At 38.7% G+C, this 68,677-nt stretch overlaps 2 protein-coding genes across 5 annotated transcripts in view; one reads left to right on the top strand and one right to left on the bottom strand.

Annotated features, from left to right (window-relative positions):
* klhl32.L (kelch like family member 32 L homeolog) overlaps positions 1-4,724 on the top strand; it is a 111,983-nt gene extending 107,259 nt beyond the window's left edge. For both annotated transcript variants that reach the window (NM_001127840.1, XM_041562038.1), the window contains 3 exon segments: positions 559-751; positions 2,540-2,634; positions 3,797-4,724. In NM_001127840.1, the coding sequence (NP_001121312.1) occupies positions 559-751; positions 2,540-2,634; positions 3,797-3,958 (450 nt within the window). In that variant the 3' untranslated portion in view covers positions 3,959-4,724.
* A 4,665-nt stretch (positions 4,725-9,389) lies between these two features.
* mms22l.L (MMS22 like, DNA repair protein L homeolog) lies at positions 9,390-60,271 on the bottom strand. Of its 3 annotated transcripts, XM_041563013.1 has the most exons (25): positions 59,945-60,270; positions 57,923-58,048; positions 57,724-57,776; positions 55,719-55,806; positions 54,820-54,997; positions 54,373-54,466; positions 53,005-53,135; positions 50,692-50,805; positions 50,397-50,576; positions 50,095-50,157; positions 47,868-47,987; positions 45,299-45,525; positions 44,297-44,806; positions 24,179-24,357; positions 23,335-23,485; positions 18,084-18,208; positions 17,811-17,953; positions 17,513-17,672; positions 16,023-16,192; positions 15,057-15,268; positions 14,524-14,690; positions 13,588-13,675; positions 11,276-11,443; positions 9,745-9,854; positions 9,390-9,691 (listed from the first exon to the last, which is right to left on the bottom strand). In XM_041563013.1, the coding sequence occupies exons 1-24, from the start codon at positions 60,115-60,117 to the stop codon at positions 9,785-9,787; spliced, it is 3,690 nt and encodes a 1,229-aa protein (XP_041418947.1). In that variant the 5' UTR covers positions 60,118-60,270; the 3' UTR covers positions 9,390-9,691; positions 9,745-9,784. The 3 variants fall into 3 exon arrangements, with proteins under 3 accessions (XP_041418947.1, XP_018118864.1, XP_041418948.1); XM_018263375.2 differs by having other exon boundaries at positions 9,390-9,854; XM_041563014.1 differs by lacking the exon at positions 50,095-50,157 and having other exon boundaries at positions 9,390-9,854; positions 59,945-60,271.
* Between the last annotated feature and the right edge of the window lie 8,406 nt (positions 60,272-68,677).

The following is a 68,677-nucleotide window of genomic DNA, read 5'->3' as shown; positions in this document are numbered from 1 at the left end:
TGGAGAAAAGGCTAGAAAGATAGGAAGGCAAATAATTCAAAAACTATAAAAAATAAATAAATCATGAAGACCAATGGCAAAGTTGTCAGAAATAGAGCATTCTATAGTATAGCATACTAAAAGTTAACTTAAAGATGAACCATCAATTTGATTTACTGTAGGGAGCCATATTAATCACTCATAATTGTAGATCTATTCAAATACTTTTAGTTTGTAGTGAAGTGGCTGTGCGGACCCCATGTAAACACCAGATTAATAAAAAAAAATATACTCAGGTAGAAATTCAGTCGGAAATTCAGTCGGCATACATCATAATTCAATAGAGCTTCTTAAGGAGTAACTTTGTTTTCACTTGCCTTGTCTGATGTGAAGTCACTATCATCAGATTCTGTGCCACTGCTCTAAGTCCTGTAAAGGAGTAGTAGAGTAATACAGGAACTCTATATACACCTACTGTAGCAACTAGAACAACATTTGCAATCACTAATGATACTGAAATTCTGGGGGGAACCTCTGAATTGTGTCTAATAATCTAATAATGTCATTTTAATATCCTAGAATAAATGGATAAGCCGTAGTCCAATGCTGCAAAGGAGAGTATATCACGCAATGGCGGCTGTACAGAGGAAGCTGTATGTGCTTGGGGGAAATGATCTGGATTACAATAATGATCGCATTCTGGTACGGCACATTGATTCCTACAATATTGACACTGATCAATGGACTCGCTGCAACTTCAATCTACTTACAGGTAAGTCTCCAGTATAGTAACCTGAACAATGGCACAGGCACCTTGATCCAGTTCAACATTTCTCTATCTTTTTTTTATCTCTTTTGCTTTTTGTATATTCTATTCTTGTCAGGCCTGGTGTCAGTCACACAGCTGAATCAGAAGAACCAGGGTCATATATTAAATGCAAGTTTCTGGGCTTCACATTGCCTACAGATTGCATTTCTATTTTTTTTTAATGTCCCTTTACCTTTGTTAATGATCTTATATCCTAAAGGTGCCCATACACTGAGAGATCCACTCGTTTGGCAATGTCGCCAAAAGAGCGGATCTCCCTCCGATATGCCCAACTTGAGGTGGGCAATATCGGGCTGATCTGATCGTGGGCCCTAGGGCCCAACGATCGGATACTAACGATGCCCAAACGGGCGGTCGGATTGCGGGACCGCATCAACGAATAGATGCGGCCACGATCCAATGGGATTTTTTGTCCCATCCAATCGAGATCTGGCCGACTTTTGGCCAGATATCGATCCATGAAGCCCGTCGGGGGGGCCCCATACACGGGCCAATAAGCTGCCGACTCGGTCTGTCGCAGCTTTTATCGGCCCGTGTATGGCCACCTTTAGTCTAGGGGCACATTTATAAAAAAAAAAATCATGCTGTCTATGCATGTCATCTCTCATAGAGTCCATTTTAACCAAATCATTTTATTTTTTAAAAATGATTTATTTTTTTCACTTTATTAATAAAGCAGTACATTGTACTTGATGGTAATAAGCTGCATGAATCTATATTGGTGGCAAAACAATCCTATTGAGTTTATTTGTTTAGCAGAGTTGTGATGCAAGGGTGATGCAAATCAGTGAAGGTCCCAAGCATTCTGGATAATAGATCCTATACCTGTAACTGTTTGTGCAGTACGTTTGGGTGGACTGAAACCGAAATTAAAAACCGTTGTTCATCAGCCCGTTGTCTTTCCACACTCTGAGTTCTAGGTGGATGTATTGAAATTCATATGATTCCTACAGTAATCGAAGTAGCACCAAAAAAATATATTGTTGACATTTCTATATTTGACCTCTCAATAAAAAAACCCCCTCTGTGCTGTGGCAACTGCCTGCTTTCTTGGTTTATCAAAATATTTATTGTTTGTGTTTGCTCTAGACCTGTAAAATGTGGGGAACCATGTTGTAAGGTACACTCCACTAGTTCATCTTTCTCATCCAATCAGTTTGGGCTCTCAGATTTATCAAGGGTCGAATTTCGAAGTAAAAAATACTTAGAAATTCGACCATCGAATTTAAATACTTTGAAAATCGAATATTGAATTCAAACTTTTTTCATCGAATTTGGGTATCTGCGGTCGAAGTAAAATTGTTCAATCAAACGATTAAATCCTTCGAATCGAACGATTTTATCGTACGATCGAACGATTTTACTTCGACTTAAAAAAACTTCGAAAAATGCCGTCGAAGGTCCCCATAGGCTAACGTAGCACTTCAGCAGGTTTAATTTGGTGAATTATTGAAGTCGAAGTTTTTTTTAAAGAGACAGTACTTTGATTATGGAATGATAGAATATTCCAACTATTTTACTACAAATTGAAGTCGTAGTATCCTATTCGCTGGTCGAAGTATCCAAAAAATTACTTTGAATTTCAAATTTTTTTACTTTGAAATTTCCCTCTACAGTAATTCACTTCGACCCTTGATAAATCTGCCCATAAGTGTTTAAAACCAAACATTCTACCACAAAAAAAGGCATCATAGAAAACTGATCATGTATACATATGTTTGTATTTTAAAGGCCAAAATGAATCTGGAGTTGCTGTGTATAATGGAAGAATTTATTTAGTGGGCGGTTATTCAATTTGGACAAATGAACCTTTGGCGTGCATACAGGTAAATAAACAGCATACCTGGTTATTAACATTGTCATTAAAAAGGAAACATCACTATTATTTATATTTATTTATTTATATATTTTTTGCATTTATTACTGCGTTTCTCAGCCTAACTTTTTTCCATTTGCAGCACACACTCATGCTGTGAGTCAGTGATAGAATTCAGCTGCTCCCAGTGGCTAATTCCAGCATGAGGCTGCAGTGTGCACTCTTAGGCCCCAGACACACTTACGTTCAAAAAAAGCTTCGTAAATACGTTAGTGTAAGTGCCATTGCCTAAACTTGAAACCACTTAGGGTATTTGTGTCCATACTCTTACTACTGACTCACAGCATGGCTGAGTTGTGTGCAGCAGAAACATATGTAAGGTTGGGGGGAGCACACGAATAATCTCACTAAGAATAGCCTGATCTCCAGAAAGAAGACAATTTGTAGCAAAGTCCATTTTAAAAGCAAACTAAACCCAACTGTAAAGCTGTCCTTCTGCACTACTAGTTTTTTTTTTTTATAAAAGTTGATGAAAAATCAACTTTACACAATTCACCAATGAATTCTACTGACCAAAAAAAAGAATATGTTATTTCTACATCATGGGGGAAAACATTCTGTTGAGCAATATTGCTTTACAAATACAACACTGATGTTGCTGGACTACAGCTCCCAGCATGCCTTAATCTGGCATTCAATGAATTAAAATTTGCTGGGATTTGTAATTCAATAGGGTTTAGTGTACCGTCCACTTTTTTTTCAATTCTGTTTTTTCAGAAATAGACTTTTCAATTGCTTTCCGTTTTTTATTTTTTACAGTTTTTCCAAAATCTGTTTAATGTTCGTGTCTCTGGTGTTTCAGTCTGACAGCTCAGTGATCTAGGGGAAGATTCTGAGCTGTTACTATTTGCTACATTAATTGATACATTTCTCAGCAGCATCTCTGCAATATCAGCAACTATTGTATCAATTCTAACAGCTGATGAAACTCAAGGATTCTGCTTAGCAGGGACAAAGATAAGAAATGTATCAACTATATAATAACGAAATAATCCCCATTGGGGTTAGTTAGTGGTTAATGACCACAAACAATTTCTTCAGAAGCTGAAATACCTTCATTTATAACTTTTACACAGTGTTGCAGAATTCTAATTTAGCTGTTCTGGTTGTAGGTTCTGGATGTTAGCAGAGAAGGCAAAGAGGAGGTGTTCTATGGTCCGACATTACCCTTTGCTTCCAATGGTATAGCAGCAAGTTTTCTGCCCGCCCCCTACTTCACTTGCCCCAATCTGCAGACTTTGCAAGTTCCTCACCATCGGATGGGCACAATGTGACAACAGGAGAACATCAAGAGAAACCCAGCTTCTCCCCACACTTTGCCATTTAGCTGGAAGTACAGTGCTTTTTCAGGTGGACAGAAGAACAGACATTATCAGCTCGCCTGCTGAACATGAACACGATAAAAAAATGAATGATTCTAGAAGGTATCAGGCCAATAGATTGTAAGCTCTTTAGGGCAGAGAGTCACTGTGCCTAAACACGTATACAGAACTGCATATATTCTATATGTTATGTCATTGTGTTGTTTGAAATGCAGATCTAAACCAACGAGGAGTTTATATGCAAACTGATCATGTTCCCCTGCCCCATTGTGAATATACTGTATCCTGTACTGTACATTCATCACAATAAGCAACATTCTCTACTGTACAACCTCTCTATGCTGTGCAATTACTCTGATATGGCTCTGATATTATTCCAATATAGAAGGGCAACATCATGACACAAACCATTTTACACATATGCAATTCACGTTTGTGTTAAAAACAATCTATATATATATATATATATATATATATATATATATATATATATATATATATATATATATATATATATATATATATATATATATATACACACAGTATAAAATGTATTGCAGTGATACAACATTATATGGAGTCAATGGAAGGAGGGTCACTTTCAGATTGTTTTTAAAATTGTAAAAGAACACAAACCACAGAAAAACCATGTTTGCTGCTAAACTACTGAAAAGCACACGTAAGTGCATATACAGTGAATAAAAAAAACATGCCGATGTGTCCTTGTAAGCAGTTTATTCCAAAGCTGTCTAAATTCACTCAAAAGACCAGTTCCACCTTGAAATAAAAGGGCCCTTAAAGGGGTTGTTCACCTTTGAGTTAACTTTTAGTATGATGTAGAGAGTGATATTCTGAGACAATGTGCAATTGGTTTTCATTTTTTATTATTTGCGGTTTTTGTTATTTTGAGTCAGTTTGCAGTGTCAGCAATCTGGTTGCTAGGGTCCAAATTACCCTAGCAACCATGCATTGATTTGAATGAGAATATGGAATATTAATAGGGGAGGGTCGGAATAACAATAACAATCAGCGATGGGCAAATTTGACCCATTTTGTTTCGCCAAAAATTCGCCGCCGGCGAAATGACGCAGACACCCATTAAAGTCTATAGGCGTCATAAAAATGTCACGCAGCGAAATTTCTTTGGATGCACAACGCCATACAATTCCATGGGAGTAATTTTTTCAGTCAGTGACCCCCTTTTGAAAGCTAGAAAGAGGCAGGAGAGGAAGGCAAATAATGAAAAACTATAAAAAATAAATAATGAAGACCAATTGAAAAGTTGCTTAGAATTGGCCATTACATACTAACATAAGTTAACCTGAAGGTGAATCACCCCTTTAATTGCTGTTACATTTAGGGGCTGATTTGTCGACGGTTGAATTAGAAATGTTAATGCAATTTGAGGTTTTTTAAGTTCAACTCACAAATTCATTTGAGAGATTTAGTCACCACCAAGAATTTGAAAAACAAACATTTGGGGGTATATTTATCAAAAAGTGACGTTAGAGATCTCCACAGTCTGCAGAGTGAAATGCCGTCTCTCTCCCATCATTTCTTTGTCATTTTTAAAGGCGTATTTATCAAAGGGTGATAGTGAAAGTTCACCATTTGATAAATACGCCTTTAAAAATCCCATGGAAATTAAGGAAGAGAGATGGCATTTCACTCTGTGGACTGTGGAGATCTCTAACTTCACTCTTTGCATATGAAATCCTTTAGTGATCGCTATAAGATAAAATGATATCGCTCTGATACAGGAATATAATGTACAAACATCTATTGAAGCCCATTTCAAATTCTGATGCCATTCCAAACGTGGCCACTATCTTTAATATGGCTTTGTAGGTGAAGTACAAGGGGTTGTAAATAAAAATCTAGGGGTTATTTACTTAACTCCTAATGCAAAAATCACTTTTTTTTTTATAAAATCGGACTTTTAAAAAAAAAAAAAAAAATCACAAATTTCTCAGGAATTTATTAAACCCCGAGGATGGAAAAGTCTGAACCTGAAAATCCAGCATTTCAGACCTGTCAAGGTTGTATATAAGTCAATAGGAGAAGTCCCAATAATTTTTTGATGTGCGCTGGGTTTCGGGCAATATTGAGTTTTGAATTCTGAGGTTTTGGGTAAAAAATCATGAAAATCGGATGAAAAATCTGAAAAAATCATAACAATCAAGCCAAAAAATCAAGAAAATCTGCTTTTTTTCCCCCGCAAAGCTAATTTTTGGGAAAATTTAATAAATAAGCACAAGAAACCCGAGCGGATTTGATCAGTTTGTAGCTTAAAATATTGAGATGCATATTTGATAAATAACCTCCTAGAAGTGACCCAATTCACTCACTATGTACCTTTGGGAGGTCTGTCTGGTTTATGAACTTTTTGGTAAATGGTGGAAAATAACCACTGTAGGTTCATAAACTTCAAGAAGTCACTCACGTGAGGGATTATTACTCCCAAATCACAATATTTATTTACAAGTTCAAAAAGTAGTAAGTAGTTGTTTCCATAACTACAATTAGCCTCAGAGCTAAATAACTATAGATTCATCAGAGGGAGTAAGATTCTCACTATAAGATGGGTCGGCATTGTATAAAGTAAGGGCTTTTAACGTGTTTCTGAAAGGAGTTAATAATAGGACTCCTAATATGAATGGGATAAAAATTTGATTGAACCTGAAAGGTAGACCCTGTTGCAAGTCCTGTCCTGATGTATCACTGCCTGCAAATTGGAGATCCTCTAAAAGCAACGTTGAACATAGGTCTTCAGAATAGAGATGAGTACCACCGAGTGTCCCAAATACATCCCATACCTGGGCTTTAGTTTCCTCTACCAGGATGACATCTTCTCTTACATCAATGAGAACCTTTTGCTCAAACCTATTCACAGCTATAATAGTCAAACTTTTTGGTAGGGCAAAATGAAAAGCAATTTCTCCAAAAGTCTCACCTTCAATGTCCTTGAAAATTATTTTATCTCTGTGTAGGACCAAATCCACTCCCTTGCCGATTTGGGTTTGTTCCGGTAATAAGGTTTAGGTATTAATAATGTTGGCTGGAAAATCCCAGCAGCCAGGACTGTATTGTTGTCCTTCATCACCAGTTTGTATTGAGCCAGCCCTATTTTTTCAGCAAATTGATTCATTTAGTGACCTCACTAAAGAAGTGGCTCTTCCTGTATTTCACCTGGTTACAGTACAGAGAATAATAATAGTGATGGGAATAAAGGGGCACTGGGAGGATGAGGATATATGAGCTATGAAGGGGTAAAATAAAGCAAAACACTGCAGTTATAGCGAGCAAGTCTGTAGACCAATTCAAGAACAGTTTAAAGCATGAGCCTGTATTCAATGCCCAGAGCTGCCTCCTCACCAAGTGCATCAAACATCTGTTGTAACTCAGCTTGTCAGGCCTCACAGTCAAAACAAAGTATAAAGCCGTAAGGTACACACAATGCAAATCTAGCTGATGCTTTTAGAGAACTTAAAAAAAGAAAAGAGCTGAATACAACAGACCTTATAGCAAAGCCATTAGAGATACACAGTTGTGACTTAAACAAGTGTCGCACACTGGCAGTGTTGTTCCATGCGAATACCCTGGTTTTTTTTGGTCTCCTCCTAAATTGAATGTTATTAAATTACACATTTAAAGTCAGTGTTAATGGGGAGGGTCCTCACAGAAATTCATAAGTGTGTTAGAATGATTTCCTTACTATGGTATTTGGTTTTGACAATGAAACACAACAAAACAAAAATATAATTACAATGAAGGCAACTGCACATTATCTACCACTGTAGTTTCTGCTCCAATGCATGCAACGCCTAAACTACCGCAGTACCACAGTGCACCTGAGCATTATCCCAAATCTTTGTGGATGGGCCAGGTGAGGGGGCAGTTAGAGAAGAATTTGGGATTAATAGCAGCAATAGGCAGGAACCACATCTGTGCAATCTTGGAGCAGCCATTCAGGGGGTATCCTTTATTTTGTGGAGAGTCTAAGGGGCAGCTTGTTACATGGAGAGAGACTGCAAACCTGGGGAGGATTGTCTGTTCACTGAGCAGGTATTGGACGAGGTCAATGAAGGCAGAGGTGTTACAGTTGAAAGTAGAGGAAGGAATGGAAGGTTGACTGGTCACCAGCTTGATCACCCAATAGATTTGCCATTTTGAGTAGACGTTTGGAAACACAGCTCTGAGCTGGCATGTATGGGCCAAGCTGGCAGTCTGTAGGGAAGCTGCTCTTGTACAGGACGGGGTTGTGAAGAAAGAGATTTTGGTGACAGGGGATTTCATTATTAGAAAGGTGGATGTGTTGATTGGTGATGGGATATGGCAGGTGGTGGTGGTGCAAGAACAGTTTTTGGGAAGGACTTGGAAAGCCGGCAGTTGTGCCACAGATTGATACCACTGATAAAGTTAGTGGAATGGGCGGGAAAAGCCTTCAAGAACAAATTAAAATTTCCAGTTACTTGTGTAAAGAGTTACTACCCATGTCTCATGCTAGATGAATGCATTGCATAGAAAGAAGTGCTTTTGGATGATTTGTTTTTTGTTGGCGCAAGCTGTTTTTAGCAGGGAAGGGCTGCACTTAAATAATCATGGGGAAGCTATTTTGGAGGACAAAGTTGCTGGAAGCTTTTCTAAAACTAGATGAAAGGGGATGCACCTCTGAGAAATACTGTAAATGCTTAAATATCTGATGATGGCAGCGGAGTGATTGGCTTATAAAATGGATGAACTGGAATTCTAAATTTGCTCCATGATAGTTTTATGTTGTTGAGCAGTGATCGCCACTGTGGGCAAGTTAGTCCAAACCCCTTGGATGATGTTCCCGGTGGCATCAAAGCAGGTGCTTAAATGTGAATTCTTGGCTTGGAGGCAACATTTAGTTGCATAAAACCCAGATGTAGTCACCAACAGAACCTCCTGTAGCGACTACCAAACGGCCAATCACAGCCCTTATTTTGCACCACCCAGAAACATTTTCCATGCTTGTGTTGCTCCCCAATTCTCTTTACATCTGAATGTGGCTCACAGGTAAAAAAGGTTGGGGATCCCTGTTGTTGAGGAACCAGCCAGAAATGATTCTATATTGGGTCTATTGATGTAGAATTACGGCAATAGTAACCATAATATTATTTCTTTTCATAGATGTTACAATAAAAATACTCCATTAGAGAAAAAAAGTAAAAGCATTAAAGGAAAAGTGAAATGACTATTGGCACCAACAAGTGATTATAGTTATTAAGGTGATACCTCGGGCCAGTGCTCCTATCAGCAGACACCAGCCTGGGATACTCCTGTGCAAGCACCACGTTTATTATGAAATGTTTAAATCTTGATCATGGACTCCATCACAAAACAACACTGACCGCACAACATTTCTGAAGTATTTTAATGTATAAAAATATTTACAAGATTTTTTTTAAACACAGAATAGAATAGAAAGGTTCTTACATTGAATATAAAAAAGGTTCCTGTACACAAGTTACAGTGGGATGTGAAACTGGTAGAAAAAAGCAGCGGAATGGTTCTCTCTGCCGCACACACATCCCTCTTATCTTCTGCACGTGTTTTTTCTGCAAATCTCTAGGGCTGCTTTATTCTGAGTCCAGTATTTGAACATCCAATGCAGATGGAATTGCAAAGAGGAAACATCATGTCCATGTTGTAGTCGTCGGTTGTAAGAGAAGATTCCCTTGAGCCTCTAGTTATTGAGCCACACTTGGTATGTTCAACCCATTCCCCGGGATGACTAAACACTGGGGGGGTCCACTAATCCAGCATCTGTAATGCCACTTGTCCCTGTTCCCCCAGAAGAGACAACAACCTTCTATAAGCCGCCCTGTGAAATGTAGAAAGAACAAAGGACATTACAAAAACATGACTTTTCTGGCAGCCATAATATCAGCTTTCTTGCCCCTTACATATTGTCACTCAAGGAGTTATAGTTAAGAGACATACAGTAGCTAATAACTAAATAACCCTCCAGTCTTGTAGACAACAATGAATAATAAATGGTGCTGCTTTAACTTTTGGCCAAATATTATTGGAGCCCCATAGATCTGCTACTGTCCCTGCCTGTGGTTCAAATAAGGGGTGGGCGTGTCCTAACGGTCCCTGAAGCACAGTAGGAGAGGTATAGCCAATCACAGCCCTGCAGTCCCACATGCAATAGACAGGTATCCTATTAGGTCAGCACTGCCGAGTGCCACCGGCTCTCCTGCCTGGGAAAGGAGGCAACAGGAAGTAGAACAGAAGTGGCGGCACTTTCCTTCTATATATAAATGTTTTTCACACAATAGGTCTCCTTTAAGGACCATGTTTGTACCTTAACCTTTGTAGTTTTAATGGAAACACTAAGAACAAATTTATTACAATTGTAAATCATATTTTTTGTGGCAAAAAAAACCCGGAGACCTTGAATTTTTCTAAACTCAAATTTTTTATATTGATCCAAAAAAAAAGTTTTGAGTGTGACTCATTGAGCCATAGCGGGTGTCATGTGAAGTCACTGCAAATGGAACTTAAAACATCTCCCTGATTCAGTGATCCCCAACCAGTAGCTCATGAGTAAGATGTTGCTCTCCCACCCCTTAGATGATGCTCTCAGTGACCTCAAAGCAGGAGCTTATTTTTGAATTTCCAGGTTTGGAGGCAAGTTTAACTGCATAAAAACCAAGTATAGGGCCAAGTAGAGTCTCCTGTAGGTTACCAGTCCACATAGGGGCTTCCAAATAGCCAATCTCTTATTTGGCACCGCAAGGGAGTTTTTCATGCTTGTGTTGCTCCCTAACTCCTTTTACATTTGAATGTGGCTCATGGGTAAGAAAGGTTGGGGACCTCTGCTGTAATTGGTTTGGTGCCTATAACTAGTGAAACCATACCGCTCTCATTACACATATTCCCCCAAACTCAGCCTAATTTAGACGGATAATCTGAGAGTTTACTGGCTCATGTAACAGGAATATTACATCCAAGTCTACTTATAACAAATGCTTAAAGGGAAACTACAGCCCTGAACATTAAGTTACATAAAACAGCCCATATGTAAAGACATGTTTTTAAATGTTTTAGGCTGATATAAATTGAATAGGTCACTTATTAGGCAATAAATTATCTCATGGGTAAGAATCTGTTCTAAACATTGTTCTTTAAAGATTACACTTTAAAGAACAGAAACCAAACCAAAAATAAGAAAATTCCTAATTGGACTTTCCATTGTACAGCGTATTTGATTGGCCAGCATGGCCTCTAGAGTGTTACCTTGAAGAAGCATTCCTGCCTAAGCCACGCTTATGTTCTGAGTCCATTAGACTTTGGGTGATTGTGGGAATCAAGCGGATAACAAGAGGCTGGTCCAGGACAGATATGGTTTCCAAAATTCCAAAAATCTGCTGGTCATATAACAAACTGTATTCTTGAATAAACTTCCTAGAATTTTAAATTGAAAAAAGTGAGAGAAAAGAATAAAAAAAAAACAAACACACAAGACGCAGGCTAAAGGGATGCAAATCTGCAATATCATAATGGCTTTTAAAAACTCTCAGAAAAAACACAGCAATTAGTGTAGAAATAATCACCAGTACCATCAAATTGTAAAGCATTTTGCCCAAGGCTTTATCTTTTGCTAAGAGTAAATGCAGGGATTTTTATACCTTGTCAAGCTGTACATTGCTTTCTCTGTGCTGTCCCACACACTCCTCGCAGGCTCAGCCAGCGAAACTCTCTTACATTGGTTCAACTAGAGCCTTTCACTGGAAGCAGATGAGCTGAGCTGAAAACTGATACATAAAAGCTTCGATTCCTAACTTCAACTTTGTGGCCCAGCCCGAGACAAACTCTGCCTCCATGGTATGTGCAGCCAGCTTTCCACGATGCGCCTTCAGCTTGCCTCGCTTCTTTTTAATTGGTTAATGAGTATAAGGTTAGGAGGGAGGGCCGTACTTGATAGGGGACTGGGCCAGCAAAGATGATCCCTCCACCTCCAGCAGCCCATCTATTGAACAGAGAGGCCCCCTGCAGCCCATTTACACTATAAGCAGAGAGGCCCTTCAGGCATTTGCCTGAACTCACAGATGGCCAGTCCGGGCCTGTTCATGATGTTTGGTTGTTTTTGGTAAATTCGAGTATTGGAGTTTTTCACACCAACTACACCGATTCACATTCGAGTTGTGAGTTTATTTGAGGTATGAGATAACTGAAGCCAAGTCTGATTTATATATACAAGTATGGGACCTGTTATCTAGAATGTTCGGGACGTATCTAGAACGTTCGGGACTTATCTAGAACGTTTGAGACTTATCTAGAGTGTTCTGGACTTATCTAGAACGGTATGGACTTATCTAGAACGGTAGGGACTTATCTAGAACGATCTGGACTTATCTAGAACGCTCGGGACTTATCTAGAACGCTCGGGACTTATCTAGAACGCTCGGGACCTGGGGTTTTTTGGATAAGGGATGTTTCCGTAATTTGGATCTCCATACTTTATGGGGGTTATTCATCAAAGTCCGAATTTATCTCAATATTTTCTGCTACAAGCTCCGATCAAATCCGCTCGGGTTTTTTACGTTTTATTATTACATTTTCCCGAAAATTTGCTTAGCGAGGAAAAAAAAATCAGATTTTCACATTTTTTTTGGATTTTTCAACCGAAAACTCAGATTTTTGCTCGAAAACATGGGGGCATTGCACGAAACACAGTGCACATCAAAAATCATTGGGATTTCTCCCTTTGACTTATATGCAACCTCGATAGGTCTGAGATGCCGGATTTTCTGATTCAGACTTTTCCATCCTCTGGGTTTAATAAATTCCGAAAAAATCATGATTTTTTAAAAGTCCGATTTTATTATTAAAAAAAAAAATCACAACTTTTTCATGATTTTTGCATTCGGAGTTTAGTAAATAACCCCGTTGGTCTACTAGAAAATCATTTAAACATTAATTCAACTCCATAGGCTAGTTTTGCCTCCAATAAGGATTAATTACATCAAGTACAAGGTGCTGGTGTGGTATCAGTTATCTGAAAACCCGTTATGCAGAAAGCTCAAAATTATTGAAAGGCCATCTCCCATTTTTTCCAAATAATCCAAAATGATTTCCTTCTTTAAAATTTACAGTCAATTACTTAAAGGATTGGTTTATCTTAACGTTAACTTAGTGTGTTTTAGTATTGCTAATTCTAGGCAACTTTTCAATTGGGCTTCATTATTTTTTCTATAGTTTTTTAATTATTTGCCTTCTCCTGACTCTTTCCAGCTTTCAAATGGTCACTGATCCCATCTAAAAACAAATACTCTGTAAAGCTACAAATGTATTGTTATTGCTACTTTTTATTACTCATCTTTCTGTTTAGACCCTCCCCTATTCATATTCTAATCTCGTATTTAAATCAATGACAAAAACTCCCACAAATTCTGAAATATTAAAACCAATTGCAAATTGTCTCAGAATACCACTCTCTACATCATACTAAAAGTTAATTTAAAGGTGAACAACCCCTTTTTATGTAATTAATAGACACAATTCCACAGCACTGCTATATGGGGAGCTTGTAGCTACAGGATACTCACTCTAAGACGGCAGTGAGGGATTCCCCGGTCGGGTTCGGTTGGCAGTTTTCTATAATATACTGTAGCACGTCTGTAGAAAGTTTTTTCACTGAAAGAGAAAAAACTATTTAATTTTGTAACATGTTCAGTTACTATTGTGTGATTATTTCCAGATCAATACAGTTAGAAATGAACAGCAGGCCTTTTGGACATTAATCACATTGTGTGATTCCATTTTCTTATCTTATTGATTTGAATGACAGCAGTGTGTCTTTAAAGGAATTGTTCAGTATAAAAGTAAAAACTGGATAAATAAAAGATGTTTCTAATATAGTTAGTTAGGTAAAAATGTAATGTATAAAGACTGGATGTGTAACACAATAGCCAGAACACTACTTCCTGCTTTTCAGCTCTCTTGGTTTACACCGATTTGTTACCCTGGTTACCAGGCAGTAACCAATCAGTGACTTGAGGAGGGGCCACATGGGTCATTTCTGTTGCTTTTGAATCTGAGCTGAATGCTGAGGATCAATTGCAAACTCACTGAACAGTTTTGACCCATGTGGCTGACCAATTGTCGCTGTTGGGGTTCCATGCCCTCGGTGTTTTTATATGGTATATTTTACAAGAGGAGGTAGTTTATTCACTATATACACATACACAGTCTGTAGCAGAATAGCAGACTAGTATGTAAACCACTAGCATGGAGTAGGGTGATCATTTTCAAACATTTGAGATGAAAATTTAAAGCAGCAGGTAGTGTATCCTTTAATTATGTGTGGTATGATGTTCCATTGAACATGTACAATGCCCAAAGCCTAGGATAAGTTATTCAATGTTTCTGCTTTACTCTCAGTGATATTACAGGTTTAGTTTTACATCTCTCCTATGTGTACCTGTATATTGGACTTTTTCGTCTTAAGGTTTATTTAAACAAATTCCATGTGTCATACCTACCCTGTGGCTCATTGACTAGTATCAAGCATTTAAGCACAGACGGAAGAGTCAACTCTGCATCATACGTCTCAATATTTTTGCTTTTTCGGAAGGCATCAAAGATGAAAGACAAGACAGAGGCCAGACGAGGTGGGGGAGCGTTACCTCTGAACTGAAGGTAGTTCTCACTGCAGAGAAAATAAATGATAACTATATGATGCATGGACAATGAAACACAACAACATGATAACTAATTTAATCTAGGAAATGTCTGTGTGTGTCTTTACATTGGAGTCCATAGCACCAGTTATACAAACAGATGGGGGACATTGTGAATGATTTGGAAAAAAAAAAAGGCAAACGCATCAAAGATTTCCATATACAAATTACAGATTTATGTGTAAAACATTTGCAATGGAGTGTAGATAGGAGGCTGCACTCTGCAGGTACAAGAATGAAGGCTGCACATTAAATACTTGTACCTTTCTTCACACACTGTGGATGCCGTATAATGTGCACTAGTTACAGGACAGGGTTTCAAGTAATATTCTCACCTTAAGACTTGCATTATTATTCTTCTGAGATGTACAGTGTGCTGGCTCTCTGCTGAATCATACAACGCTAACAGCATGGGGTGATTCCCACCTGCTCCAGCAGAGGGGGCACTAGGGAGGAATCGCCCAAAATATTGCGTAACGATTGTCCTCAGCTGCTGCTTAATATAAGCACCTTGTGCTTGAGACTGACGTGATATTATGGACAAACCCTAAAAGCAGAAAAATCATCTACTCAGATCACCAATATATACACAATAAACTGGCTATTATTTTTATGTTTCAATGAAGCATTTCTTTACATAAACAAGGAGGAAACACTTAGCAAAAATAATTCACATATTTAACATTATAAATAAAAGTAACTGTATTGATAAACACACACGTCTGGGATCAGTTATCTGGAAACCAGTTATCCAGAAAGTCATCTCACTCAGACTCAATTAAAATAATTCAACTTTTTTTTTTAAAGGATTTCCTTTTTTTTCTGTAGTAATAAAACAGTACCTTGTACTTGATGCAAACTAACTATCCCTTATTGGAGGCAAAACAATCCTATTGGCTTTAACTTTAATGCAGACTTAAGGTATGGAGATTCAAATTACAGAAAGATCCCCAGGTCCCAAACATTCTGGATAACTTAACACAATAATGGGAGGATTAATTCAACAGTTTTTTGGAAGGTCTCTTTCTATGGAGATACTTAAAGCAAAAAGCTGAAATAAGGCTCACTCTTAGAGGTGCAGAAAATATTCTCAGGATACATGTTTAACAGTAGCATTACATGACACTATAAATGCTATAGAAGCATTTTATATCTATTTTTCTATGTTACAATCATTTCAAATAAAGACAAGAACATATAATAGGGTTTGATGTATTATACTGGAGACTTAATCCATTTTACAATAAAGGACACTGGCAATGCAAGAAAAAAATGAATGCAAAATGTCTTAATGCCTTCACCTGTAGAAACTGGGGCAGACTTTCGCGGATATTGGAGAGCATGGCTGGCGGCAAATTCTTATCTTGCTGGAACAAAGCATGTGGCAAAAGCAGGAAATCAATGATACGGAACAGTAGCTGCTGTGCTTTGGAAGTAGCTAGCATCAAGGACCAATACCTCACCAGGCATCCTGAAAAGCAGATCGGAAACACAATGAAACTGTGCAGCCTTAGTACTCACGGTATACCCTAAGGGGCAGCGTAGTTCCTTTTTCTGCTTTGTTTTTTTGAATGCCTGCCACTTGAAGCACCAAGCTACACTCAATGTATCTCAGCAGGGAAAATCAAAGCCTGAAAATCTAATTTATTGAAACAATAAAACTCTTTGAGAAGTCAGGGCAGAACATCTGATAAGTTACAATACTTACTGATAGAACAACTCAACATGGAAATTCCCAAGTATCAAACCTGTCACCAAATTGTGTTCTCTCTCTCTCTAGATATGATGATAATAATTTTTTCCACCCACTAGAAATATAACCATATAATTCTTAAAAAATCAAAAGAAGAAGTACCTAGTTTTTGGATTCATTTTAGGGCACAAGTTAACAGACTCCCATTCTACTCTAAAGTGACAGTGCTCATGGCATTACATTGAACTTCGCAACGAGATGCAAATCGCAGTTTCTCACCTGCATGTGGCAGTTTAGGGTGGTGCCATGGGTACCGACACAGTAGAATAAAATGGGGACTGCTAGCTCATATTTCCATACAGTGGAATGGATTAAAGAGTTACAAGACAGGAATACACAAAAAACAAACAAAAAAAAACAAAACAGTAAAAGTCCTAACTTTAGAAGCATCTACCTTGTGTCCCGGAAGATGCTGTTCAATTGCAACTAGAATTGTCTAAACTGGGAATTTTAGTTGAAATGAAAACTATACCCCCAAAATGAATACTTAAACAACAGATAGTTTATATCATATTAAGTGGCATATTAAAGAATCTTACCAAACTGGTATATATATTTAAGTAAATATTGCCCTTTTACATCTTTTCCCTTGAGCCACCATTTTATGATATTCTCTGTGCTGCTTTAGAGATCACCTGACCAGAAAAACTGCAGCTCTAACTAACAGGAAGAAGTGTGGTAGTAAACAGAACCTTGTCTGTTAATTGGCTCATGTGACCTAACAGTTTGTTTGTGTGCACTGTCAATCCTAGGATCCCAGGGGGCGGCCCTTATTTTTTAAACATTATGTATATTATTATGAAAAAAGTTCATTTAGATTAAGCAGTGTTTTATATATGAGCTGCTTTATGCAATATACATTTTTATAGACACCTACAATGTTCGGGGGTATTTTCCTTTAAGCACAGCAAGAAAGTAGCAGGCTGGACATTACCATCATATCAGGGTACGAAGCGATCTCTCCAATTCTCCAGACTATTCAAACTGTTGTTATTGAATGAAAAAGAAGAATCTTAAATGTGCAATTTCATTACCCACCTATAGTTCTGTAAGTGATCTGCAAACCTTCAGGGGGGCCTTTCTTGGTAAGATAAGGTTTGATGTACTTTAGAACATCTCCTAGATACTCCTGACATTTTGACACCATGGCAGACTTTTCTGTCAGAGTCTGCAGGCCTCCATACGTTACCCCGGCTGCCTAAAGAAAATCAAAATAAAGTAGAATACATAGAAAGATAAATAAAGAAGGTCTTGGAGTTGCATTCCCCAAAACTTTGTTATTCAAGTATCAATAATGGGTAATAGTATCTGCATTTAGATCTTGGTGCTTGCTTACTTTAATGAACTGTAAAAGTGCACTCCTAGGATCTTGTTTGTATGACAAGGGTAACACCTGCCCTTTGGATAAGAGGTTTTCAACTTCTGGGAGTCTGAACACTAGTCGAGTTAATTCTCCAAGCTGCTCCATGATTGCTGTCTCTGTTAATATGTGAATAAACAGCAAGCTAAAATGCAAGAGCAAGGCAAAGCAATATGCCTGCAACACTTCAGATTTATGAAAACGTAAATATTCATATGGAAAAATATCACATAGGGGCACTGAACTTACTCTGTTCAGAGTCTGGTCCCCCAGGTTGGTCAATATAGATCTGTAACACACATCGAATCCAGGTACGAACAGACAGAGCTTGGAAAGAGGAGTGCCCAATTCCACAGAAAGAATCCATAATTTCACTACAAGAAAGTATTAACATTGAATAATAGAAAAACTATGCTATTCATACAGAGAAAGCTTTTAACTGGCTGGTTACATGGAATAATGAAAGGTGTTCATATATAGTTAAATATAATATACATGAAAAAGAACTTTTTTAAGCAAATAATTCTCATTTTAAAAAATGATTTCTTTTTTTGTAATAATAAACTAGTACCTTGTAACTAAGCTGCATGAATCCATATTGGTGGAAAAACTATCCTATTCGGTTTATTTAATGTTTAAAATGATATTTAGCATACTGTATATATGAAAGTGATTGGGAATAGGCAAAATATTAGAATATTCATACATGGATTTTAGATTCAGAAATAAGCTGTAAAATATATATTATGTGACATTATCTTTTATAAAAGGAAGATGCTTTTTAAATGATATTTTTTTTATCAACTGTTTTTTTTTACCATGGACCATAAGGTGGTTATTTGGGGGCATGTCCAGAACATGTGGAACAGTGTTGCTGGTGCAGCACCGCATCTCCAACAATTCGGTGGAACTGTATGAAAAGCCTATGCAATATGGCTGGGGTATGATACCACCTAAACAGTACCTCTTTGTGGCATTAATCCGTTCCCATTGATCTATCGTATAGATATCTGTCCCAGTGTTGCATATATGGGGGTGATCTACTATACCATGGGCAATTAGTTCCTTGTATATTTGATATATATGACCTTTCCTCTCCCCCCCCTTTGTACATAACCTTTCAAATAAAGTCAGCTCAGGCAATTTCATAGTACCGCATACTGATTTGACATAATGCCTCAGCTGGAAATACATATAGTCTTTGAGTCCAACTAACTCATGCCCCTCTATCAGCTTTTGTTTGTCCAAGAAGTTCTTAGTTCATACATCAAATAGATGAACAAACTGGTATGCTGTCGTATGTTGCCAAAGCTGAACAAAATGTTTCTCTAGGCCCAATGGAAGGCATCATTGAAAAGAAAAGGGGTAAGGGAGCTCGCCTTGTCCGCTTGGACTAATTTGTTTTTACATTTGGACCATATTTGTTTTGTAAATAATATGGTGAGGGGGGCTAATTTTCCAAATTTGGCCCTATGTTTGGTCCATAGCAAAGTACTCAGATGTATAGGAGAGAGGGAAAGCTTCTCTATTTCCATCCATTTGGTATATGCAAATTTAAAGGACCATTGTATCGCTAGTCTAACCTGTGTAGCCACATAATATGTGTAAAAATCTGGGACATCAAGACCTCCCTGTATCCTTCGTTTTTGCAAGATACTTCTGCGTATTCTTTGTCTCTTGCCTCCCCATATATATCTATAATTTTGAAAGTTCTGTAGGGCAGGCCTAGGTACTGCTACTGGCAGAGTTTCAAAGTAATATAATAACCGGGGCAAAATGGTCATTTTCAAGGTGGCAATCCTGCCGAACCATGATAAGTTTAGTCTCCCCCAGTTTTTTTTATATCTTTTCCACAAGGCTTCAAAATTTGCTTTATATAACGTATTATAGCGTGGAGTGATTAAAATGCCCAGATATTTAAGACTATGCGTTTTCCACCTATAATCAAAATTTAATTTCAGCAACTTCAAAGTAGCTGGGGGTATATTGATTGGCAATACTTCTGTTTTGTCATTGTTAAGTTTATATCCCAAATATACTCCATATAAATTCAATTCTTGATGCAGATGTGGGAGAGAAGTAAGGGGTTAGGTTAGTGTAAAAAGCACATCATCTGCATACAGGCAGACTTTAAATGACTTTCCTCTCAAATGAACTCCCATTATATCTGGATTAAGCCTTATTCTATTATCCAAGGGCTCTATACATAACACAAACAGAAGGGGCGACAAGGGGCAGCCCTGCCTTGTACCATTATGAATCTGGAAAGTCTTAGATAGTACACCTGCTGACTTCACCTGTGCTACTGGGTTCGAATATAACCCCTTAAATGCTGTAACAAAGGACCCAGAGAAGCCCATCACCCCAAGAGTGGAAAACATGAATTCCCAGTTGAGGCGGTCGAACGCCTTCTCGGCATCGACACTTAATACTAGGGCACCTTTCCTTTCTGTATTAAGTAGATCTATTAGGTCAATGACTCTTTGTGTATTATCTCCTGCTTGCCTAAAACGGACAAAGCCGACTTGGTCCTTGTGAATTAATCTAGGGAGAATTTAGTTTAATCTACTTGCTAATAATTTGGTGAATATTTTTAGATCAGCATTTAGGAGAGATATCGGCCTATAACTGGCACATTTAGTATGATCTCGCCCCTCTTTCGGAATTACGGTAATGCATGATCTCAGGGTTTCCCTATGTATGGGGGTCCCCTGCAAGTAACTGTTGTACAGGTCACACATTCTATTGTATAGTTGCTTGGGGAAGCATTTATAGTATTTATATGTCAGACCGTCCAGCCCTGGTAATTTTTTAGCTGGGAGGTCCTTCAGTATGGAGTCCAGTTCTTCAACTGTTACTTGGAAATTTAGCAAGTCTAACTCTTGTTTGGTGAGGTTAGGGAGTCCAGATTTTTGTAAGAAATGTTTTAAGACCTGTTGGTGTTGGTTCGAGTTCTTATTTGGGGTGGGTAAGTTATATAGTTTTTCATAATAATTTTTAAAACAGTCCAAAATTGCAGTGGGGTTTGATTCTATTCGATTTCCATGTCTGATCATCAGCGGTCTCTGAAGTATTTTACGGTCTCTTAATTTGTTGGCTAGCATGGTGTGTGCTCTATTACCAAATTTATAATATCTTTGCTTAGTCCACTGTATTGTTTTTTTTCTGCCTCGTGTTTGAATGTCTTTAATTTTATTCCTCAGTCTGATGATTTTAGCTAACTGCTGTGTCGGGGGCCTGTTTGAGAAATGTTGCTCTAGGGCGTGTAATGAGCTCTGAAGAGTTTTCAATGTGGCCTGCTTATTAAATTTTAGATGGCTAGCCAGAGTCATCAATTCCCCTTCTATATAGGCCTTATGTGCTTCCCAGACAGTTGAAAGGTTTTGTACAGATCCTAAATTTATTTTAAAGAATTCTTCTAATTTAGTCTCAATAAATTTGATATCCTCAGGTGAAGTCAGCAATGACTCATTCAGTCTCCGTTGACACGATTTTGTCCTATGGAGATTTTGTAAGGGTATCTGAACCATTATCGGGGCATGATCCGACCATGTTATTTGCCCTATATCTGCCTTAAGGTCCGGGTGGCTTAATTGGGGTGAGATAAGTATATAATCTATTCGACTATGTGTACTATGGGGATGGGAATAGAAAGTATATTGTTTTTGCCTGGGATGTTTAACCCTCCAGATGTCCAAGACTGGCAATTTCCGTATTAGTTGGCGAAACTGTTGTGAGGAGAGCTCTAGGTCACTCTGGGGTATGGCTGTTTTTACTCTCAAGACATCTTTCGATTGAGAAAGTGCAAGATTAAAGTCTCCCCCTAAAACTATGGGGTCTCCTGGGTACTTCCTAAGTTTTGCACTTTTTATTTAAAAACCTAATTTGACCATTGTTTGGTGCATATATGTTAAGAAGTGTGATATCCGGATATCTTCTAGAACACCATTCAGCAATATAGAATGACCATCCGTGTCCACTTCTTTATGCATCAATGAGAAACTAACTTTATTACTCAGAATGGCCACTCCCGCCTTTTTTTTGGGGTTTGAGGAGAAATAATATTTTGGATATTTAATGTCCTTCAATCTCCAAGTCTCTTTTTTTTGTGATGTGTCTCCAGGAGAAAGGCTACATCAGCTTTTAAGTTTTGTAATTCTTTAAATATTAATTTTCTTTTCAGACTTATCAGACTTTAAAGAGGAACTATAGTGAAAATGAAAATGTAATATAAGCTTCAGCATACTGAAATAAGTTACTTTGTAAATAAAATCAATTAAATATTCTGCATCGCTTCTGAAATAAACTATATAACTTATAGGGGGGCTTCTTTCAGATGTATTAGGGCTCATTCAAATAACTGATTCCAGTACAAACAAAATCTAACAAAATAACTGCCTTTTACACAAATCCTGCATGTAGAGAGACATGATGTCTGCTGATTTTAATAGAATGAGCTCTAATACATCTTCTAGGCAAAAAGAGCCCCCCTATAAGATATACGGTCAATGATTATCTGACACCCAACTCCTGCATGAAGAGAGAATGAAGAGAAACAGATGCTGAGAGAGGAATAGTGAAGATGAACTAGATTATTTCAGAAACAGTACAGGATTTTTAATTGATTGTATTTAAAACGTTTCTTATTCTTATAAATGTTTGCAATAGTTCCCCTTTAAGTAACAACTTAAAGGGACACTAAACCCAACAGTAAAAATCTGTCCCACTGCACCCACTAGTAATCTACAGAAGTTGACAAATAACTTAATTACACATGGGAGACAATTCACCAGTGAGAGTTCTGACCAAAACGTAATTATAGATGCAAGAGAATTTGCCAATTAGAATGCGGATTACCGGCACGATATCAGGCACAAAAACTGTGCTTGAAACTTCCAACTCTAATTGCAGGAGCAAAGAACATGGAGACAGACTTACACAGAACAGGAAGGATTCTCATTGGAGAATTATTTTGCACTCTATTGCAGCCACTGGCCCGGAGGAGCATGGGAAAAGTTTTGTAGAGCAATATTGCTCCAGCTCCCAGCATGTGTTAACCTTGCTATGTTACAGGTTACTGGGATCTGTAGTCTAGCAACAACTATGTAAAGCTGGCCATACATACAAAGATCTCAATATCAGACTGATCCAATTGCAGGCCCTAGGGCCCAATGATTGAATCACAACAGCGAGAATACGGGTGGTTGGATTGAGGACTGCATCAACAAACTGATGTGGTCCTTGATCCGACTGGATTTTTAAACCTGCCCAATCGACATCTGCCCAACATTCGGCCAGATATTGAAAGGGGGAGCCAATCATAGGACCCCATACACTTTCCAATAAGCTGCTGACTGTAAGCAGCCCATGTATGGGGACCTTAAAATGTGGTTGAGCAGGGCAGTAGATTTGACCTTTTAAGACAACATAATATGATTAATTATCCATTCTTGAGAGAACGTTGATGGTAAAATAATGAACTAGTTACTATGATTCTTACCTGTTTGGTAGCACGTGGTTCAGATATCGAGAGATTAGTTGAGGTGCAATCATCTCGTCCCATCCAAACATCTGAAACATTGATACAAAAGGCTGGGGCTGGAGCTCTGGGGGGGCACTGTTAGGCATGGCCACAGCCAGCAAAGTATAGCCTAATGATAAAGCAGCAATCAACATATCAGCTATCATAAGCTATCATATACTGTAGGATCTTGGTTACAAATTAGCACATGTTCTTTACTAATACACTGAATATCGACTGATAATTTGCTTAATTCAAAATAAGAAATAGGCATGCACAATTGGCTTTCCAAAAACCAAAATTAAGAGATTTAAATTAGAGTCCTGTGCGGAACAAATTTCTAAGACCTGGACCCGAAACGCAACCCGCATATTTACCCACTTTGATCCGCTACCCGACCCGGACCCGCAACTGCCTTATCTGCAACCGACCGACTACCATCAAACCAGATGTTGCTGTAAACCGGAAGTGAGAGCCGAGAGGGACAGAAGTGCGCTGCTGGGAGAGAGCTGCAGCAAGAAGAGACCTGCAACTCGACACCCTGCAGGCCCGCATCTATACCCGCACCTGAAAAGCCTAACCTTGTTCCGCAGGGTACCTGCATTTTTTGCGGGTAGCCCGCGGGTACCCGACCCTGTGCAGGACTCTACATTAAATAACTTACAAACAAACTTGCAAAGACAAATAGAGGGAAAAGAATATCTAACATATAAATATAGTTAATGCAGGTTCGAGTTTCATCATACTTTGTAGCTTGTATATCAGCAGCATTTTTGTTTTTCTAAAGCAATAGAAATCAGGCATAGAAGCAGTTAATACAGACCTGCAGCGGTGTCTGCTAGCTGGGACGGGGGTGTCTGTGAAAGCCTCAGGTTCTTCAAGAAGGGGAAAAAATTTCTCCAGAGAGCACTGGCCACAGCTAGATGGTGCTCTTTTCCCACTAACAAGGACTGCGCATGGCTGCCTGGATTCCCGTGTCCTTGTGCACGCCTATGGATGTTACTGAAAAGAAGCGCAACTTACAGTATATTCTTATGAAGCAACGGTACAAGCAGAAAGCTTATGCAGCATGAGCGGGTGTGCTTTGTGGCACCACATCCTAGCAAAAAAAAAAGAAAAGAAAACCTAGCTGCAAATAACCCTAATTTTGTAGGCAATTATAAGTAATATATGGTGTTGCTTTTACATGGTGCGAACAATTTATATTATTTTTAAAAATAGCCTGTTTAGATGTTCACTGGTCCCTGTCCATGTTTCAAATGAGGGGTGGGCGTATCCCAGGAGGAGAGGGACAGCCAATTACAGCCCAAGCAATCACACAAGCAAAAACAGGCTTCAGTTCCCTATCAGGTCAGTGAGCTGAATGCCGCTGCACACAACATGGGAATTCAGGGAGCAGGAAATGGAAGAGAAGGGAGGGATTATTGGGGTTTTTGCAGAAATATTCAATAAATCAGCCTGAAACACTACTTTTTAAGCACAATTTTTCTGTATCTAAATGAGTATGGTGGAACAGTCTTATTTTTTGCACAAATGTCTCCTTTAATCCTACTGTAATAAAATATTGGTTTGGAAAGCCAGATGTGAATACGCAAACACGTTTTGCATTCTGTACATGCACTTGTGCAACAATATTGATGTAGACCTGTTCAATGGTTTACCATGTGTTTTTATAAAGGTCTGCTCATCAACAGCTCCCCTGCCCCTCCCAAAAAAAAATTCTATAAGTTAAAGATATATTGAGAAATGTAATTTTAATTACAAAACGAATAACAAATGAATGTTCTATAAGGTGTGACAAGCTGGGCCGCATTCATCATTGTGCATCTGAATACAAAGGCTCTAAACATCTGATTTCAGTATAATAGCGTAAAAATTTCTGTTTGTGTAGCAGACCCCGTTTCTTTATGCATCTTAGAAATGATTACACGACTCCCGTCACGTCGTCGTTAGTACAGTAAGGACAAACGTGGCAACTATACAAAGCACCTCTCTTCTGCAGACAATGTGGCATGAATTCAATCATACACTCAATTTTCTTTGATTCCTCTAGTACTGTGCTTGCTACTTAATCTAATTTGGAAGTTGTGACTTTCTAGAGGTTTAATAGAGATATGTCTGCAGGGAATCAATGTTCCCTGAAAAGGGGGGAGGGGGAAAGGCATTAACAAATTTGTCTGGCAGAGGCCGATGCAAAGCACTGCTGCAGTAGGCTGATGAACTAAATAACATGCTTATTAAAAACAATCCAGAGGAACACACCGTCATTGCTGTTTCCATTTATCTTCTGGTCAAGCCAATTCGGAGTGCATATTACTGAACGGGCTATATTATTACATTTGCTTTATTAAATTCTATAAACAGCCCCGGAAAGTCACTGCCTAGATGTTCAAAAGATAATGCTACACAGTAATATACTGACTTCAGACCTAAATCACATCACAAAAGGAAATAAAAAGCGCCGCTTATTCACCCTTTCATTGGCAGATCTCCTGTTGGGATTGGACTTTTTAAAAGCAGAGCTGTGCAACTGGAAGCCTGAGCACCATACACAGCCCCCTTAGCCTGACTATTGGCTCAGCACACCATTTCTTTACTAGAATTGTGCTCCAAAACATGTCTTCTATCAGACTATGGGCTCAAACCAATGAAAAAACTTGGATGGCAGTATGCATTATATTTATTTATTTTTAATTCTGAAGGTAAATCCCTACCAATTATAAAACCAGCCTAAAAAGGTAGAGCTAATAGCTGGCACACAATTTATTGTCACAGACACTCGGTGTCTTTATTTTCTTTGCTTTTTCCCTGTTACTCCAAAGATGCCCCAGTAGCTCCCCATCTTCTTTTCTGCTGATTCACTGCACATGCTCTGTGCAGCTATCACTTACTGAGCTTAGTAACCCACTCACAATATACAGTACACATAAAATATAAATGTCACACTATAAGACCAATTAGTAATTAATACAGATAATTACTACAGGGCAGCACAAAAATCAGTACAACCAACACCAGAATGTAATAATTAGCAATGTAGCATCAGCTTATATTACATGCCAACCTAAGTTTCTGTTTGATAATTTGCAATGCCCCCTAAGCTTAGCTTCTCAACAGCTGCTCAGAGCCCATTGAGCATATGAATTGTCACGGACACTCCTAACAAAATGGAAGATGGGAAACTCCTTTAACAACTTTGAAGGTCTGGATCATCATTACTATAGAGATGCTGAATCTTTAGGCTGGTTCAATATATAAAAAAGGCATCACTAGCCATATTCATTTTAGGGTTAAGCTCTCCTCCTGTACCCCCTTCTTGTTGGCAACTAGCACATGCTTTTTGGCCAGAATAAGCCTCTCCTTTAAAGGGGAAGGAAACCTAGTTGGCGCAAAAACCCTCCCCCCCTCCTGTGTGTTGCCCACCCCCCCCCCCCGGCCTACCCGTCCCGCTGGGCAAATGCCCCTAACTTGTAACTTACCCTTCTGCGCAGGTCCAGTCCAGGGAGTTCACAGACGACATCTTCTTCCTGCTTTGAACGGCGTTTTGGCGCATGCGCAGTAGGAGAATTTCACTGGTACGGATCTACTGCGAATGCGTCAAAAGTCACGAAGTGCTTTTGGCGCATGCACAGTAGATCATATTGGCAAAATGCTCCTACTGCGCATTCGCCGGTCAAAGCAGGAAGAAGATCGCGTGGACGAAGATGTCGTCTGTGAACTCCCTGGACTGAACCTGCGCAGAACGGTAAGTAACAAGTTAGGGGCATTTGCCCAGCGGGACGGGTAGGCCAGGGAAAGAAGGGAGGGTGGGCAACACACGGGAGGGGGGAGGGGTTTTGCGCCAACTATTTTTCCTTCCCCTTTAAAGCCACCATACATGGGCAGATATAAGCTGCCAACAGATTGTCAGCAGCTTGTCGAGCAGTATATGGTGCCCTCTGACGGGCTTCTCCAATCAATATTTGGTCGAAAGTTCGGGCAGGTTTAAAAAATTCAGTCGGATTGAGGACCGTATCAGTTCGTTGATACGGTCCTCTATACGACCACCTGTATTCTACTTGTTGTAATCCGATCATTGGGTCCTAAGGCCCATGATCGGATAAGACCAAAATATATAGGGGAGAGATCTGCTTGTTTGGTGACCTCGCCAAATGAGCCGATCTCGGTATGTATGGCAAGCTTCACACAGCTCAGTACCTCTCACACATGGTAGTTTCAGAAATTTTTGGGTAGACTACATTTTCCTATTCCCAAACCACATAACAATAGAAAATATCCTCTTATTCCACCTAGGATTGGGGGTACCCCTCATATGTGCATTAGAACTAAGCAGGAGAACAATATAGAAATGAAGTAAAGGCGAATTATAACAGTAAAATAAATCCCGGTAGAGGAGTTCAGAGAAATAACAAGTAAAGTATTTGCATATTTTAAATGTCAATGAAAAGAAAAACTACAGTTCCCTATAAATAGAATGGCTGTAGTTCTGCAGTAATGCAAAGATCTACACCCATATCAGATTGCAGCATGTGAATGACAGAGCAATTTGCGTTTCCTCGCGAGGCAACTTCTGAAATCAAAGTACAGTGAGTGCACTGGCGCTGACGTTTTCTCATTATAGCAGGCGGAAGGCAGTTCGGGGATTGTCGCCCAGCAGAAGAGGCGATTAGTCGCCAGGCAACTAAATCTCCCCGACTCTGCCCGTGTGCTAGCTCCCTTGGTGGGGGCAATGATTCACGAGGATAGGAAGATACCACATTCTGGCATAAGAGCTTTATCTTCAAGGGAAAAACATCTGCTCTAAAACTACCTAGTAGATGATTCAAATAAATGAATACATTGGGTGTCACATTAAGTGTCCACTAGCATCAGATAACTGTATATTACACAGCCAGTTAAAGTGTCAACATTATTATTTGGCTCTCCGTGGACTACCTGGCTTACACCTGAAATAAGAGAGCTGCTAATTTTTTTTTCACAAGACATGATTTTAGTGTGATTATTATTGTTCATATTCAAGTTACCGTATATACTCGTGTATAAGCCGACCCGAGTATAAGCCGAGGTACCTAATTTTACCTATGAAAACCAGAAAAACTTATTGACTCGAGTATAAGCCTAGACACAACTCAGAAAAGTCTCAGAAATATCAAACAGTCGGTTTAATGTTAAAAATCAAGCCATGATGCTTAAAACATTAATTCATAGTACAATGATAAAAAAAACCTCTGGTAGATGAAATAGATATATTAAGAAGACAGCTGCCTTACCGGTAAATTTGCTCCAATGGGAGGGGAGAGTCAGGAAGCTGCTCCCTGTAGTAGGCGCTGATCGCCTTCAAAGAGTTGTTAGTGGGTGGGAGGGGAAGCTGCTCTCTGCTGCTGGGCCCCTTCAAAGTTTAATCGATCGCTGGGGTAGGGGCAGCCCGGAGATGCTGGCAGGCAGAAGGGGAGAGCCGGGGATACTGCTTCCTGCAGCCGGCGCCGGGCCCCTCCAAGATTTTTTGCGGGGGGGCGGCCCGGAGTTGTCGCTGAGCTGATGACGTCAGCGTGCGCACCACCGGCAGCGTGACACACACTCCTTGCGCTGTTGTGCTTTTCTTCGCGGCGTGTTTCTGGCTGGGAGGGGGATGTTCCTTGTTGGCTCCTTAGGATCGGGGTCCCATGGATGGGTTGCGGGCCTACAAATTCACCGGTAAGGCAGCTGACCCGCGTATAAGCCAAGGTAGGATTTTCAAGCACATTTTGGGTGCTGAAAATCTCGGCTTATACGCGAGTATATACGGTATAATAAGAGCTAGCCTGCAATTGAAGGTTGCCTTCCTGAAATCTACTAAAGTAATTTTTCCCTAACAAAAGCAAAGATAAAAGTGCTATCAAAAGTGCGGTGACAGCCAATTAAAAAAAAAAAAAAATAAGAAATGGTTTCATCCGTACAGATGACTTCTACTTACATAAATATAGAGATTTCCCATTTTCTTTCTTTCCCGTCGCCATTAAAAAGGAACCCGGGAAACGATTTACTAACATTTCCTATACTATATAAATCATGATTTAATTTCATAATAGTTATATAAATATGCGCTGTCCAACTTTTTTGTTGCAAGGCTCATTATCCAGTCTGCTGTGTTTTATAAATTAATCTATAGAGAAAATAAATCAAGGCATTTAAATCCCTTTGTGGGGGCAAATCAGGGTACAGGATGCCTTTGACCTATATCATGAGGATTCATGTCATACACAGAGCTACGTTCATGTGGAACCACTTCCCTGGCTCTGCATATGGCGATGAAAAAACCATGACCCAATAACGGCAGATCTGGTCAGTAGTGACGCTTGCTGTAATAAACCCAGACTACAGGGTGTTCCATGAATATGCACATTTTAGTAGCTGGCTTGGGCCTCTTCAAGTCAAATATACTATTCATGTGGATTTTTAAAAAAATGATAATGGACTTAAAACTGCATTGTCATCGAAGCAACATCCTACCTAGTCACATGCAGGGCTAGTTAAACCTTGACCAATTTGTTTTAAATACTAAGGGGTTCAGGTATCCCAAGGACTACCATGTTTTGGTGGCTGCCATTGGCATTTCAAATTAGACTATTTTTTTGTTTTACAGATTTTTTTTTAAATATACTGAATGTTAACACTTTTTGCAGTCATATTTTACTATGTTATTATTAGGGATGGGCAAAATTTTTTTGCCATTATTCGCCGCAAAAATCACACTTGTATGTCGGCAAAAGAAAAAAGACGCGCATCAAAAAAATTTTGCTGCGTGACAACATTTTTTTGACGCCCATAGACTTTAATGGGTGTCGGCGACACTTCACCGACAGCGAATTTTTGACGAAACGGGTCAAATTCGCCCATCCCTAGTTACTATGATAGAAAAAAAAAAGCCTTCTAAAAGCTTTTATATTTTGAGAAATTAAAGAGGAAGTGTCATGGAAATAAACATGCATGACTAAGGAAATGTACAAAAAGACGATTTTTCCATTTAAGTTTGCCATAGAGGGCCATGTAAGCTCCAGGAAGGGTTTCTCTGTTCAAAGACTTTGGTAGCCAGATCTTGGAAGCTGGAGTATTCTGAAAGGAGCAGGCAAGCCAGATCCAGTAGTCCAGCTCACATATTGGAGCTCACTTTCTACGGGAAGGCTGTCCTGTGGAAAGGTATTTAATTGCAGTGGCTGGGGGTAGTTCCTGTCACTGCATGGAGCAGAGGGAGCTGTGACTAGGCGACAGAGTGTCTGTCTGAAGGAGAAACTGAGAAAGCCAAGAGGCTGAGCAATCCCCCAAAAATAAGTATCATGAGTACAGGGGTGACCCCAATACAAGTGTTTTCTTAGTGGTAGTCCATAAGGGGACCTGTTTAGTGAGGGAACTCATGAAATGTGTTTAAATAGTACTCAGTGGGGAGGATTTATTTTTATGATTTATGTTTTGTATGTTGAAATGGTCACCCCTGTGTGTAAATAAACTGCCTTAAAGTCAAGAATCGGAGCTAAAATGAAAATGGTAGACAAACTCACAAATACATTTATATATGTGATCAAATGTAGTCCACCATTTCTGTTCTCCTTGCAACTTATTATTTGTTTTCATCAGGCAGATATGGGCATCTTGTTATAAAGGAAAGAACAGATGGTTCACCACACAGGTAGATAGCGCAGGAAAAAATGGAATTGTGGGATAAAGGTCATCTTTCAGATTAGTATTCCAAATACAAGAATTGCTCAATGAACTAGACTGGCCAATCACTGCTCTCTCTTCAACTGATACATGGGACTCTTGAACAGAGGGCATGTGCACTTTATATATTCAGCCCCCTCTGATTCCCCAATGCAAATCTTATTAAATAATGCACAGTGCAATAGATACTGAAATATTTTAAAAATGCCCTTTCCAGTCTTATAAAACTTGGTCTAACCATCATTGAATATGAAGACTACTGCACACCAACGGCACATACAGTAGAACCCCAGTTTTACATTTTTCAGGGAACCAGAAAAAAATGGTGTAAAATCCAGGGAAATGTATTATGCATAATATATACTGTAGGTGGGACCACAAGACAACAATGTAAAATGAGGTAAAACTTAAAATTGAGGTTTCACTGTATGTAGTTCCTACTAGAGGCCATACCGCAGTTCTACAGAAGGTGCTACCCGGGGGGGGGGGAGAAGAGAGGCCAAGTAGGGAGGTTACTATGCCCATTAGGGATAAAAGCAGAGGAGGGAAGGACTGGAAGGTGGTGGGTAAGGAGATAGATAAGAGTTGAAAGTGAGAACAGGCTCTCGGTGCTGGGGAAGGGGGGACTGATGAAGGAGGAGCTGGAGAGGATAAAGGAGGACGAGGAGAGGGAGAAGAGGAAGAATGTTAATGTCGGGGAGGGAGAGTAGGAAGATAAGGAGAAGCATTCTTAGGAATTAGAATGGGAGTCCTTTGATGAAGGGGAACTAATGGAAGTCAGTGAGGAAATGGGTATAGGAACAAGGGTTCCGGTTAATAAAGACAGTACTGGGGGCTTGATATATTATTTTTTAAATAATATAAAAAAGGATGTGTCCATAAACTTCCTAACAATTAATGTCAGCAGCAAGTCTTATCAGTTTCTGAGTGTTGCAATTGCAATTTTTTATGATATAGCTGGCATCAAACCCATTAGAGTCACATGTGAATAAGACTGTGGGAAGGGTAAATATTATTTGGTGCTTTGTTATTGATGATAAATATTTTGTTTGATGTTTTTTTTTCTGTAATTAGTTTTTTGTATATTGTTTTAAATTCCAATAAAATTCATACTAGAGGCCATGTGGGGCCATCCTAGTAATGCAACATGGCAGCCACACAGATGTTGGATGCAGTTCAACCAATGACTTTGGATGACTGCGGATTTTCAATATTTAATTTCACAAGACAGAGTTCTAATTTTAATAAGTAATGGTGGTGGCTGGAAACCTTCACTTTTCTTTAATAGAAACCTGCCATACAGTTAAATGTATGTTAAAATATGTCACAATTAGTTTTACACCACACAGTAAAGAAGCAAAATTCCATGGCACAGAGAAACTGAGCACTGCCAGGGGTCGTCTCATGATGGACAGTTACGCATGCAAGAATGTATCTTTCACTTAACATAAGATGTCCACATTGAAATATGCTGCAGGGATACTGGAAGTTTCCCTTAAAATATTGCTTCCCATAAGCTTCAGGTCACATCATAAATCAATTTCTGACCAGAAACAAATGGCTACCCCTAGATAGGGGCATTTATCAAATGTGCCATAACCTGTCCTAAAAGAACAACATTTGTAAAATTTCTTTCCAAACTTATCTCAAACATGAATTACTTCTACATTAGAAAAGAACATTTACATAGCACAAAGTTGTTAGAAATGATAAAGGTTTAAAAAGGAACAACAGTAACCATGAAATCAACGGTAAATTATTTGCAGTACAATGCAGAAATTATTTGCAAAGATTTTTTGTTGTCGATGTGACTGATTCTAGATTCGGATTCAGAGACAGCTGTCTGCATTTGAAGCAGTTCCTCTGCTATAGGAGACTCACTACTTGTCCCAATACAAAACAGCACATTGCAAACATTGTTAAAGTATATTTACAAATATGTATTCATAAAGGAAAAAATATACATATAGAACTTTTGTATGCTAAGGTACATAATGTTTTTAACTTCATTTTAAGCAATATGTTTTCAATGTCTTTATCTGCTAGAAAGAAAAGGGGATACCACTAGCTGTTTTTATGGTCAGTCCCTCTTATGTCTCAAAAATGTCTTAAAGACAAGAGGGCTCATTTATCAACATTGGCCAAATTTGCACCTGGGCAGTAATCCATGGTTATCAATAACATTTTTGCTTTTGCACAGATTGGTTGCTATGGGTTACTGCCTATGATCAAATTTGCTGAATGCTGATAAATGAGCCCCATGACACTTTTGAAATAACCTTTCTAGATCCCAGCAAATAACAGAATAAAGGCTTATTTAAAGGGATACTGTCATTGGAAAAACTTTTTTCAAAACACAGTTTATAGTGCTGCTCCAGCAGACTTCTGCACTGTAATCTGTTTTTCAAAAGAGCAAACTGATTTTTATATTTAATGTTGAAATCTTACATGGAGCTAGACATATTGTCATTTTCCCAGGTGCCCCCAGTTACTTGTGCTCTGATAAACTTCAGTCACTTTACTGCTGCACTTCAAGTTGGAGTGAGATCACCCCCACCCTTCCCCCCAGCAGCCCATCAGCAGAACAATGGGAAGGTAACCAGATAACAGCTCCCTGATAAATATAAGAACAGTGCTCAATAGTAAAAATCCATGTCCCACTGCTAAACATTCAGCTACATTGAGTAGGGGAAACAATAGCGGTCAGAAAGCAGTTCCATTCTAAAGTGCACATGGTCAGGCAAAATGACCTGATATGGCTGCCTACACTCCAATATTACAACTAAAAAAATACACTTGCTGGTTCAGGAAATTTTATATGGTCGAGTGAATTAATTGCAGTATAAACAGTGTAATTTAGAAATAAAAACTACACCATAAAAATCTTGACAGAATCCCCTTAAAGGAGAAGTAAACCCCTTATTACAATAAACCCTACTTCACTACCCCGGGGTAGCAGCTAGGCTGGGGGGGGGAGGGGTGTTTATGTAGGGTAGGGTTTTTTTTTTTTAATAAGGGGTTTACTTCTCCTTTAAGTATCATTTTTCATTTCAGTTTCTAGCCAGCTGGAGCTTACAATCTGAGGTCCCTATAGTGATAATGTGGGTTATTTGGCAGTGTGGTACAGGTTTTTTGGGTGCAGTTCAGTAAGAACAATTGCTGCAGCCATGTTTTTGTGGTGTCACCCGCTATAAAGTAAGCAAGATAAGAACTAAACTGTAGTCAGGAAAGAAGTCAAATTGGTTACTGTAAGTAAAAGCAGAGCATAACAAAGAACAATGCTTCTTATGCACGCAGCAATCAAGATTTGGCAATAAGTAACTATTCCTGTGTGCAGTGGCATAACTAGATATTACTGGGCCGCAGAACAAATTATTTTTAGGACCCCAAAATGTCTAGATGTTGAACTTTTTTTACCAACATTGATTGAAATTGTAAATGAGTTAGGGCTCCTACGGCCCCTATACCTTCTAGGCCCGACTGCAGCCACAGGGTCTGCTTCCTCTATAGTTACGTAGTTATGTCTGTAGTTATGTAGTTATTATAACTCTACGTGGGTGGGACCGATACAAATGATGCATTAACTTTGTAAAAGGGATGCTGAACAAGTTCTATAAAAATAAAAGATAACCACTTATTTCAAGATGGTGGATTATAAATATGTCATTTATAGAACTTGATTAAGCAGGCTTTTGTGGAGGTAGATAAATGCATAAATATTTTTTGGATAAGTCCTTCCTCTCTTAAAAAGAAAAATATTTGCGACCAACCACAAAAATGTGAACATTTTCCCCAAAGAATGAACCTGTCCCGCAGTTATTTTATTCAAGGGATCCCTTTGCAAAAATGAAAATGTAATATAAACTTCATCTTGCTGAAATACAATTTAAAAACAATCAATGAAAAATTCTCTACCATTTATGAAATAATCAAGTTGCTATATTAAATTTTCATTTTCGTCATAGATCCCCTTCCAGGTCGTGTAGAATACAGGATTTTAGAAACGCTCCTTAGAGTGGGAGAAGTATTTCCTTTAACTCATCCTCAGGCTCACAGTAGGCTGCCATGGATTATTCCACCAGTGTTTAGGAAATGCATGATATTTGATAAACAGTCTCTGTTAAAAAACCTTTAGGAAGTGCAAAGCCACTCAAGTTGGCTTTATAGCAGATAAGCAGCCAACCCATCTGTAATCTCATTTAGACCTGAGCTGATCCTTCCAGCCTTTCATACTGCACGGTCAAAGCAATGCCACTGTGGATATAGGGGTCATTGAGGCTAACTGTCCACTCTGTGCAGCTTGTATACCATAAATGCTCCACCACAAAACCTGCCTACATAGAATGATGACAGACCTGGGACAGCCAATGGCTTCTGCTTTATTCATTCTGCTTGATTTATCATACTACACCACATGACAGTTTAAGAAAACCCCACTATGATACATATAATGCCCAGCTGTCATATCTGCTGCTAAACAATTAACAGTTTGATGAGTAAGGGGAAAAAAAACGAACAAGGAAGATGACAGATCGCCGGTATTTATGACTGCCTGAATGCCATTTTCCTGCAGGATTTTGTTTCTTGCGGTTTCCTCAGCACGGAATAAATCCCAAATCAAAGTGCAAATGCATCTTAAAGAGGATCACAGTATCGAGAGCCTTACTAAAACATCTGAAAATGCAATATTTCCTTTGCCTTTATATTGTTCTCAAATCCTCTAACTTCTAATATCCTTTTATTTCACTGTAAGGGGAACCATTTCTACATAGAGTTTACAAAAAAACCCAGCTAGACTGAGAACTGAACCCAAATCCTAATCTTTTTATTCAACAATAATCACCTAAAAATATGTTCCTTTCAGTTGTTTGGGGCTGTAATGTCACTGAAAAAAATCAGTATGGCTAAATACTGATGATCTGGCAGCCTTATAAACAGAACAGGCATTGAGCAGCATCCCAATCCACACCCAAAAGCTGATGCATCCCTAAAACTCCTGAAGGACTGCACTTTCTAACAAATTCCTAGTCTGATACAGTATTTCTGGAATACCATTGTGGTTGTGCTGCTATGAACAAATATTGGGATTTGTGCAATTTAATACCCGTCTGGTGTACTGTAACAGTATGCATGTTTGACTGGGCAGCCCCTTATAAGCTTCTTCTAACACTGTAAGGTGGCTTTTGTAGGGGTAATGTGGATGTGAGCAAATAGTCATTGTTTAATAGTGACTGAAATTATGATAATGACAAATCCCCCTTTCATTGCCATCTATAACTCAAGCATACAAAAAAGCATATCATAGCACAAGGGCATTAACAAGGAAGAAGAATCTCATTTATTACATTCAACTTCTTCCACATACACAGTTCCTTTGAAAAATCAAAGATATGGAATAAAGAGTACCCCTCTGCACTAGTAACAAAACTAACCTAAAACAAAGATTCTGTCATGATTTTTTATGATGTAGTTTTTATTTCTAAATTACACTGCAAATAATTCACTCTACTATATAAAAGTGTATTTTTTAGTTGTAATATTGGTGTGTATGCAGTCAGCTCAGCTCATTTTGCCTGGTCATGTGCTTTCAGAAAGAGACAGCACTTTAGGATGCAACTGCTTTCTGGCAGGCTGTAGTTTCTCCTACTGAATGTGATGCAGTGGAACCTGCCCTTTTTATATTGAGTGCTGTTCTTAGATCTACTATGCAGCTGTTCGCTTATGTTAGGGAGCGGCTATCTGGTTACCTCCCTGTTGTTCTGTTGTTAGGCTGCTGGGGGAGGAGAGGGAGGGGGAGATATCACTCCAACTTGCAGTACTGCAGTAAAGAGGGACTGAGGTTTATCAGAGCACAAGTCACATGACTGGGGGCAGCTGTAAAACTGACAATATTTCAAAATTAAATATAAAAAATCTGTTTACTCTATGAGAAACGGATTTCAGTGCAGAATTCTGCTGGAGCAGCAGTATTAAATGATGTGTTTCAGAGAGAAAAAAAACATGTTTCAAATTACAGTATCCCTTTAAAACAAAGGTCACAATGCATTTCCATTAGATGCCCCTTTAAGCCGTAATTAAGTTAGGTGTAAGGAGGGCAAATTCAGACTTGACATGATTTAGGAAAAGCCTGGAAAAAAATTATATTTGAGCAGTCAACGTGTTCAAGAAATTATAATTTGTTTGTAGATACAGTAGAACCCCCGTTTTAAGTTTTTCGGGGACCAGAAAAAACATTGTAAAATCCAGGAAAATGTAAAATCAGGGAAATGTATTATGCATATTATATAGGTGGAACCACAAAACAACAATGTAAATGAGGGAAAACTTCAAATTAGGGGATGTAACATTGAGATTTCAATGTATGCTGCTGGATTCACATTTAACCTGCCTTTGTATTCAAACAGAAACCCACATTACAAGATCTAGCATTTTGTTATTATGTTCCCTAGCGCTGTACAATGAACTGGGGAGAACACACACAGTAGGATAATCAAAGTTTAAAGAATGTTGGAAGCTGCAGTAAAATGTAATTTTCCCTTTAAATGCTTCAGAAGTGACACAACCTAAAATTATAACTTAGCATTGTTTATATATAAATATATATATAGAGCTGTGGAGTAATTTTGGGTATCTGGAGTCAGAATCACCAAAAATGTACAGACTCCTAATAAGTTTAAATACAAACACTGAAAACAATCAAATCAGATTTAAAAGCTTCTATGAAGGAGGATACTGCGGAAGAACAATACTTTAGTTATTTTTGGATTTAACAGCTCCTTTACAGCTATATGCCAGGTTCAATAAATATACTAATTGTTTTAGGTTTTCCAATTGTTTTTGGTTTATGTAGTTCAACTTAGATTTTGGTTTAGAATAACCAAAGGATGTGGTTTATATTTTTGAGCTTGTATGCGGTGTACTTAACTTCTTTCAATCAACATAGAAAATACATTAGTATATTAAAGGAACAGTAACACCAAAAAAATGAAAAGGTTTTAAAGTAATCAATATACAATATACTGATAGCGTGTACTGGTAAAGGCACAGGTTACAGATAAGCACTATCCATTGGAATGGTGTTTTATATGTTATGTGCTATGTAACCTGTGCATTTTCTTTTTCCAGCTTGAATGGCTGCCCCCATGGCTACACAGTAGCTTATTTATATAAACTATAGTAGTCTTTTTGAAGCAAACATGCCAGTTTACCAGTGCAAAGCAACAGTACATTATATTTTAATTTACTTAAGAGTCTTTCAGTTTTTGGTGTTACTGGTCCTTTAAAAACAGAGGAATCTGCGTTGGAGTCACCATAAACCAAGGAGTTGGGAGTCAAAGGATTTATGTACAAACTCCACAGCCCTGCATATAAACATATGTTGCAATTTGACTGCTGCAGTTGTTATGCTTAAAGTAATCCATTACCAGCCAATTTGTTTGGTCACACTTCATACAATAGCTGTGCTCACATAAGGTCTTATATTGCAGAAATGAACATATTCTCTGCCTACAGCCTACAGCATCCAAGTATGGACAGCAGGTTTCAAATTCGTAAAAATGGGAAATGGCAGTAGGCCCAGGTATTTTGATGCCTTACATTCTCTTTGCCACACATATGCCAGTATCTTAAGGATATTTTAACACTGCAGAAGAGTGAGTTAAGATGATAATGTTGTAGAAAGCCAATTTGAGAATAGAAATGATGAGGCAATAAAACAAAAAAGAATAAAAAGTATATGTAAATAATATTACATAAAGGATATAGAACATTAGAAAATTCTTAGGAATTTTGACATTGAACATTTAACAAGGGAATATGTAAAGGGTGAAATGCCCAAGATCTCACCATGTGCCACTGCCTTTAGCAAATAGACAATGAAGAGCAGGGGCTTTAACAGCATTGCTAAAATGATTTCCAGATATATTTTTCTCCATGTGGAATACTCCTATATAAACCTTTACATGGCTCTCTTTGCTTGTAATAGGGATATGGACACTATGCACAGAATTGCCCTTCTTTTGTTACATTTACAAAACAACTAAAGCAATGGGTTATCAGTATTCTAATTCTTTTAATACTTTAGGATTATGCCTGGTGCGATAACAACAATCCAATAGCAAGAAAGCAAATTCTATCATTAAGCTTTAATTGTTTTGTGAAGCTTGCATTAATCACAATGTTTAAGTACCAGGGATGGAATTATAATAATTCTGTAAAACAAATTTAAACTAGCTAAGTAGGTCAGCGCGGCTAACATGCGCCACAGGACCTCTGGGAATTCATCCGTTAATGGCTATTTGTGTGCAAATGAGCACCCTCTAACCTCCTCACAATCTTATGTAGCTGAAGGGCATTTCTTTTAGCTGGAAGCATCTTCTTACATATAAAGACATAAGATACAAAGAAGCAATTTGATAGGAAATAATTAGTCAACCCACCTTTGAATCTAAGTTCTATTCAGGATCAACCCAAAGAAACATCATTGATTTGGACATAGAGATATTCTGTAAGAACATCGCTGCATCAGATGCTCAGAGTAGAGTACAATGCTTGAAACAATCGTCCACCATAATTTTCCCTTAGTCCCAAAGGACAGTGTCTCAAAATAAACTATTAGCTCTTTTGAAAAACAGATTGTAGTACAGAATTTTGCTGGATAAGCATTTTTAATGGATATATTTTGAAAAACATGTTTTCCTGTGACAGAATCCCATCAATATTTGTCTTTGTCCTATGAAAAGTCTATTGTTGTGGCAAACAGACCTAAGACTACTAGTGCTAGTCTTATTGATAACTTTGTCCTTACTTGTAAAGCACAAACATTTCCTTCTAACTTTTGTTCTTGTTGAATGAATACCTTTTCTTGCTCTGTATCTAGGAGCATCCCATCAGCTTTTATTCAGGGTGTGGTAGCCTTTGGAAAGCTTGAATTGTAGGAGCAGGGTGGTTTTGAAAAGTTTCTTTTGAATCTGCCTTTATAAGACAATCCTCCAACTAAGGAACTATAATCACACCATAGGCTCTAATGACTTGCTACTGCTGCAACCATTAGGTTTGTAAAAATATTGCATTAAGCACTTGTCATCCCAAAAGACAAGGCTGCAAAATAAAGGTGGTATAAACACAAGGCAGTATGAATAGCAATCCTAAAGAAACTTTGTTTAGTTTGGGCTTTAGAGTCTTAACTTGCCATAAGATTTTTTTCCTCAACCAAAGGCTCCAGTTCCAAACGACTTTTCTCCCTCAAAAGGGTGGAGTTAATAAGGGATTTTTGGAGGCAACATCAGCACTAAATGGCATGATCTAAAGTGTTCTTCTGGCTAATATAGCAAAGACTGTAGATTTAGCTAGAACATCAATGCATGCTAAAGCTGCCTCTGTAAGCAAAGTAGAAGCCCAAAATGTCAGCTAACTTTTCTTTAAACTTCTTTTCTAAGGATTTTTGGACTACTTTATCCAGACTTTTAGTGATCTAGCTACCCAATGACTAGCTGGAAGGTTCTAATCTATTGGATTTTTTAGACCCAACATTCCAAAGGAACAGCTGTTACCCAAAATGTGATCCAAAATTCAATTCCTCTCCAGTATGAACTGTTGGTACTTAATCTTCTCTTTAATAGCTTTGAAAATGAAAATACTTTTTTTTTTTCATTACTCCCTGAATTCCCAAGCTGTGCAGGGGAGCCTTACTCAGCTCACTGCATTGTATGATAGGAACCAATCAGCAGCTAGCAGGACCGGATAGGGAACTGAAGCCTGTCTTTGCTTGTGTGACTGCAGGGCTGTGATTGGCTGCCCCTTCCTACTGTGCTTCTGGCAAGGACCGTTAGGACACGCCCACCTATCATTTGAAACAGGGACCAGAAAACAGCTATAGTGAGCTGTAATAAAGGGGCTATTTTTAAAGATATTTTTTAGCACCATGTAAAAGCAACACTATATATTATTCATAATTTCCTACAAAATGAGGGGTTTTTCATTCATGTCTCCTTTAACAAAGAGAAAAAAACTGCTGTAACCAGTAACCATATTAATTGGCTTAAAGAGCAGTGTTCTCCCCAGATCCTTTTAGCTGGGTGCATCACCTGTCAATTCTACAGAACTGCCTCCTGCCCTCTGTTCCCAGTCAGGTCCAAATCTTTCTTACAGAAGCCAGTAGGACAGCACACTATATTTGCAGAAGCTGTCAGATATTGCAAAAACTGTTGTAATAAGACTGGAAAAGTGTGTGGGGGGGGGGGGGGGCTTGTACATATTTATTTTCCCTTGCTGGTTCAATTTTTCCCTCCCACCACTTTTTTTTTTGTGGGGGAACATTGAAGTGATAAACAAGTGTAGCAAAGGCCAAGGAACTCCAACTGGCTGTTAATGACATCTTAATGCGGCCTTTAAAGGAATTGTTCAGTATGAAAATAAAAACTGACTAAAAACTGCAAAATAAAAAATGTTTCTAATATAGTTAGTTAGCCAAAAATGTAATGTATAAAGTCTGGAGTGACTGGATGTTTAACATAATAGCCAGAACACTACTTCCTGCTTTGTAGCTTCTTGGTTACCAGTCAGTAACCAATCAGTGACTTGAGGGGGGGGGCACATGGGTCATAACCAATTGCTTCTGAATCCGAGCTGCATGCTTAGGATCAATTGCAAACTCACTGAACAGTTATGTTCCATGTGGCCCCCCTTCAAGTGGCTGACTAACTCAGAGTCATAGAGCTGAAAAGCAGGAAGTTGGATTCTGTTCTGTTATATTAGACATTCAGTCACTCCAGACTTTATACATTACATTTTAGGCTAACTAACTATATTAGAAATATTTTTTATTTTGCACACCCTGTCTATTTAGCCAGTTTTTGTTTTTATACTGAACTGTTCCTTTAAATGAAGTAAGCAAGCCAAAAATGTAAGAACAGCACTGCTGTACTTTACTAAAGTACTGCACATGTACGAAAAAGGCGGAAAGGCATATTGTAATTCTACAGGGGAAAGCTTAGATTTTTACATACATACTAACTATACACACACATATGTATCATAATGAAGTGCATCCCTAGGGATATTCCATTCTTTTGATGAGGGGTCCATGCATTGGGCAAAAACTGACGCAGATATACATTTTTGGGTAGACAGCATTTTGCAATATGTCATCTATTGGAGCAGTATAAAAACAGAAATGGAGCAGTGACTATGGATTATATAATATATACTTTTTATACCTGGCAATGTAAAACATTTACAGAAACATACCGAAATTCTTTAATGCAAAAGATGCGACGGCTTAAACAACCTGAAGCAATGCTTTATCAGCCTGCAAAAGGCAGAGGAAACATTGAAAGAGGCTGTTCTGCACTACCGGGTAGTTAGCAGCCAGCTTTAGACTACTGTCATTATAAAGGCAAGATGACACTGTTCTCTAATCCAGCTAAAGCTGATAAGTACCATCAACCTGTCACTTCCTACACTTCAAAATTCTCCCATCTCAGCTTCAAAGAGTTTTTACATTTCGATTTCTTTTGCTGGCAGCCTCTCATTCTCCCACGGTGCTCTAATGCTGCATTTGCACACCAGGGTGACTCCCCACCTGAATAGCAGGTCATCCCCTGCTCACTGAGCTCATCTGTGGCCCATGTGCTAGGCAATTTAGATCCAATCAGCCCTTATTTAGCTCAAGAGTAATGAGCAGCATAGTGACACAGAGTTAAGCCTGACCCTCAGGACACTGCTCATCAAGCAGTAAAACTGTGACAAAATCATTCATCTTCTACCCGCTGGCAAGAAATAATACTCACATTCTCTGTATTACTTTTCAGGACACACACACAAAAAACCCTGCTGAATTTTCATGATGTGAGACATTAATTTGCAGAGAGATGAATTCCCTTAAACCCCCTACTGCTATGAGCTCACCACAGGGAAATAGGCCTTAGGAGACTGAATAAGAATAAAGAAAATTGCTACCGCTTTCTTTTCATTTTAAATAAGCCTTGTATCTGACATACTGTACATACACAGAACATCTGACAGGGTAAGGAAAGAAATGAGAAGTCACTGTAATTTCAAAAGTGATTTTTTTTTTGGTTAAACACCAGAAAAAAAGGTAAAAATTAAACATGTTGCATATTTTGGATTTCTTGACTTTTAACTGTTTAAATATATAACTAGCAGTCTAATTGATTTGGCCCATAGAGGTCTACATATGTAAAATAGGCACCAGGTTTACCGACCTGTAACAATTTTATCAGCAAGTTGACTTACTACCCATTGGACACATAAAACAAAAAACAGAAGTGGTGTCATTATCAGTCCCGTCATCAAGGGAAGGCAGGGAAACCCATTGTGTAATCCACACCCCTACACACATCCATCTACAATATTTTTTCTGGGTATTCATGGACCTTTATGGGATATATATATTTGCAATGTTTAAGGGTATAGTTTCCCTTGAAATTGGCAGTAGTTTGAAAGTTAGAGAGGAAGATGGACTGAATAGAGGGATTTTATAGAAAGATGAACAGAGAAAAGTAAACAAATAAACATGTAGTCTTGCAGCACAGAACAATTTTGTTGCCTAGGTTAAGGAACTCCAAACAGCATTTTAGAGGGAAAACATAACCACCTTTTTGACATGAGCTTATTCAGTGGGGCTTATGTAGAAAAGGTGCATTAACACGATCTGAAATTCAGAAAAACCTTTTTATTGCATACCCCATTCCACAAGAAATACCATGATACTTAGTCACAGAGTGAAAGGACCATTTTGTTAACCCGCTTAGGCTCACAATATGATCCAACCCCTGGGACCTGTATTTCCTCTGCTTTCCAGAGAATCTGTGCACTACCCTCTATGGAAATCCATCACTTCACAATGGAAAGTGGTGAGGATGGGGCTGTACTGTGAGTGGGGTTTGGAAATGGTTCTTAGCACATTTAGATTTACTTCTGGAAGGGCAGATAGTATTATACGCCTGATCTCATAAGTCAAATTAAGCAACCAGCCAAAAGGGGAGGTGTATTTTCATTTTAAATTTTTGTTCTGTAAAGAGTTAGAAATGTTTCAACCAGATTTTTTTTTTTTAATTGAGGTCTTCCTATTCTGAGAACAGAGAAAACCTTATACAGTAAAGGTTAACTTTAGACCCATGAATGCAATGGGTTGCATTTACTAAAGGTGACCTAGCCAGTGACTACAGAGGATACACGTAGGCATGTTCTATTCTTGTAGAAAAATGTATATAAATGTACTTACCGAAGCCTGGCTACAGCAGTCTGCAAGAAATTTAGGACAGAACATAACTCTGACTCTCTACAAGCTGGCAACATCATGCTAAATCCATCATTCAAAAGTTTTTCTTCCGAAAGCTGAAGGTTATGGCTGGTTTCAAACACCTCTTGTGCACCATCAACATATGTGGAAAGAAGTGTCCAGAGTGTGTGTTTTTGTCCAAAATCACCCTTTGTCACCAAGAACTCCTTGGCAGTTTCTCGGAAACTGTGTGAGAGCTTTTCTGCAAGTGCACTTATGTCCATGTTTTTTTCCACATATATCAGGAGGAATGCAAAATTACCTCTCCACAAAAGGGCCCGCTGGGAAGTACTGAGATGGCTGGGGACTAAAAACTGTAAAAGGTCTATAACACGACTAGCAATATCCTCAGTGTCTGCCACAATGCCCAACAACAGGAAAAGAATGAAAAAATTCTGTAGTCCAACTTCTGTAAGCTCCTGCATTTTTTTCTGGTGGAACTTGGAATAAATTCTGTACAAATATAATATAAAAATCAATAAACATGAAATATATGAAGGAAAAAAAAGATTTTCAATTTAAGAAGTTACATTCATTTTTTCTGGATTTCACTGGAGGTTTTGTTTTTTAAATAGGGCTTACACAAACAGATATATTCTATAAATGTAATTCCCTGCCTCTGTTGCTTATCCTAGTATGGGTTTACCGGCATGTTATTCAGTTATATGCTTGTATTCTTTCTCAAGAAATATGCTCTATATCAATAAAACCAAGACGCCATAAATAACCCATGAAATATAACAGCATATTCAGAAATTGGTCTCTGCTTATTAACAGTGTTAGTAATGCCGCTTGGTTTCCAACTCATTACACATTACTTCTAATATTATCATATTATACCCTGTATATTTCTCACTATATTTTAATAAATATTCAAACAGATCATTTATCTGATCATCATAAGTTTACTGTGATAAATATGCATTTTAAAAAAAATATGCAGACCTTCCTTTAATCTGCTTCCAAGGATGGGTTCCACGGCTTTCTTTGTCTTTTTTCATCAGCCGAGCCAAAATCCTCAAGAAAATGAGGTAGCTGTTATCAGACTTATACAAGTCAAGAGAGAGCTTATCGGTGCAGCAGCTCCTCACCACCTCCAGCATAGAACACGGGCTTTTACTGACACATGCCAATGTTTGCAAACCAAGCCAGCGGATGGTAAAAGGATTGTTCTAAAGAGATTGGAAATAAAAGTAGAAGTTTTATTAGTGTGCAGTATGATTAAAAACATCCAATGTATATTTAAAATCCTACAATAAAATGGAAATTAGATTATATAAACTAAAATAGATGTTTAGATTGCCACTACTTTAAGGGGCAGCAAGAATACCTATTACTTACCAAAGGTCACTTCCCTATGACAGTTACAGGACAGACCAGTTTTTGAAGCGATTCTACAAGGTGAGCATTATTTTTTTACATTAAATTTGACCTTCTGTTTCACTTCAGTCTTCAGCTGATGAAATCTCATTAAAAAATCCATGGCTGCTCCAAATAATTTACACATGTGAATATATTGATAAATAAGTACATCCATGTGCAACAACCCTCTAAATAAGTAGTTTGAGTAATGTAGTGCCTGTGAAATTAATGGGCAATCCTGGATGTGCTGGTGCATGGTTTTAGGTGATAGTTACCTAAGCAGGATGACTCTCAGGTTGTGAAACAGGAGTCAATTGGAAGTAACAAGCAAGTAGAAGCAAACAAAATGTCTAAAATTACCTAAAGGGGATGTTTACCTGTGAACAAATGTAAACTGCCTACAGAAATATTTAGGATGAATACTAGTGACTTTCCTTTTGCTTGTTTCTCCACAGGCGGGGGGGGCATGTGTCAAGCATTTGCTATTTTAAACAGACTAGTAAAGAAACAGACAACAATGGGAATGTGCCACAAAAAGCCACACACCATTGTCTGCCACCAGAACAAAGCCCTGCAATATTTGTGGCAAATCCCCCACCCCCACATGATTGCAATAATACCATACTGCTGTCTGTGTGAAAGGGAAACAAACAAAAAAATGCAATATTGTATCTCTGAAGTTTAATCAACATACTGAACATAAATATAGAAGTAAGACAAAACACAAAGATGTATAAATTGCAACAAATAACTGCTGTAACGATTGGATGAAACAGAGATAAGATGAGGGTTCATTTATTTGCAAGATAGATGAGGTTGGTACATTGATGAAGCATATCAAATGAGAATTTCATACAAAAGCTATTTGAATGCCTCCCCCCACAATGCCTTGAAAGCAGAGATGGGCTACAGCAACAAAGCAAAGCTAAAAACTACCAGTGTCTGCCAACAACTGCGAGGCTGTCCAATTACTCCTCACACCTAGACCTTAGATTACAATTTCCTACTTTGCTCTGTGGCCATTGCAAGTGCATGACAAAAGAAGATATTGTTAGGGTGGTGGCACACGTTAAGATTTGGGGAGATTAGTTGCCCCAGGCGACTAATCTCGCCGAAATGCCTTCCCGTTTGCGATTTGCACTCTTGCCGGCAGGAAGGCATTTAGGAGAGATTAGTCGCCTGCAGTAGAGATTTGTCCCTGGAATCTTAACGTGTGCCACCAACCTAAGGGAACAACCTGTATTAACATACATTATACATCACTCATCATTAAATCTATTGCGGACAATATAACAGTTGCAAAACATTATGTAGAAAGTGAGCACCAAGTTCATGAACTGTGGGTATGCTTACTGATCATACCTAGAGGTAGAAATATTTGATAGAAAAAAAAAATTACAGATGGAAGAATTCTTGCAAAATACACTATAACCAATGAGTATTAACACTGCCTATTTATTATTTCAGGGTAACATAACTAAGCTTATAGCTGATAAATATTTACAGAAGATCTTTTAACCTATTTTATTTAATATTAGATTGGTTCTTGTGGAGGAGATAATTTATCATAGTTTATTAACATCTGTATGTTTTAATAGCAAGTTTATTGTGTCATTGTGTATCCTTGAGACTGAAACAGGTAAAGCAAAGGCAAGTTTATTGTGTCATTGTGTATCCTTGAGACTGAAACAGGTAAAGTAAAGGCTTCATTAAAAATAAGCAAAGAAGAATGGAAAATATAAAGCAAACACACACAGTTTGCCCTGAAAAAAAACTGTTTAGAAGGCTCACAAAAGTGTGGAAGGCAGAACACTGAGCCTGGTATTTAAGGTCTGGGATGAGTTTCTTGATTCTAAAGCCCTGGCTTCTAAGGAGGGATAGGAGTTAAAAGAACAGTTCAGTGTAAACATTAAAACTGTGTAAAAGATGGGCTGTGCAAAATAAAAAAAATCTTTGTAATATAGTTAGTTACTGACTGTGTCCCCTAGGAATGAAGGGGAAGTAATGTATTTAAGGTGCTTCTAAATTATTTCATGTACACTTTGCATTCATACATTAAGAATTCAAGCATTAAATGGTGATTCATTGTTACCCAGTAAAATACAAAAGCTTGATTTTTTCAAATTTTTTTTTGTATCAAGGCTTTACTGACCAGATTTTTGCTATAATATTCCCACAGTATGGTTCCAGCGGTAAGGTTCGACTCCCAGATGTCACATAATGATAAGCAGCACTGCAGATGCATTCGAAGCTCATCCTCACGCACTCCATTCTAAACAAGAAAAAAAAGGAAACGTTTAACTTGCTGTAAAATAATGAGGACATATAAAAGAAGTTTCAGTATATGTTATTTAATAGGAAAGAGGTTTGCTATTCGTCTAGTAAAAAAAAAAAAAAATTGGTATTGGAAATACTAAAATTATTAATTTGACCACTAACTTTCTTTAAGATTTATTCTGTGAAAAGGGTATGATGAACCTGCACACTTAGGAGCACATTTACTAAGGGTCGAATATCGAGGGTTAATTAACCCTCAATATTCGACCATCAAAGTAAAATCCTTTGACTTCGAATATCGAAGGATTTATCGCAAATACTTCTATCGAATGATCAAAGGAAAAATCGTTCGATCGAACGATTAAATCCTTTGAATTGAACGATTCGAAGGATTTTAATCCATCGATCAAAGGATTTTCCTTTGATCAAAAAAGCTTAGAAAGCTTATGGGGAAGGTCCCCATAGGCTAACATTGATGCTTGGTAGGTTTAAAGCGCAGAAGTAGGTAGTCAAAGTTTTTTTTAAAGAGACAGTACTTCGACTATCGAATGGTCGAACGATTTTTAGTTTGAATCGTTCGATTCGAAGTCTAAGTCGAAGTAGCCTAAGCCTAAGCTAAGTAAATGTGCCCCTTATTGCACACAAAACAGTTACAGGTATTCAGTAATACTGAAAACTAATAGCAAGACTGCTTGGTTTAAATTCTCCCGCTTTGGAGATACTCCATAGTGACCACTGCAACGGAGGTAGCATCCAACATTTGGGTCAACAGCAAGTGGTCTTTTGTGAACCAACCATGCATGCCATGCCTATCATGTCAGTAGGCATCACAGAAGATGCAGGGCACTGGTTAACACAAGTTGTTCTTGCTAGCAACCTTACATTCCATATATATCCAATACATTTAACAAACCATATGGATCTACTTACTTATCTTACTAAGTATGTGTATATACGTTCAGTTCGTTTGAAGGGGTTTACTTGATGGACTTTGGTCAACCAAAATTAACTATGTAACTGATTTGTTTGTTTTCTCTATCAGCTAAAGAACACTGCAGAGTAGAACAGAATTCAGTTCTCCATCTTCTTTCTGATGATTCACACTACATACAATGGGCTTCTATCAGTTACCTGAGCCAACAATAAACATAATATATACAACACAAAGCTGACAATACAAAACCACCACAGTTAGCAATAGCTATTCGTTCTGCAACATTAGCTAGTATGGTATTTGTAACCTTGCAGATTTTATCTTAATGATCATTAAGATAAATCATTAGGATTTTCAACAGACCTAAGCTTAGTTTCTCAACATCAGCCTTGTGCAAACAAAGCATGTGCATTGCCACTGCTACTGACAAAAGATTGTCTACCAATGGGGCTCTATTGTCAACAACCTTGAAAACATGAACTTCTGGGCTGTTACTGTACATTTACCTGTTCGACACATCGTTATGTACCAAGTTAAAAAAACCTTAAAACAATCGGTGGGTGTCTACTGAGCAGTTTCATGGCCAATGTACATAAGTTTACCAACACATACTACCAGTAAGGGACTCGCATCACTTATAAGCACCCTGAATGCATTTTATGAGCCATATGTGCCCTAAGGAGTATAACCCATCAAAACACATATATTTTTAGAAAGTACACATTCTGATGAATTCAGTGGGTAAATATATCTTTCTACGTCAGTCTATCAAACTGCAAAGCTTTTCTTAGTGATTCTGAAATTTCTGAAAATCTTGCACAGTTTCTTACATACAAAGATAAATCAAACATAAACCCCAAATGTCTACTGAACAATACAAAGACTCCAGAAAACCATATATTGGTTCATATTCTTAAAAATCCAAAGTTTTTAGGCAAAAAACAAAAGACACTGTAATTTAAAAAAAAAAAATAAAAAAAACAAGGTTAAAAAAATCTGTTCACTTCTAAAGTTGTGTGACATTGTGTACGGGGGGGATGTAGCAGAGGTCCAAACAGCAGACATATGGTTGCAACGTGCCAGTTGTTTGGAGGCGGTCCTAGGACGAGCGGGTTGCAGGACTGTCATGACAGCCCCGCAGCTAGTCGCAGAGAGGACTGTTCTGTACCTGTGTATCACTTGATTTCTTAAGAAGGTCTTCAACAAGTTTCCAGTTTGATGATATCTTAACCTGGATTAGTAGTAGTAAATAAACAGATACAAATAAATAAACCAAATGTTTTAATTACCAAAATCAAATGCAGAAAATACATGTATGAATTGCGCTCATTACGTAGAGGAGACAAGGCTGTAAGATTGGTCCTTCAGTACAACCCTGAAGTTATTCAGACAGCGTATGGTGATTCAAGTTGACAAATGTAAAGCACAGTTTTTATTTGACATAAAGTTTATAGGGTGTAAAGCACTTACGGTTTCTTCCAGATTCCCATTCCGATCAAATGTATACAGCGGTGCAAGGTGTGCGACAAGCCACCAGCTAAGTCCTAAAGGGTCTTTACACTGCACCATACTTGAGATGTGAAAGGATTCTGTACTGTTGGAAACTTGATTAATGCTTCTTAATAGTTTATTAATCCGGATCCAAAAACTCTGGTCAAGAGAATAAACAAAAATGAGTACAAAATGTGAGATTAAAAATAATTAAACATTACTACGAATATATGGGTGTGTAAAAATAAATTGTTCAGCATGACCAACAATTTACCTCAAAAGACGATCCTTTACTTCTATGGTCAAGAAGGTGAACAAGTAAAATCCACATTTCTTTGACACAAATACAATGATAGATTTGATTATTTAAAGCTTCAGTTGGACGTACCTGAAAAAAAAATAAGACACTAAATAGCAATTGAATAAAAATATTTATATCTTAATTTTACTTACGGGGCAAAAAAAGATAATACTACTTAGAAGCCACCAGGCAGAAACAAAGTCAGAAATACTGGCCCCTGATTTAAACACAAACCAAACTTGGCATTATAAAAATGCCATTTAATTACACTGAGATTTTAGGTCTCGTTTATTAAACATAGGGATGCACCAAATCCACTATTTTAGGTTCGGCCGAACCCCCAAATCCTTGTAGAAAGATTCGGCCGACTACCGAACCGAATCCTAATTTGCATATGTAAATTAGGGGTGGGAAGGGGAACATTTTTTTACTTCCTTTCTTTTGTGACAAAAAGTCACGTGATTTCCCTCCCGCCGATATTTTGCATATGCAAATTAGGATTCGGATTCGGTTCAGCCGTGCAGAAGGATTCGACCAAATCTGAATCCTGCTGATAAAAGGCTGAATCCTGGCCGAATCCCGAGCCGAATCCTGGATTCGGTGCATCCCTAATTAAACATAACCACAGTTGCTGATGTGTAACTTTTACAACAGTTGTTGAGTGAATCAGTAATATTCATTAAAAATTACTTGCATCAAAAAAACAATTCTGCATAGTTGGGCTTTACACCAGTGTCCATCCTGTCCATCCTGCCTCCTATTCGAAACTGAACACAAGTGGCCTTTGGGACCCTGGAGTTAGCACCTCCATGGTTTCCACAGTAGTCTGCGTCATTAGAGTAAGTATACTTGTGCCTAAAAAACTGGGTGCAGACATCATATTGACACATCGGAAGTGTTGCATCACGTTCAATTGTGTCTGATTAGTAAGAAATCAAAAGAGAAGACAACTCTGTCACTGTTATTGCTCTTAAAGGGGTTGTTCACCTTCAAAACACTTTTTTCAATTCAGTTGTTTTTAGATTGTTCCCCAGAATTAAAGATTTTTTTCAATTGCTTTCCATTATTTATTTTTTACTGTTTTTCTAAAATCTACCGTAAGTTTAAATTTGAATGTTTCTGATGTTTCAATCTGCCAGCTCAGTAATTCAGGTGCAGACTCTAAACTGTTACAATTTTGCAACATTGAGTTGATACATTTCTCAGCAGCATCTTTGGAGTATTAGCAACTATTGTATCAATTCTAACAACTGCCTGTAATGAAACCCAGAGATCCTGCTCAGCAGGGACAAAGATAAGAAATGTATCAACTAAATGTATCCATTTAGAACAGTTTACAGGGTCAGCGAGCCCCCCTCCTCATAAGGTGAAATATGACACTTTATACTTCAATATTAGAAAAACGGTCATACATAGAAAATAGAAAGTCATTGGAAAAAGTCAGTTATTTCTGGTGATCTTTCTGAAAACAACTAAGTGTTTGAAGGTGAACCACCCCTTTAAGGATAATGGAAGACCTTTCCAAAAAGACAAAGTCAAGTAAATAATGGGGATTTTTTTTTTTTTTGTTACAATCTTGGCTAAGCCTACAGAACTTACTAGAAAGTTATCGCATTTGTGACTAAAGGTATCTGGTTTTGACCTTTGAACCCACTTTAGGGCAATGGTACGCATGAGGATTTTGGTTCATTATCAGTAACGTAATTAGAGGGGGGCTGGCCCTGGAGCAGGACGTGCAGCCAGCCCACCCCTCCGTACAAGATTTTCCACCCGGAATCAGTGGTGAGTGAGCTGCAAGAGGCCCTGTCCCAATCGTACCCCCTGCTCCCACAGTAGTTCTGCCACTGGTCATTATATCCTATGATTAATAGGACTGTGTTTTGGCAACACTTGTAACTCTCCTCCATTCATTCAAATGTAGGTAGAATAATTCCAGTGTGATAAGAAAGCGTTTTTAATTAGTTACAGAATAGCATGCTGGCCAGTTTCCAAGTTGTAATTTACCATGGTCTAATTATTGTAAATATTAAAATCAGTAAACCTTAATATATTTACTTGATATTGATTTACCATCTGTAAATATACTTCCCAATTTAATTAGCAATGACATATTTTTGATTGCTCACTCAGAATTCCCCCAGCAGTATTCCTACTTGGTGAACCAATTTTGTTGCATTATTTGAAGTTGTCCTGAACAGACAGGCATTTACTAGAATGGAGAAAACGTTTCTCATTGGGTTACTAGATGAGCAAATAAATGGGAATATAAAATGTAGTAAGCCATACCTGAGTATATCTATTGGCTGCATAATAAATCAGATCACATAGCAAGTGTTCACAGAGCTCTTCAAACAGGCTCACATTAGTCAAGTTTTCTCCAATCAGATTAATATACTCGTGTGCATACACAATTTGTCCTAGAAAATAAATAAGCTACATTAACAAAATAAAAAATAAATTTTTGAAAAAAGAAAAAAAAACAGAGCAGGGTTTAACTTTATTCTCAGATGACCCAAATTATGTTTGTAATTAATTTCACAATCAAAAAAAAAAACATTTTAGAATTATTACTTGATCATTTTAAAAGTAGTTTTCTATTAGAGGGACAAACATTTTACTGTACAAAAAGGAATCATGTAAATCACCATAAGTATCATTGGGTACCGAATTACGGGAAAACTATTCCAAAGTCCATTTTAAGCCACTACTTTAAAATTGTTTCATTTGCATTTTCTCTGTAATAATAACAGTAGCTTGTACTTAATGGTAAGCTCCATAAACCCATATTTGAAGCAAAAACAATCATATTTAATGTTTAAATGTTTGGCTAGACTGATGGGGGTTATGTAATAAAAGGCATTAAGCTTACCCAGGTGCAGTAATCCATAGCAACCAATCAGTAGGTAGCACTTACTTGTCATCTGTTTAAAAATAAGCAACTTATTGGTTGCTATGGGTTACTGCTCTTGGGAAAACTTAGTGCCTTTTATTACTTATGGAGAAAAATATAATTTAATTATGGAAAAACCCCTTAACTGGAAACCCCAGGTCCCAACCATTCTAGCTAGAATAATAGGTCATATACCTGTATTAAGAGTTCTGGCATTAGAGGTTCATATTTCATAATACAGGTATGGGATCCATTATCATCATCATCATTATCCGGAAACCCTTTATCCAGAAAGCTTAAAATTACGGAAAGGCCGTCTCCCATAGACTCCATTTTGCACAAATAATCCAGATTTTTTAAAAGGATTTCCTTTTTCTTTGTGATAATAAAACAATACCTTGTACTTGATCCAAACTAGAAAAAATAATTAAACCTTATTGGAAGCAAAGCCAGCCTATTGGGTTTATTTAACGTTTAAATGACTTTCTAATAGTTGTAAGATATGAATATCCAAATTATCCGGAAACCCCCAGGTCCAGAGTATACTGGATAAAAGGTCCAATACTGTATATAAAAGTCAATTTGTTTGCACTACCTCTGGTGCTGATCTGGTACTCAGTAACATACAACAGAGAAATCTCTTCATCTTAACTGCTTTGCACAACACTTGTGTCAACCTATGCAGAATTTACGATGCGTGCATTCTGTGCACTTTAATATATTCCACAATGGGAAGTGTTATGTGCACGTTAGAGCATGCTTACCTTGCATCTTATCTCCCAAAATTTGAAGAATTTCTAAAATGGACCAATGAACATCAAAGTGAAGGTGGAGTAGGTGCCAGGATGCTGGCAAGACCTTGGCAAATAAAAAGTATAAAATCAAAAAACAATACAACAGTCCTTATTATCAATTAAGAAAACACCTAACACACATTTCAAGTATGCTATTTTGCACATGGCACCAATTCTGCCAGCAAGTTGTGAACTTTTGACCAAGTCTTATGCAAGTACATTTCTAAAAATGTTTGGAGTAGAGTTGTCTGTCTTTACTTTTCTAAACAAATTATTTGCCATTTTGCTTAACTTTAGAGCATCAGTAGTGAAGCATTGTATCAAAAAGCTAACCCAGTATGCTATCACTACTTTGGCAACAACTACTCTCTGAATACCTCCAATAGGAATTGGAAATAGAACAAAAATTAAAATAACCTTTCCTTGATGTTGGAGCTGAACAGCTGCCTGAATATTGCTTGGGAGTTCATAGAGGTGCCCAATATACAAGCTCAAACCGTGAAGTTCTTCTATTAACTTAGAGGGAAGTTGGGCTTCCAGTTCCTCATAAGGGTGGACTGAAATACTGTCCATTTTTTGGGGTGGATCAAGAAATCTATAAAAAAAAAATAATAAAAAAAAAAATAAGCTAAATGTTGCAGAAATACAGTTTTTGGGCAATACCTTAAAAAAAGACCACATAGTAATTTTACTAGGTTCGTTATAAGACAGCTGATTTTTTGTATGGAATAAAGCTTGTGCTGAACTATACAAGGTAATTGAGGTGCATTTCTGCAAGTGTGTCACTGACTGCCTCCTCTTAAAGGAACAGCAACACCAAAATATGAAAGCAGTTTAAAGGAAATAACATATATTATACTGTTAGCATGCACTGGTAAAATCTGTGTGTTTGCTTCAGAAAGACTACTATAGTTTATATAAATAAGCTGCTGTGTAGCCATGGGGGCAGCCAGTCAAGTTGGAAAAAGAAGAAAAGGCACAGGTTACATAGCACATTACAGATAAGCTCTGTCCAATACAATGTTGTTTCTTCCATTAACTGCTATGTAACCTGTGCCTTTTCTCCTTCCAGCGGGTCTCCGTAAACCCCAGTGGATGATCCCAGCATGTGGATGGCCAAATCAGTCTCATATCGGCTCATTTGACAATCTCATTAAATAAGTGAATCTGGCAGTGTATGGTCACACCTTTACTCAAAGAGGAAAATGCAAGCAGAATCTGCAAAAAAACTATGTAACAGCAAAATTCTACATTCAGACATTGCTTCCAATGGACATATACAAAAGTATAAAATTAAGTTTCATTGCCCTTCTTACCTGTAAATAAATACTTTGACATAATGTAAGAACTGGACACACTGACTTCTTATTTCCTCAGCCTCAACGTGTATGTTACTTAATTGTCCTAGAAAGGAAGTCATTGAATGTAAGTAGCCTGTTTTAAAACTAAATGAACATACCTCCAAATATCATTTACAAACATTTAATATTTCCCAAGATTAGTTTAATCTCATCAGGAGATTTAGCTGTGCTTGTGCCACTTGGTATCCAAAAAAGTAGACCAAAATAAATTCAAAAAGTGTCTCAAGTTACTTCCAAATAATTCACCTGCACAATGTATGTAAAATAAGGACAATGGGAAGAGCTATGCAAGCACATATAGTGAAGAGAGAAAATGGTTGAAAATAATATAGGCAACATGATCAATATACATATCAACATATATCAAGTGTAGTAGAATGGCATGAATATGGTTAAGAAAAAATGTTTTCTTCTCATGACACTGGAGTGGCAGTGGGCATACTAGAGATTTTACTTGCCGCTCTCTGGACAAAACTGTATAGTGTTCTGGTAAATCTTAAACTGTCAAATGTATGGTTCTTAAAAACATTTTTTTCCAATGGGAATGTAGTAATCTTGTAGCAAGTCTATAAAGCAATATCAAACAGGTTTGTTTATTCCACTTTATATGCCATTTTTTAAGTAGGCCAAATTTGCAGTCTAAAGAACCTGAAACAGACCCCCACAGACTAACAGAACCATTACTTTTTAAACACTTTTCATGTCGCTTTGCCAAGATTCAAATTGTTGGGAATTCTCGAAGAATCCAGAGTATGAATTTTAGTAAATCTGCCCCTAAATATGATAAAAGGGGATTTTTTGTTTTATACTTGTAAATGCAAGTGCTGGCAGGTGCTTTAGCAATGTGTTGACTAGCATAATTACTGTGGATATTGAAATCAAAAACCGCATATTATTTATGCAAGTTAAGTTAGCTTTCTGGATAGCGGATACCAATCTATATGTATATATAACTAGAAATGCCGGCACAGCATGTATACTGGTATAAGGTGCCTGGGTGCAGAGCTATGTATTAGTATTTACAATGGCTCAAAACATTTGTCTAGGGCTGATAAATGTGTGTATGTATATATATATATATATATATATATATATATATATATATATATATGTGTATGTATGTATATATATATATATATATATATATATAACTTCCTGAGGACGGCTAATGTAGTATAGCCGAAACGTTGAAGAAAAAATAAAGACACTTTTTTGGTTTTGAAAAGTCCAATGAGTGCTCATCTTTTGCTTAGATATTACATTTGAATCTGATTAGTAGCACCTTGGCATATTCCTTTTGTTTTCTGAGTGCACACACTTAAGGACTAGTACTATATATATTAAGCTCCTGAGGCTTAATAATAAAACATTTTTTGTTTTTTCACTAAAACCCTGTGAGTGCCGCAATTCTTTTTCTATATCTATATATATCTATATATATCTATATATATATCTATATATATCTATATATATATATATACACACACACACACACACTTTTATCAGCCCTAGACAAATGTAGGGCATACACTATACATACAAGCCAGTGGCTTAACTATAAAGGAAGCAGACCCCGCACAGGGGCCTTGACCACAGGGTCTGCTTAGCATAAAAATCCCATCTCTCCAATTGCCCTTTTACTTTAAATCTAAAGATCCCACTCTTGTTAAGACACTCATACAAAGTCAGAAAGTGTCAAATAAATGGTCATATTTTCTGATACAAAAATGCACCTCTTGTGGTCATGAATGGATTAACAAATTGGTCTACAGAGAATGCCTCAGACTATAAAAGTCCTAAGGGTACATACCCATGGGAGTTCAAACATGTGCTTGCCATGTTTTGCCACAAAGCAAGGTAGCCCATGTAACCAGACATCATTCTGTCCTGACAGCAAAACAAACTGTGAAAAACAAAGCTTATCTCTGAATAAGTATTAATATATCAAATAATTACTTACCAAGGTCTAGGGACAGAGGTTGGCATAGGTTTTCCAAGATATCAAGTTTCTGCCTAAAACAAGAGATATATGGCATTAACAAGGATAATCTCACTGCTTCCAAACTGAGGTGTGTGATTGCCAACAGTACTTAGTAGGTAGATCTGAAATGATTATCTCCAAATATAGAGTAAAGTTCAGAGGACCTAACAGATCTCACCTAAACAATCCAAAAAGGAGATCAGTCGATTCAACAAGAGCAGTTTCAGCCACCCACTGAAAGCCAAAAATCTCCACAGTATCAGACTCATAATCAGTCGGAGAAGGGTCAAGTCTCAACAGAAGTCTAAAAAAATAAATGAAATAAAAAAAAAAAAAAAACATTAAAAAAATGAATGATGATAAAAGCCAGTCACAGCTGACCTGCGTGTGTGTGTGACAGTTGTTTCAGATTATGACTGTCTGCTCTTCTCTTCTTGGACCTTCAAACTGCACCTAAACAAATCCACTTTCTTAGTAGTGCAATTGTAAGTAATTGTAAAGATGCTTTTACATGGTGCTAAAAATTAATATTATTAATATTGCCCCTTTATTGGAGCTCCCTATAGATGTTCACTGTTCCCTGTTTGTATTTCAAATGAGGGGTGGGCGTTTCCTAACTGTCCCTGTCAGAAGCACAGTAGGGGCATAGGAGGACAGCCAATCACAGCCCTGCAGTCACACAAGCACAGACAGGCTTCAGTTCCCTATCAGGTCCTGCAAGCTGCTGATTGGTTCCTATCCTACAGTGCAGTGTGCTGAGAGCTGCCGGATCCCCTGCACAGCCTGGGAATTCAGAGAGCAGGAAGTGGAAGAGAAGGGTGGGATTATTAGGGTTTTTGCAGAAATATTCAATAAATCAACCTGAAAAACTTTTTTTTTTAAGCACAATTCTTCTATATCTAAAGGAGTATTATGCACTGGTACATTCTTATTTATTTTTTTTACACAAAATGTGTCCTTTTTGTATACTTCTTGGTACAAGCATGCAGAAACTATGATTGTCAATACAATCTTACAGGTAGATGCAGAAGGGAGCAGATTCACTTCTCTCAGCCTGCAAAAAAACATTCTGAGAGCAGTGGAGCCAATGCTCTGTGTGCCTTATATGCGCACTTGGTATGCTGGGACACCAGGAGATTAAGGTCTATAGCATGAGATCCCACATCAAAGGCTGATGACTTAACTTCTAGGCCTCCTCCATCTGTTATAGTATGTATTACATACAGTACTGCTAAACAGCTTACCTACTTCAACTATTTGCTGCATACAATCAATCAACTAACCTAACACTGGGCAACAACCTACAGAAATCACAGATTTCCTTACATTAATATACCTGCAGTAGCCCAATAAAAACTTACTGGTGATACATTGCTATGGCCTATTGAAGTAGCAGCAAATAAACTCAAGAGTTCAAACATTCTCAGCAAAATTCAACTTTTCAGTGAAGCTGTGCAATCTACCTACCTGCCTGCCTGTTTCTACAACTTTGCAGAGACCTCTCTGTTCTCCATCTAGTATCTACAGCAAGATGCAACTTTGTTGTACACCATAAAGAGTTACTCTAGGGCACTGGTACCTAACATGGAGGTTGGCCCCTGTGAGAATCCCAAACCCAATGATATACCTATTGCTTAAATCCCAAGGCCTCTCTTGTGGAAAGTAGTGAGAATACTTGATATTTACAGGTTAAGTGTAGTTCACCCTAAAATCTACTTTTAGTAGGATGTAGAGTAGACAATAAAACAAACTGCAATTGGGCATCTTGTTTTTTTTTGTGGCTTTTGAATATTAAACTTTCTTTTTCTTAAGACTTGGAATTTAAAACCTTACCTGGTTGCTAGAGGTTATTTATCCTAGCAACCAGGGTCAAAATGTTAGATGAATAGTAGAAGGCTTGAATAAGCCTAGAAAGATAAGTAATACAATGAAAGTGTTAATGTCAATTTGTTTTTATTGGTTACTGGGCTGAGCCAGACCTTCTTTTAGAGTCAAAACAGTAAACCTTATAAATTAGAAAGCAGAGGAGACCAAATGAACGTTACAGTTGCACGGAAGAGGTCCATACAAAGTAAAGAATAATGAAAAGGCGAATGTCCCCTTTAAACCGGATAATGGCATGTAGCAGCAGGGGCATTTGCACGTTCAGTGTCTGTACAAGGAGGCCTTCTTCTCAGAAACCTGTTTTCGAAGCACGTACCTTTTTAATGAGCCAGTTGATAAATACGAGGTAGAGGGAAATGCATTGCCATTCCCTAAGCTACTGGCAGAGGCACAGGAGAAGCAGGGAGGCCTGCATGTTTCGTCCACTAACAGTTCCGGTAAGTACGGGGAGAAGGGCGGAGTAAGGGAGCCACTGAAATCCGCTGTCATTGCACCCGCCGAGCATTCGCTACTTTCGCGGGAAAAATTCAGACAGCAATAATTGTACGGTGGCTGCTAGTTCCAAGTTGCGAAACGTCCCCGGGAGACGTCACGAACACGTGACTCTAAGATGAACACGTGACGCTAAGCCTGGGGACGTCTCTAACAACACGTGACACGGCGCCTTATTTGTCGCCTTCTTCAAGGTATATAAACAGAATGCACGTGATTCTTGCTTAGTGGGTACTCGTGGATGCGTGGATAAGAACGCGTTATTGAACGCAGTCAGTGGAATACATCTGTATTTGTGCAAAACCGATCTGCGTTTGCATCAGCCTGGGGCATTTGCTGTTGCTGGATATGATCTCTGTATGGTGTGTGCCCTTAATTTAAGGGGTTATTGGAGGAGCCTACTTATGGTTTTATTTTTTGGTGTATGGATGCTAAGTTTTGAGGTGTGTGCTTTTGGATGCTAAATTTTGAGGTGTGTGCTTTTTTTATTAACAAAAAATATGTTTTACTTTTGTATCCACATAAGAAAAAAAGGATGTTTCTACATATAACATATATCAGTGTTGTGGTAGGACTTCTACATGTCCTGCATTGTAATAAAATATAGCATAGTTATCAATAAACAAACATAATTGCTCTCATTTGTGTGTCTCGTTATTTTGGTGATGTCGTTAACTCATTATTTTTTCTTTCTATGTGGGCATAGGGTTGCCACCTGGCCGGTATTTTACCGGCATAGCCGGTAAAACACCTGCCAGGGCCGGGGGCCGGTATTACAAATTTACCGGCAATGTAGATGCCCCAATGTAGCTACCCTTAAAAAGACCCCCTCGGCCAGCCCCCAATCCCTTGTAAAACTTACCTTGTCCTTCGCTTCTTGTCCTGGCCATGGCCCGCCCCTTTGCGGTATAACCCCGCCCCTTTGATGTCACACCACACCCCCTTTTTGTACCCGCCCCCACCAGCCGGAATTTTTTTTTGGGAAAAGGTGGCAACCCTATGTGGCTAGCTGCTCCCAGGGAGGGGGAGGGGTTAGGTAGCATTTGTGTGTTTCCTAATTTAAATACATACTGTTGCCAAGGGGACCATGCTTTATCATTTTTTTCTTTTTTGTTTTCCATGGTTGCCGCCATACTTTCCATTTGTTCACAGGTAGAGAGTAGGGTATGAAGGTCTTTGAGTGCATATTCAGTTTTGAGTTTCCATTTCCTGGATATCAGGATGGCTGCTGCCGTGAAAATATGGAATAACAATGGTATCTGGTGGGGGGACATTGAGAAGGGCGATTTCTGGTTTAAAGGGGATTGTCCAATCCAAATGTGTTTTTAGAAAATTAAAGACAGACCTCCAAAATTGATATACTTGTGGGCATTCCCACCACATATGTAGCAGGGTGCCTGTAGTGTTGCATCCTCTCCAGCAGCCCTTGTTGTAAGCTGGGTAAATATGGTGAATTTTGTTAGGTGTCAGTGCCATCGGAAAATAATTTTTCTGTTGAGCTCAATATGATTAGTACAACGAGTTGCCCCTTTAGGAGCTGCAAATACTGAGTCCCACTGTCGTGGTGTAAGGTTTGTTTGTAGATCTTGTTCCCATCTGAGTTGGTATAGGAGCTTTTGATCTGGATCTTTTTGTAAGAGTAGTTTGTAGCAGTCCCCTACTGTACCTGCTTTCTCTGCACAGAAATTCCACTAGGGTTGATTGTTTAATTGTCTTGTATTTGGGAAGGTGTGACTGTAATAGGTGGCTTATTTGTAGCCAAGTGTACCTGTTTCCTTCGGTCAGGCCGAATTTCCTTTGTAGGTCATCATATGATCTTCCACTCTGATGTTAGGTACTAATAGTTTAAGATCCGCGATGGGAGTAAGGATGGAAGGGAAGTCCCCAAATTTATGCCTCTTTCTATTCATGTCCCAATATTTGAGAAGCAATTCGTTAGTGTCCAGTATTTTGGGTAGCTGTGGTCGTAGTTTTTGAGGGATCCATAAAATTTCTGCTATAGTGTCCAGAAAGGTTTCTATATCAACCCAATTTTTATGTCCTGGGATACTATGCATTCTTATCACATTTTCAAAGATGGACGCTTTGTGGTATAGGGAGAAATTTGGTACCCCCAAGCTGCCTAATTGCAAAGGGAATTGTAGCGTTTTTAAGGCTAATCTGGGTTTTTGGCCTTTCCATATAAAGGACTGGAGGGTTTTTTGGAGATCTTTGAGGAAGTTTTGTGGGATATGGACCTGTAATGTGCGGAAGAGGTATAATATGGTGGGAGTATGGTAATTTTAGTGGTGGCTATCCTTCCCAGCCATGAGCGTTCTAGTTTTTGCCATTTATTACAGTCCTGATTAAGTTAAGTAATTGGGGAAAGTTGCTAAAAGATTTAGGGATTTTAACCCCAAGGTAAGTTATATACGTTTCTCTCCATTCAAATTTATATCTCTGTTGTAGTAAGCTAGTAGTGGCATTCGGAAGGTGTATTGGCAAAGCATGGGTTTTATTATGATTTATCTTGTAGTGGGATATCCTTTGAAAAGTGTCTAGTTCCTCCATTAAGACCGGTAGTGAGGAGGTCGGGTCTGCCATAGTCAGGATTATGTCATCCGCAAACAGGCCTATCTTATGTTGCTCCTCTGCCACTGGGATTCCTCTAAAATTTGGGTGGGAGAGAATTCTCACTGCCAGAGGTTCTACCATGAGTGCAAAGTTAAGGGGCGACAAAGGGCACCCCTGTCTAGACCCATTTGTGATGTTGAAGGCATTCAATAGGGCCCCTGGTATTTTGACCTTAGCCGTTGGTGAGGTATAGAGTAGGGTAATTGCCCTGAGAATATTTCCTCAAAGTCCTATTTGCTTTAAGACTTCTTGCATGTACGTCCAGTTGACCCTATTGAACGCCTTTTCTGCATCTAATGATAAGAATAGCATAGGAAAATTGTCCCTTTCAGTTATTTGTAGATTATCTAGTAGTTTCCAAGTGTTATCTGGGGCATCCCTGCCCATTACAAACCCCACCTGATCAGTTCGGACCAATCCAGGAAGTAGAGGGCCCAATCTGTTGGCTAAAATTTTTGCGTATATTTTAATGTCTGTGTTTAACAATGCTATTGGTCTATAGTTGGCACTATTATTATAACCACTGGTTCACTGTAATCCAGTGGTTAAATAATTTTGTGAGTTTCAGTTTGACAATTTCGGAAAAGATTCTATAATAGTTATTGGAGTACCCGTCCGGGCCTTGGGATTTCCCTGGTTTCAATTTTTTTATAGTTTCAGCTACCTCTTCTTGTGTTATTGGGTCATTAAGTGTTTCAAGTTGTTGTTGTGTAATAGACGGCAAATTGATTGCATTAATAAAGTCTTTGATCTCCCCTAGCGAGGGATTGTGTTCCTGTGTCTGGGTAGAAAGGTTGTATAGGTTTGTATAATAGTCTGTGAAGGCTGTCGCTATTTCTGCTGGGTTAGTGATGTGTTTTCCTTTGTATGTTAAATGTTTAATTCTGGTCTGTGCCTGCATGTCTTTCAATCCATTTGCTAACATTCTATCCGCTTTATTGCTTTTGGTGTAGTATTTAGATTTCAATAGTTTAAGTCTATTCTGTTATTGCTAAGATTATTTTGTTTAGACTTCCTCTGGTGTCTTCGATTTGTTTCTTTATGTTTTCTTTTGTTATCTTAGCTTGAGTGGTTTGTAGGGAATTTTCTAGTTGTTTTAGCTGGCTTTCTAAATTTTCCTGTTGGGATTCTCTGTGTCGTTGGATTTGTTTACTAAGTTTAATTAATTCCCCACTCATCACTGCTTTGTGAGCTAGCCATAATGTTTGTGGGGTTGTCTCAGTGGTGGTGTTATTGAGGAAGTACTCCTTGAGATTTTGTTCTATTTGTTGTTTGTATTCTAGCTTGGTTAGTATGGAGTCGTTTAGTCTCCACGTCCTAGCTCCTTTCTGATCATTGTTGTGTCCTATGTCTACTATGATGGGGGCATGGTCCGACCAAGACCTTGTTGCGATGAAAGTCTTATTCATTGCGTTGGTTGTTAATAATAATATGTGTACTCTTTTGAGTTATGGTCTTGAGCTCGCCAGAGGTCTATAAGGGCATTATTATGGATATGTGTGGAAATTTTTTGCGCCACCCTTAGTAAGTTAGGCGGAGGATTTTTCCCTGGGGGTCTATAAGTATCTTGGAGTTGGTCTAGGGCAATGCTGAAATCTCCTGCAACCGTCCCCTCTTAGTCTCGTGTATCATATCAAGTGTTTTACATACAAATTTATCTTGGTTGTCGTTGGGTGCATATAGATTTGAAATAGTGTATACAGTTCCATTAAGCAAGCAGATTACCACCAGATATCTACCACCAGGCCAACAATTTTTTTATGTAATTCAAAGGAAACATGTCTAGATATCAGTATTGATACTCACTTTGCTTTAGTAGGAGCGTAGGAGTGAAAGCCTTGTGGGTAATTTTTGTTAAAAAATTTGGGGGGGTTCCGGATGGCAAAGTGCGTTTCTTGTAACACATCTGCACGTAATCTACTTGCTTCTTTTAGTGCTAAACTATGTTGTGCTAAACTATGTTTTTGTGTGGGTGTTTAGACCCTTGACATTGTGAGAACCTAGTCTAACCATAGTACCAAACCTGTACAATGCATACACAATTTAGATTACACAATATGGGAGGGAGAAGGAAAGGGGGTGGGAGCAGCATATCTCTGTAGCAGCTTGGGTATGAAAGAGATGTATTATGTGAGAGCATAAACATGTAACAGTAGAATAACCAAAAATAACCTGAACAAAGGCATTTCAGTCTCAGTGATGAGTAGCTGCCTTTGAAGTTTTTATGCGGCTGCATCTGCTGATACCGCTAGGAGTCCTGTTCTCTGGAGGGATGGAAAGTGTTGGTTCTCCTGTAGCCCATCCTGTTGGGTTGTAGATTTCGCTTGTAATAGGGGTGGTAGATGTTGTTTTGCTGGTGTTCCCAGTTTTATGGGTTTGGGGCCCCTGTTACTTCATGCGATCTTCCACTCTGCTTCTAGACGTGTGGGCAAAGTCGTCTGTTTGGCTTTGCTTGTCTGCTCGCAATCGCCTCCATTATCTGGATTGTTGCTGATCCATCTCTGTTATACTCTCTTGGCCTCCTCAGGCGTGGCGAGAGTGTATGTTGTGCCATTTTTGCTTACTATTAGCTTAGTGGGGCAGGCCCAACGATACAGTATTTTGTGTTCACGGAGAGCTTTAGTCGTCTCTTGGAAGGCCCTCCTCTTTGCTAGGGTAGCCATGGAGAGATCTGAGTATAGTTCCAAGTCCACATATTTATCTGGCCATCTATCTTTTTTCCGAGCCAGAGCTAGTACCTTCTCTTTGGTTTTGAAGAAGTGTAGCTTAGTGAGGACATCCCTGGGCGCCGACTTTGGAGATGTTTTGGGCTTTGGCACTCTATGAATGCAGTCCTCTGTGAGCTCGATTTGTGGCGCGTCTGGGAGTGTGTGTTGCATCAGTTCCATGAGGTATGCCTCTAGCTCCTCTGGCTTAATCTCCTCTGTGATTCCCCTTATGCGTATATTGCATCGACGTGAGCGTTCTTCAAGGTCCGCTATTTTGTCAGTCAGCCTGGCTACCTCTTTTTCCATAATTTGCTGAGAATCAGGCACTTCAAAGTGTGCTGAGGCAAACTCGCCCATTTTGCCCTCAATGTGGTCTGTGCGTTCGGCTAAGTCTCTCACCTGTCTCTTGATTTCCTCGGTAAGCCTTTTAAAATCATGTATTAGCGATGATCAGAGGTGTGTAAGCATGGATTTAATTTCAGCAGCCATGACAGGAGTGACCGCATTGTCTGTGTGCAGTTCTGCTTGCTGTTCCAAAATGGTTCCCGTCTGCCTAGTATGCTGCTCCGTGAAGAATTCTGATACTTTTTTAGAGTCCTTTTTCGCCGTGGTTTTGGGTCCCATGTTTGCCCCTTCGGGTCTGGGCATTGAGTAGTATTTGGGGATTACTCCCAGATAAGGAAAATATGCTTAGTGTCACCTTTTTGGGCTGCTAGCAGGAGAGCTCAACGTTTGCACGTCCGCTCACATGGGTGTCTTGGCTCCGCCCCCAGGTGTGTGCTTTTTTTGAAGTGAGTGGTGACTTTTTTGTGTATGCTGACCTTTTCAGGTGTGTGCCCTGCCTGCCCTATGCTCCCTGCGTGTTCCATGCCCTGCCTGCCCTATGCTCCCTATGTGTGCCCTTTCTGTCCCTATGCTCCCTCTGTTTGCCCTGCCTGTCCCTCTGTGTGCCCTGCCTGCCCTATGCTCCCTCTCTGTGCCCTTCCTGTCCCTCTGCTCCATGCGTGTTCCATGCCCTTCCTGCCCTTTGCTCCCGCTGTGTGCCTTTCCTGTCCCTCTACTCCCTGCATGTTCCATGCCCTGCCTGCCCTTTGCTCCCTCTGTGTGCCCTGCCTGCCCTCTGCTCCCTGAGTGTTCCATGCCCTGCCTGCCCTTTGCTCCCTCTGTGTGCCCTGCCTGCCCTCTGCTCCCTGCGTGTTCCATGCCCTGCCTGCATTCTGCTCCCTCTCTGTGCACTTCCTTTCCCTCTGCTCTGTTCCATGCCCTCTGCTCCCTCTCTGTGCCCTACGTGCCCTCTGCTCCCTGAGTGTTCCATGCCCTATGCTCCCTCTGTGTGCCCTTCCTGTCCCTCTGCTCCCTGTGTCTTCCATGCCCTGCTTGCCCTATGCTCCCTCTCTGTGCCCTTCCTGTGCCTCTGCTCCCTGCGTGTTCCATGCCCTGCCTGCCCTATGCTAGCTCTCTGTGCCCTGCCTGCCCTATGCTCCCTCTCTGTGCCCTGCCCTCTGCTCCCTGCATGTTCCATGCCCTGCCTGCATTCTGCTCCCACTCTGTGCACTTCCTTTCCCTCTGCTCCCTGAGTGTTCCAGGCCCTCTGCTCCCTCTGTGTGCCCTGCCTGTCCCTCTGTGTGCCCTCTGCTCCCTGAGTGTTCCATGCCCTATGCTACCTCTGTGTGCTCTTCCTGTCCCTCTGCTCCCTGCGTGTTCCGTGCCCTGCCTGCCCTCTGCTCCCTGCGTGTTCCGTGCCCTGCCTGCCCTATGCTCTCTCTCTGTGCGCTTCCTGTCCCTCTGCTCCCTGTGTGTTCCATGCCCTCTGCTCCCTCTGTGTGCCCTGCCTGCCCTCTGCAGCCGAACGCTGGCGAAGTTTAATTCCAAACTGGACAGCTGAATAAAATGCTAAATAATAAAAAATGAAGACCAATTGCAAATATCTTAATATGGTTTATGTATGAACAAAAGTGTGATAAAAAGTTTTCCTTATAAGGGATTCTGTTATGCTTTTGTATTTATGATACTATTTTTATTTAATATTGTTATGCCATTCTGCCAAGTTTTTTTCAAACTAAAAATGTTAATTTTGATATTTATTTGTGGGCACTATTTTGTACTGGGGCGGGGTACGGGCCCTTCGGATGAGGTTTCCTGGTGGGCCCCAGGCACCCCACTCCGACACTGGTTAGTACACTTGCGCTTAGGTCAATTTGAATACGGGGGTGCATATAGGACGTATATACATATTGTATCAGTATGTGTATATGTGTATCGTCTTTAAAAGAGATGGTGCAAATGCTTGAAGTGGCCACTAATTATTACAAATGTCTAAGGAAGCAAAATAAAGACAAAAGAGATCCTCTAATGCCCTAGACATGAGCCCATCCTAAAAAAAATTGTGGATGCCCCTCAAATGGTTTAAAAAAAATGTCAACATTTTTTTTTTAATAGTTACAACTTTTAAAGACAATCCCACTTTAAAATATTAAAAAAACGCCGGTGTTTGTTTTTTTAAACATTTTTATGACTTTTCGGCATACAGGATATGATGGAGTATCGATCATTCGCCTGGCGGAAATGTGCCTGGCAAAAGGGTGCATAACTGCGCTAACGACAGTCTCTTTGGCTAGCAAATTGTCTTCTACGCCTGTTAGTAAATTGGTCCTGCGGATAGGATTTCTGGCAAATTTTCGCTAGCGACGGTCACTTCACCATTTAGCAAATCTGCCCCTATGGGAGTTGTTTTTTTGCGGCAAAACTTGGTGAACATTTTTGCTCATCACTTTCCCTGCAGAACCTGTATATCTTGAATTATAATCATTGCTTTTATCCTCTCATTGCTGTTACATTAAGAAAAGGGGCCTTGATGATCAAGGCTAGAAGTATTCAGTAATTTTGGAATGCACCGTTTTATTTTTCACTTTATCAGACCACCACTTGCTGTTCCACAAATCTCTAAATATTCTTGGTATTCCTTTTTTTTTTAAAAAAGCACTAACAATTTGAGATTTATTTAGGGGCATATTTATCAAGAGTCGAATTTTGAATTGAAAAAACTTCAAAATTCAAATTGATAAAGACCAACCGAAATTAAGTCAAAGTATTTTTTTGGTCAAATAGGTCCGTTTTCGATCGAATAGGTCCGTATTCGGCAGAATTCGAATCGTACGAATCGAATTAATAGCGCATTCGGGGGGGCGTGGCTTGCCAACGAGTGATGCGGCTGTGTCTGTGAAGAGCTCCGTATG

The sequence above is a fragment of the Xenopus laevis genome, chromosome 5L (assembly GCF_017654675.1).
Source record: "Xenopus laevis strain J_2021 chromosome 5L, Xenopus_laevis_v10.1, whole genome shotgun sequence".
Lineage (NCBI taxonomy): Eukaryota > Metazoa > Chordata > Amphibia > Anura > Pipidae > Xenopus > Xenopus laevis.
The sequence above is the reverse complement of the archived record's forward strand: the minus strand, read 5'-3'. Positions and strand labels throughout refer to the sequence as shown.

Excerpts from the sequence above, each read along its gene's own strand:
- mms22l.L (XM_018263375.2), bottom strand. The coding sequence starts at position 60,117 with ATGACAGCGGATTTCAGTGGCTCCCTTACTCCGCCCTTCTCCCCGTAC. Across the intron at positions 45,526-47,867 it reads AATATTATAGCAAAAATCTG|AACAATCCTTTTACCATCCG; the intron begins GTCAGTAAAGCC and ends CAATCTCTTTAG. Across the intron at positions 11,444-13,587 it reads TCCCTCACTGCCGTCTTAGA|GAAGTTTATTCAAGAATACA; the intron begins GTGAGTATCCTG and ends TTAAAATTCTAG.